This window comes from Papaver somniferum, chromosome 10, assembly GCF_003573695.1.
Source record: "Papaver somniferum cultivar HN1 chromosome 10, ASM357369v1, whole genome shotgun sequence".
NCBI classification, from domain to species: domain Eukaryota; kingdom Viridiplantae; phylum Streptophyta; class Magnoliopsida; order Ranunculales; family Papaveraceae; genus Papaver; species Papaver somniferum.
This window is the reverse complement of record NC_039367.1, coordinates 114,514,096-114,586,184: the sequence shown is the minus strand read 5'-3', so window position 1 is coordinate 114,586,184 and position 72,089 is coordinate 114,514,096. Positions and strand designations below refer to the sequence as shown.

At 36.6% G+C, this 72,089-nt stretch overlaps 3 protein-coding genes and 1 pseudogene across 3 annotated transcripts; 2 read left to right on the top strand and 2 right to left on the bottom strand.

Annotated features, from left to right (window-relative positions):
* The first annotated feature begins 17,019 nt into the window (after positions 1-17,019).
* Positions 17,020-29,965, top strand: LOC113316122. Its single transcript, XM_026564345.1, has 5 exons — positions 17,020-17,115; positions 17,261-17,347; positions 17,525-17,654; positions 27,467-29,376; positions 29,454-29,965. Exons 1-5 carry the CDS (start codon positions 17,020-17,022, stop codon positions 29,877-29,879), a joined length of 2,649 nt encoding a protein of 882 aa, XP_026420130.1. The 3' UTR covers positions 29,880-29,965.
* Positions 29,966-30,112: 147 nt separating this feature from the next.
* Positions 30,113-34,015, bottom strand: LOC113318317 (elongation factor Tu, mitochondrial). The gene is made up of 12 exons (XM_026566460.1): positions 33,720-34,015; positions 33,159-33,234; positions 32,971-33,063; positions 32,773-32,847; positions 32,594-32,698; positions 32,260-32,350; positions 31,981-32,186; positions 31,688-31,771; positions 31,439-31,504; positions 31,288-31,350; positions 30,809-31,049; positions 30,113-30,506 (listed from the first exon to the last, which is right to left on the bottom strand). The coding sequence occupies exons 1-12, from the start codon at positions 33,890-33,892 to the stop codon at positions 30,436-30,438; spliced, it is 1,344 nt and encodes a 447-aa protein (XP_026422245.1). The 5' UTR covers positions 33,893-34,015; the 3' UTR covers positions 30,113-30,435.
* A 5,585-nt stretch (positions 34,016-39,600) lies between these two features.
* On the top strand, positions 39,601-44,391 carry LOC113317948 (glutamine synthetase leaf isozyme, chloroplastic). The gene is made up of 14 exons (XM_026566055.1): positions 39,601-39,755; positions 41,119-41,381; positions 41,576-41,615; positions 41,711-41,814; positions 41,913-41,961; positions 42,123-42,229; positions 42,434-42,521; positions 42,606-42,734; positions 42,956-43,030; positions 43,137-43,190; positions 43,278-43,315; positions 43,446-43,605; positions 43,694-43,754; positions 43,924-44,391. The coding sequence occupies exons 2-14, from the start codon at positions 41,125-41,127 to the stop codon at positions 44,061-44,063; spliced, it is 1,302 nt and encodes a 433-aa protein (XP_026421840.1). The 5' UTR covers positions 39,601-39,755; positions 41,119-41,124; the 3' UTR covers positions 44,064-44,391.
* Positions 44,392-45,017: 626 nt separating this feature from the next.
* LOC113317947 lies at positions 45,018-49,268 on the bottom strand (annotated as a pseudogene).
* Positions 49,269-72,089: the final 22,821 nt, after the last annotated feature.

Below are 72,089 nucleotides of genomic sequence, written 5' to 3'. Positions count from 1 at the left end.
CAACGGTCGAAGCCATGTTGCCAACCATGCTGCCAACCGTTTTTATACATGTTGCCAGTCGTGATGTTAGCCAGCCTCCATCCATGTTGCCAGCCATCCGGTCTCCATCCATGTTTCCAGTCAAGCAAGTCTGCCAGTTAAAGATCGACAGTATCAACAGCAAAAGTCAACCCTGTCAGACAAAGTCAAGGTCATTGGTCAAACTCGCTAGCCCATGTCAATTTGGCTCGTTTCCACCGATCTAGTGCAAAAACCCTGGAAGAAGATTCTGGAAGTTTCCAGATGACTTGCTGACCAAGTTGCTGGAGGGAAGTTCTGGAATATCCCAGATGACTTGCTGGCCAAGTTACTTCCATATGAAGTTTATCTTGAAATTAGGGTTTAACCTATATATTCAACTGTATAAATAGAGGGGAATCTAAACCCTAAGGAGACACGCCCTGATAGACGAGAATACACGAACAAACCCTAAAAGGATCAGAAAAACCATTGTAATCCGTACATCAATCAAAATCTCTCCCTACGGGATTCGTCCGTGGATGTAGGCAAAACTTTCTGAACCTCGTTAAATTTGTGTCTCTGTTATTTTTTGTTTGTTTCGTGTTATTAACCCTAATTGACACCATCGTCATCAATCAAATCAATCGTGTTTTGTTCCTGGAAATATTTCTGGGTACAAACAATTAGCTAGCATATATTCATATGCTTTACTTACATAGTAACTAGATATATGCAAACTCTTAGGATATGGTAAGTATACAAATTCAATTTTTAAAAGATATATGTATATATATATATATATATAATATTTCGATTTTCAGGATCTCGCCTTATGCACCAAGGAAAATACTTGAACATTAAGTAATAAGAGTTTAGAACATATTCAAATTACTATTCGACATTATGTGAACATCCCAAGTTCAATCTATGTACATCTCGATGTTTATACAAACCCGAAGATCACCAAACATATTAAAAATACAAAACCAGGATTAAATTTCAAATAAGATCGGTCATGGATTGGTCCTGCACCCGAAATCGGTCCTGGAATTGATCTTTCCCACAAGAGATCGGTTATGGGTTCAGTCCTTACCATGGATCGGTCCTACAATTGGGATCTGTCATGAGATCGATGTTGAATTCTATTTTGACTACGAAAAATAGTTTCGCAAGTATAATTCCTTCAATTACGTTTATGATATCCCTTCATATGTAACCGAAAAAATCTTTAAGAAATGGATACATAACGAATTAGTTATCCACTTTACTGAGGGAAGAAAAAAATCTGAGGTTTATTTGTTCAACATTCTAACAAGTTAAGGGAACTTACATCTTCTTCCTCTCTTTTTATAATTTAAAAATAAAAAAATAAAAAAAGTATATGGGCCTAGGAATAACCTTGAAATTACTTTCGACTTGAGAGTAGGAAAAAAAAATGAAAAGAGTACGGATGAGCAACGGATGGGTGGGTACGGATTTGGTACCACCCACGTCCAATCCATTAAAATGACTGATTTTAGAAATGTACCCGTGTCTAGTCCACTACCCGGCGAGTTTGAGATATGCGGGTGAGCGGATGAAGCGGGTGGATGCGGGTGGATTGACGGATTTCGAAACATTATTATACAAGATTAGTATTACTATTTTATCTTTCATATTCAGATTGATACGCATTATGTATTGAGGTGTTGGCAGTGTTGTTTGAAGTTTTGCTGGTCGGTTAGATCATATGGTAAGAACAAATAAAACCAATTTCACATCTCGGATTTTGCGCATTTTTAGTAGGAATCTAGAGTTTAACAAGAAGAACATATCATCAAAATATTGGGCTCAAATTCATTGCCATCTGGACTAATTAAAAAAATGGTTCAATGTTGTATGAATAGTGTACATATAAGATTGTCCATGAATCCTCCCTCCTTTATAAACATGTGTATATATTTTTCTATAAGATAACTAGCTGCCTTTTTAATACTACAAAAGAGAAAGAAAAAACTTTCAGTATATGCAATGAATTTTTAGTCCTTACGGGTAAATTGACTAAGCAATTAGTTTTTTTTTTTTTTTGAAGAAAAATATAAAAGATTTTCATTAAAGCACAGGGCAAAGAACAATTAAGCATTACAAGACATCTTATCTAACTCTAGTCTAGAATTAACATACAGAGGGAGCTCAGAGCTCCATCTCCTAACACAATTGTTATTTCTAGCAAGCTTTGCAAGAAGGTCTGCTACCTGATTACTTTTCCTATTTTTAAAGCACACTTGAACATTACCTGAACACTTAACTAAATGCTGACACTCCCTAACAACATTTCTGTCTTCCCATATGTTGATGATATGGTCTCCATTTATGATGTCCATCACTTCCTTGTTATCTCCTTCCACAATGACATTCTGCAGCTACAACTTAGTGATCCACTTGAGAGCTTTTAGAACTGCAACTACTTCAGCCTGCGCAACATCTCTAACCCTTTCTATCGGAGTCCAGGCCTCCACCATCCTCCCTGTAAAATCTTTTATAAATAGAGCAATACTAGCAATAAAATTTCCAGGCAAAATAGAGGCATCAATGTTAATTTTCAGTTTTCTTATAGGAGGGGGTTTCCATGTCTTGTTGTCAATGCAACTGGCTAAATTTTTGTTGGCTATATTGCTATCTACCTGAACCTGGTTAGCACTGAGGTTAGTGTGAATTTTATTTTCATTGCAGAATGTTATAACTTTATGCTTTAGACTTGAGCTTGAACATCTGCTGCTGTTGAAGATCAATTCACATCTAGATTTCCATATAAACCACATAGTAATGACTATTAGGTTTATTTTAGGTTTCTTGCTGAAAGAAATGTTGTTATCTGAATTGAACAACTTCTTAGCCATTGCTTGATATCTGTGACAGAACTGAGCTCTTGAGCAATCTCAGTTGATATTTCATTCCGTACATTTCTAACATAGTTGCATTGCAGCAACAGATGGGTAATAATTTCAGCTTCTGTGTTGCATCTTGGACATTGCACATTCTGTTCTTGAACATGCCTTGCATATCTTTCATTGAAAGGAATGATACCATGAGCTACTTTCCATAATAATTGGCATTTGTGAGGAATCCGAATGTGTCATATGCTGAGCCGAAATTTTGCTTCATTTTTCATGCTTGCTAAGTTTTGATTCTTCTGACAAAGGATTGCCTTATAAGTGGAATTTACTTTTAAGTGTCCACTTTTTGTAAGAGACCAAAGAATTTTTGTCTTCATGCTGGGTAAAAGGTATGATATTTAGAATCTTCTCAATTTGATCTTGAGTGAAGTAGTTCTGCAGAATATTTAAATTCCATCTTTGGGTATGGGTATCAAACAACTCATTCACCTTCATCTATCTTATAAAGCATAGTTTGGACAACTTAGGCAAGATAAAGAGCGGTCCGAATTCATTTTTGGGAAAGCTAAATTCATGGTTGTAGTTTGCTTTAATTAAAATTAATCATTATGAGTGTTTTATTAATTAGTGTCTCATTAATCTCTCATAATGAATAATTTATTAAATTTTCATCATTTAATGTCCTCTTAATTAATCTAATAAATATGTATTTTTACATTAATAAATAATTTTAATAAAAATTATATCAATAGAAATTAGTGGTTAGTAGTGGAAGAAATAGTGGCTGGTAGAAGCGGTGGTGGTGGAGGCGATAATATCTGTGGTGGTGGAAAAAATAATGTCGAAGGGTGGTTTTATGGTGGTGATGTTGGTGAATAGTCGTGAACATTATTAGTTATGTATATTTACAACACATGCAACATTGTATCGTGAAAGATGTAGTTGGTTATCACGATTGATAAAAGCAGATATCATATTTTGTGAAAATGTGAAAATTTGGCTACAAAAATTTGTGATTAGCCAGATTATGAAAATTTGGCTATCACAGGATATCGAGGTTTTAATCTATTCAAAACTTTTTGGTCTAGAAATGTGAGATTTTCTCAAGAACCAATTTTTCGTTCATATTTGTTTAGACTTAGTAGAAGTAGAATTTTGATTTCGTCTTGATTCAAAAACGGGTTAAAATAAAATTGATTGCAATACAAAAAAGTATATAACAATAAAAAAAATATAATTGAATAAATTAATTAACAACCTAAGTTTGTTCAATCAAAAATTTACTCATGATGTGTGATTTAAAATTAGAGGTACGACAAACGGCCAACGGGAGGACACGGCGGTTGTGGTGGAGAAATAAATGGTATTAGATGGTTTTGTGTGGTGGTGGCGGCGGTTGGTGAGTAGCGATAGGCTACGTTAATTTTGTGTCGCTACAAAATGAGTAACATTATAAATTAGAAGTTGTGGTTGATGGTCTTATTAATAAAATAATCTCAGTTAAAATACGTGAAAGATCAAAAAAATAAAATAAACAAAAAAATATCATGTTATTTAATTACTACAAACAATCGGGCACAAGGTAAAATCAATACACAAAAAATTACTTATTATTGGGAGGTGTCGTTATGGTAATGGATGTACCCTAGGTATGCATAATTTTATGCCTATTTCTTTGTATTGTATTATACAATGAAGCTTCGCTAAGTTAGGAAGATAAAGACCGGTCCTGATTTTTCCTTCCAATTGGTAAATTCACGAATACACGTTTATTTGAGAAAAAATCATAACATATTCTTTTATTCCCATCTCAAAAGTCAAAATCAAAATGGAAAAATTTGATCAACTGAAAATAACAAACCTGGCTTCCAATAAAATTGACCAATTGATTTGTAACACCCCGAGTTCCGGACCAGGGTCAAACCCATATGGAGATCCGAATTCGAAGCGTTACGGGTCGGAAAGGGACTTATGCATACATATTTTTGCTAATTTACTTTTGCACAAAACATAGTTGAAACTTTATATAACATAAACTGAAGCATATAAATCCGCTTATTATCTTAACAACGATTTCAACCAAACATATTATTTCAAATTAAATTTCAAGCAATACAATTAAACAGTTCAATCACTAAGCTACTCATTCCTAGCTTTCGCTGCGCCACTCTGATAAATCTGCAAGGATGTCAATTGGGGTGAGATGACAGCTCAATAGAATGCACCCCGTTCTCTAAAGATGCGGAAACAAAATCATTATGTCAAGAAAAAAGTATATGACAAGAAACATAGATAACTTCAACGAATTGATGGTATGTTCAACAATCACATCACCAATAATGTTTCTAATAAATTATCTTATCTAGATTCCAACACAAGATTCACAAGTTAATATAGTCACCAACAAACCATAAGTTCACAACACTATTAATATTATTATCAACAATTCATCCATTTAAGTTTCTACACATCATTCACATATTAACCAACAAACCATGAGTTCACAACACTATTAATATTATTATCAACAATTCATCCATTTAAGGTTTCTACACATCATTCACATATTAACCAACAAACCATGAATTTATAATACCAAAATAATTGTCAACAATTCATTCATCAATGATTCAACACATCTATTCACGTATTAATATCGTCACAAAGAAACCATGAGTCCACTAATCATCCATTTGGAATTTAACACATAAATCGCAATTCATCAAAAATGTTTCCAACAACCCATCCTTTTAAGTTTCAAAACATAAGTTACATATCAATATTGTCACCTCAAACCATGAGTTCACGATACGAAAACCTTGGTTCGTACACCCACCTATCATTTATCGGCACGGACAACCTCCATCGATGGTCAGGAACAAAAGTTCCTATGGGGATCATACCCATATGCTCTCGGGGATCATTACCCGTTTCATTCACCGTACGAAAACCTTGGTTCGTACACCACCTATTGTTTACCGGCACGGACAGCCGTCATCGATGGTTGGGAAACACAAGTTCCCATGGGGAGCATTTCTCATTTAATTCTCGGGGATCATTACCCGCCGTTAGCATGAAACCATATTTCATCTAACGGAAAAACATGAACCCATTTCCTTTTATAAAATATTTTTACACACAACACAAGCAACCAATGCATAAGAACATAATTTTCTTTCAAGCATTTCTACAAACAAGATAACTGCCCATTTTGCATCATACATATTTGAGTGATTTATTCATCTGATCTTCCTGAAATATTTAGAGAACATACATATATCCATAAACATCGACATATCCAAATTTCACATAAAACCAACGATTCAAGCAAATGTTATAGAATTTACAAGGACATCCTAAAAACTGGGCAGATTACATGTCATTACCAAAAAATTCATGATAAATTCATAGAAATGCCAAATTGACCCAATACAAAGCACACTGATAGTTAAATCACAAACCTACAACTTCTGTTAAGGACTCAAATCGTTTTAGCATAATTAAGACTTCCTAAGAATATCAAAAACACAGCAAAGCGGAACTGTCCAGAATTTCAGAAACTATCATCCAAATTCAAACACACATTCGACGGTGAATTTGTGGTGTATTATTCTCAAAATTTAACCATGGGTACTTAATCATGTTATCTAACACTTTAAGAAGCCTGATCATCAACAAGAAGTACATATTTATTCAAATAAATTATTGAATCATAACAATACAAAATTATATAAAATAAATACAACAAAAAAAAAAACACTTAAAGAGAAAGGGTTTTGCATTCTACCTCAATTCCATTGATTCTCCATTGATTTTCCTAATTAAAATTTCTCCTCAAGAACCCTAGCTCCAATTCATCTTCTTCCTTTCCATAGCTTTCTTCTCTAAACAAAAACATATATCTCCATCTCTTTTTCTTTCTCCTAGCCTTTTGGTTTCTAACTTCTAAAATTATTTTTCTAAACTTTTAGGTATAAAAAACCTTAATAATATTTTCTCTATTTATATATTTGTCTTTTCATTTTTCCCTCATTTTTATTTAATTATTAAAACTAATAAGGTGACTCTATTTCCACCTAGCTTTCCTAGTTTCAATCGACCCACCTAGGCTAAGGCTACAGAACGACAACCTAAGCTACAAGGTTAACTAATCCGGGTATAACCCGACCCGAAACGGTAACAAAAAAATACAGGGTATCACATGATTTGTCTCTCACATTAGGTAGGATGAGTGGGTTTGAAAACTTTAATTCCTTACTTTAGAGCAAACGAACATCAGAAATAAAGTTGGGAAGGGAGATAGATTGCGGAGAGGAAAAAACTCAAATCTACGAGTATAGTTCCGCTCAACATTGTTTCAATTTTCTCTCAATCTTCGTCCACCAAAACGTACATCTGTGACCTTAAACTACTCTGAGCTAACAACATATGAGAAAATCCTTTTATGTATATATAAATATATTGTTTCATGTATAATTTTTTGGAATTTCTATCATTTTCTTGAATATCATTTGTTGTATTGTATGTTTAGATGAAGCATACATTTTCAAAGATAACCTTATTGATTACAATAACTTCATAGTTGAAATTTAGGGGTGCCTGTATTTTGTGATTAGTCAGGTACATGAAAATTTGGCTATCACATGTCGTCGGGGTTTCATTTACTTACAACTTTTTTGTCTAGGTTTAGACATTAGAGGAAATAGAATTTTGATTTCATCTTGATAGATAAACTTAGAGAGAAACTTATAAGGTTATTCAGATTACACATTATTATTTTGACAATAGATTGAAATTTACAAAATAATCTTACATGTATACAAAAGCCTCTGTTCTCCGAACTTATATTTCAAAGTACAAAATAATTTGACTAGAAGTTATTTTCAATAAATAATCTAACATGGTTATACGTAATTTATATAACACCCTTGCCATTATGGAAAGATAAAGAATGGCCAAGATTTGTTTAGGGAAAAGCTAAATCAACAGTTGTGGTGGTTTACATCATAATTGTATGTCTCATAATAAATATTTTGTTAATCCTACATTATAAATATCTTATTGGTGGGTTTGGATGTAGACTTTTAAAGGTGGGATTTATGGGTCCGGGATATTTGGTGGAATTACGTTTCCCTCAGTACAGTTGGTTGCCCAAATCCCTGGAATCACGTTTCCCATGGGAATTACTTTTCCAGCAAATCCTTCATATGGAGTCCGACTCCTCCCCCTAAGATTTGCTGGGAAACTTCTCAAGGGATTTATGGATCCACTATTTTTAACTTTAAATCTCATATATATAGATACAATTTTAAGATTCTAAGATAATCCCAAATAGTACATATGGACTTTAAAGCAAGATAATTTTATGAATCCTAGGAATTTTAACTGAGTTACCAAACACACAAGGGATTCACATGAATCCCAGAATTTATAATCCCATGGGAGTATGAATCCTCAAAATTGTAAATTCCACAAAAAAACCCACCATATGATTATCTTCATAAATAAACTTTCATTAATCTTACATTATAAATATCTTTTTACATCATAAATATCTCATAATTATCTTTATAAATTAACTTTCACTTAATATTTTATTAATTTTTCATTATAAATGTCTTATAATTTTTAAATAGATTTTTCTTTAGTGGGAAAGAGTACGATGGAGAGTGGAACATATTACAAGAAATTGGATGGGAGCCTTGCAACAAGATGGGGTCCAACCTATTTTTAAATGACAACCCTAAGTTCCTAACCTAGGGAAAAGAAAATCTCCCACTTTAATATTCGCAACATTAAATATTCATCATTAAATAAATATAGTTTCATTATTAAATTTTTTGTTAATGTTTTAAATGTTTTAAAATTATCTTAATAGATACTTTTATTAAATAAATAATAAATTCGTTAATAATCATATCAGTTGGGTGGTATTTGTGGGTGGTGGTCCATAGAAGCTGGTGACGATGATGATGAGGTAGTGGTGGTGGAAGTGCAGGTGGTCAGTGTGGTAATCAGGTAGTGGACAATTCTTAATCTATGTCATTAGGACACAAGTAAACTATTATGGAAGTTGTGATTGATTTGTGAAAATGGAAGTTGTGGTTGATTTTTTTAAGGTGAAAATAAGTTGGTTATAATACAGAAGAAACAATTGTACAGGCTGACCGCAATTTTCCCTAAAAACAACCTTAGAAGAATTCAAGGATGATAGGGTAATAATCTACTATTTGGATAGTGAAGGTTTTCAGTTGGTCCCACTACATGTTTCACTCGGTGGTTTCTTCGAGACAGCTATTACGGTCAACCTAGCAATTCTCAAAAAAAAATATCAAAAAATATTATCACTATATATATCCAACAAAAAAAATACAACGGTTAAAACTGACATATTCTTCTTTTAATTATTATGAAGACCGTGTCGTTACGGCACGGGTGAAGTTCTAGTCTATCTTATAAAGCATAGTTTGGACAACTTAGGCAAAATAAAAAGCGGTCAGGATTCATTATTGGGAACGGCCTTTCTTCAGATGAATGTTGGATTTGCATGCAGTGGGTTGTTTTCTTTTTTACATGTTCACTCCAAAGGATATTGGGACGCTATGTTTAACTCTCTAATCCCTTATAAGGTGTTTTTGGGGAGTTCATTTTAACTAATCTTTGCCATATGTATGAAACTAAGATCCAATTAACCCTTTTTCCTAGCTATATATCATGGTTGATGAACAAAGAAGGCCAAACAATCAAAACTCTAAAAATGGGAGATTTTATTTTGAGTAGTAACGAACCAACAGAGATGAAGGGCCAACCACAATACAAATATAGATGGGATTGAAAGAACGAAGTGTCTCATTGGAAACATTCAATTAATTTAATCATCGTTTATCATTTATGCCCATGTATGTAAGGGCCTTTTTTTTCAAAAGTTGGCCCCGAGCCTCTGAAATGATAGAGACGGTCCTGGGTGTTGGTGAGAATGGTGGAGTGATGTTGTTAATGGTGGTGGTGGAAGAAGTAGTGGTAGTGTGATGAGAAAGGTACATAAATTATTTAATTTTTAAATTTGTTTTTCTTTTATTTTCTTAATTTTTTAAATTCAAACTAATAATTTCATTAATATAATACATAATAAATTTAGCGGTGAGAATAATAGTGGTTGTGATGATAGGCGGAGGTGGTGGATCAACCGTGGGGATAATGGTGGAGTGATGACGGAATAAGTGGTGGTGGTGGAATAAGTAGTGGTGGAGGAATAAGTAGTGAGATGAATTACTTAGTTACCATCAGTTTATTTTTTTATTTGATATTAGTTTTTAAATTTGGTTTTCTTTTATTTTTTAAACTTTTTTAAATTAAAATAAATATTCTAGGCCAGATTTTTGTTGGGTCGGCACATGAAAGAAGATGAACCGTTGAAGACTATAAAGAAACCAAGCTCATTCTGAAAGTTAGATACCAAACCAAGATAAAGAGCGGTTATAATTGAAAAAAATTATTTTTCATAAAAAGATGCATCAGAGGGCTTTATTAGAATACAAAAGAGTAAACATTTACAATGAATTGATTATCAATCGAGCGACAAGTTGGGCACCAACCCACTTTTGACATATAATAAATTATTTGCATATAAATTATAAATAATGTTTTATTTTGCATACCATACCAAAAAAAGATTGTATTAATCTAAATTTTGCTTTTGGACAAGTTAGTCAAGACAAAGAGCGGTTGGGATTTATTTAGTGAAAAGATATATCAATAGTTTTAGTTGTTTACATCATTATTGTGTCATTAAATTCACACAATAAATATTTTATTAATCTCTCATTATAAATGTCTTAATAAATATATTTTCTTTAAATAAATAATAAATTTGTTGATAAACATTACGGATGATCGGGGTGGTCTTTATGAGTGGTGGTGCATAGAGCCAGTGACGATAGTGTTGGTGGTAGAAAAGGTAGTGGTGATGGGTAGTTCCGGTGATGGTAGTGCGGGTGCTCAGTATGTTAGTGGCAATGTTTATTCTATGTAGTTAGGACATAAATAACATTATTATGGATGTTGTGGTTGATTTTTTTAATGTGAAAATAAGATGGTTATTAATACAAAAGAAACAATTGCACAGGATGACCGCAAGTTTTTCCGAAAAACAACCCTAGAAAAACCCAACAATGATAATGGTAGTAAAGGTTTTCAATTGGTCTCACTACATGTTTCACCCAGTGGTTTTTTCAAGACAAATATTAGGTCAACCTAGCAATTCTCAAAAATATAAAACATAATAATTAAAAAACATATAGAATAATTATCATTTTATATAGAGCCAAAAAAAATGACAAATGTTAAAATTGACATAAATATTTTACTTACTATGGAGGTCGTGTCGTTACGGCACGGGTGAAGTTCTAGTAGAAAAAGAATATTATTCATAAGTGGATAATTTTTTTTTGGAATTTGCTGAGTAGTGTAGCCTTCAATCCAATTGTCTCTAAACACATAAGCGTTTTTCCCATTTCCAATCTGCCAAATATGAAATTGCTTCACCCATTTAATACCTGTACACATACTTCTCCAGATGGCATTTCTATTGCTTGAAATATCATCTTGCAGAATATTTTCCTCTTCAAAATGTTTAGCTTTAAGAACTTCTACTCATTTCTTATCTTCTTCCTGAACTGATATCCAAGCCAGTTTAGTAACCATAGCCTCATTAAACACCTTCAAATTTTTGAATCCTAGTCCCCCACATCTTTTTGGAATACTGACACGTGTCCAAGATTTGAAATAACAACCCTTGCCTTGTTTTTTATTCTACCAATATCTTCTTTGAATGGCTTCTAGGTTGTTTATAGTTTGTTGGGGAAGAATGAAGCAACTCATCTGAAATTGAGCCATCGAGTTTGTAACTGATTGGATTTGGATACTTCTACCAGCTTGATTAATCATCCCTGCTTTCCATTGTTGAAGTCTGTGTTGCATTTTGTCTTGAATACTACTAAAGCATTTAGTTATTTCCTTGCCAATAAAAAGGTAAATGCCAAAATATTTCTCTTCCAGAGGCATCATGTTCATTTCTAAGATACCACATATATGTTGCTTAACCTCCTCATTCATCTTTTTATTGAAGTGAAGGCTTGACTTGTTCAAATTCACCATCTGGTTTGACACTTTGCAGAATTTGTTGATTATGCATTTGAGGTTATTTATAGAGTTCACATTTGCAGAGAAAAACAGAATGCAATCATCTGCAAAGAAAATAGGCTTGACAATTAGTTACTCCCAAAAAAAAGATTTTTAACAAATTAGAGGGATTTATCAAAATAAGCAATTTGTCTTTGCACAAGTCAAATGACTCCTTATGCATTCAAATCGCGTTGAGATCACGAAAAATTATAATTTCACCTTCACCATAACTACCAGAATTTTGACACTGAAAATAAGTGTATGTATCATCAGGGACACTACAATGGACATTCTTAAGTCATGACACCGATCAAGTCCTCTCAAGCATTTCATGGGCCGGATGTCCAACGGATCGGTGATGTACCACCCACGTCTAATCTATAAAAACAACCGGTTTAGGAGATTCACTCACGTCCAATCCATCAAATTGCGAAAATTCGGATTGGCCCGGATGATATCCGCAGCTATGGTTGCTCACCCCTTAAATTTAAGAAAAGGCTTGTTGCGGAAATCCCTGGAAAAAGATGTTATGCGACTGTGACCTAGGCCCACTAAAAAGTAGGGCTGCACAAGAACTGGTCAAGAGTACCCGTACCGGCCTGGAACCGAAAGTACCGGACCAGAACCGAACCGGTACCGAAGTAACCGGTACAGGGACCGGAACCAGATGATCAAGAACCGGCGTATACCGGTACAAACACCGGTTTTGCCCATAATCCCGGCATGTACCGGACCAAAACCCCGGAGTAATCCTAGCCCTTTCTTTCCCTAAATCGTAGCCGCTGATATTAGGTATATTAGTATATACAACAACTTCCTTTATTCATTAACTCAATCTCGCGGTCTTTCCTCCTCCTCCTCCTTCTTATTCTTCTGTTCTTAAAGATCCATAACTTCATCTTCTTCAGCAACACCACCAGAACCAAATCACATCATCACAATCACGGAGATATCAACACCTCTCTATCACAGCGACATCGATACCTCTCTATCACAGGCTCACAACGACCAGGACCTTCTTCTTCACTTCTTCAGTTCTTCTTCAATTATTTCAAAAGTAACATCAAGTCAACAACAGGAAAATTAATTCATCAGATACAAATTGACTTTGGGTTTTTATTAATTTCAGGTTTGATTAATTTTTTAAATGAGAATTTGGTTTTTATTGATTGCATGTTTAATTTAGGGTTTTGTTTGAGATCGAATCGGTTGATTCTGTTGAATTTAATAGTTTTAGATTATTTCTGATATGGGTTTTTGGTTATACAGGGGTAATGAGTTGAGGTTATTAATTCATGGATGTAAACTGAGAATTAGTAGATATGCCTATTGAATTGTAAACAGGGAAAGTTTGATGTTGTAGATTTAATGGTGATGTGGAGAAGAAGAAGATGAACCAGGGTTTTGGTGGATGGTATGTGCTGCCGATCTGAGATTCAGATGGAGATAGTGATGCACTTGAATTGAATCAGGGTTTTGGTGGATGGTATGTGATGTTGATGGACTCATTCTGATGGTCTTTGTTCAATCTCTCCTATGTCATTTTTTATCTCTTTTGTGCGGCTACCTCTTTGTCTGAATGTAATTTCTCAACTGTTATTAAACATGAACATGTATCTTGTGGTAGCTAGCTCAAATAGTTAGGGTCAAATTTGGGAAAGTATGAGATGATATTGTTGAATGCTTGATACTGATTAGATGTGAGGATCTGAATGTGTGAAATGCAGTGAAGAACTGAAGAAAAATAGGTCAGAATACGGCCTGGAGTTTTCTTTGTAGTCATTTGTGAATCAGGTAAAATTCCGGTACCGGTCTTGTAGCGGACCTGTACCGGAGGTACAAGTACAACACCGGATACAGGTACCGGTCCTCAAGATGAGGTACCGGCCAACACCAAGTACATGGACCGATTCCATGAGAGAACCGGGCCGTACCGGAATATGCGCGCAACCCTACTAAAAAGTACTTATACTAAGGGAGAAAACGAGAGAAGATATAAGAAGTTTAGTAAAACTTGCAAGACATTCCAAACTAAGCAAAATCCCAGGCCAACACACAATTGCATACTTAAACAATTAACAAACAAACAACAAAACTAGTGACAAAACCCCTAGGTGAACAAACTAGTGATAAGAAAAAACCGGTCGTATTATTTCTACCAAATAAAAACCGTTTTAAATAAAACTGGGACAAAAACCCCAAGCCAAATAATAATGTGTAAATTTAGTTTTTGTTACTTTTTAAAAAGCCAAACATACCCTTGGACCTTTTCTTCTTCTTCTTTGATTTCTTCTTTCTTCCGTCATTCTGAAATTTTCAAACACCAAATATTTTCAGACATATTTATTTCTCTCTCTCTTTTTTCACCCAATTATAGTCTCGGACATCTTTATTTTTCTAGGTTTCATCGACTGCTCTCATGGAGAGAACCCAACACTCTCTCTCTCAGAAACAAATCCTTAGACAAATTTCCAGAATCAAAACCTAGAAATCTCACAATGAAAACACAAATTGAAACCTAAATTTCAGTAATCACAACATAGAAATCTCGATCTATTCTCAAAACCTAGAAATCTTGATCATCAGAACCTTAAAAAAAATTTAAACCTAGAATGCAAAATCAGTTTTGTTACTGAAATCTGAAATCAATTCATCTTTGATTATCATCAGGTATAAACCATTATTTAGTACTGTTGTTTAATTTTGGTATTGTTGACCCTGTGAAGTTAATTGCATGTACAGATTTTGGTGATTTGAAGTTAGATTCTACTCTTCCGCTGTTTTTTTTTTTTTTTTTTTGTATTACGTAGAATTTCAAGGCATGGGTGTGTTTAGCTTTCTGATTTGTGAGCTATTTTTAGGGTTAATTTTTTTTTTTAGATATCAATCTCTTGCTGCATGATTTCAAGTCACTTGCTTGATTTAATTTGTTACTGCTGTTAGTCGAAGTTGATCAGTTTGATTTATCTTATCTCATAGTTTTATGGTTCAGAGATCCAAGATGTGAAAGCTTTCATGTATGAATTTGTCATCCAAAAAGCCTCAAATCCATGTTCTGAATGAACTGTTCCTGGTTATTTTTTGATGCTTCATTAGTACAATTTAACTGAATTTCGTTGATAAATTTATGGGTTAGTATACCATGATCTAATAATGCCATCCTTGATAGCACCTGGTTCAACTATAAGGTTTCTTTTTGTAAAGCTTTCATCTCATGGAATATATTGAAGTTTTGCTTTGAACCTTCTCTTGATCTCTGCTTTCTGAATCATATAGTTGATGTAAACTGAACACGTGTCTTTGTTATGCAGTTATCCATAGTGGATAGATGGGACTTCATTAGGTTTGAACTTTTTTCATAGGTCATATGCATTATGTGTTCTGCATGGAATTATTTTGGGATGGAATCTCTAGTTTCTTGATCTTGTTACTTGTACTTAGGAATTATTATCGATTATTCTCTAAATTGTAATTGCGACAAATTTTATGTGAGCGACATCACCAGATTCTTGGTGTGTGTCCTGAAATGGGAGGATTTGAAGGGGCATGTCTTGTGCATCACATGTTATCGTTATGATTCACTAAGCAGGTGAATAAGATTGTGCACATTTTTGACAACTCCTCCCTGGATTTTTGTTTTCCTTGTTGGTATGTGCGCATTTTCTGTATTAAACAAGATGTTTCCTCTTAGTCATCATATTTCATAATGCTCTTAGGTTATGGGGTCACATTTAACAATCCCATATGAATATTATACGTCGCTTTTATACCATTCATACTTTGCTTTCCTGAAATTTTTTGAGGTGATATCATATTTATCGTTTCCTTATTTTAGCTATCATCTGTAACTGATAGACGTTGATATGTAGATCCCCCCTGGGTTGTACTCATGCCGATGTCCTTTTTTGGTGCTAGGTGAATCTATTACAGCTGAGAACGAAACAAGGGAAGGAGAGTACTACGTCTGGCACGAGTGAGTAATTTCAAGTTGGTTCCTTGGAGTAGAAAACAGATTCCTTAGTGAGAAAGTAACTCACTATTTCTGCTCATCATTGTTGTCTATGTTGTTGTCGGATGGCAAATTCTAAAGTATGATTTCTGTTTTGGTGCAGGTTTCGTAGAGTAAAATTGTTGTTCTAAGGACTTGAAAGGTCGGGTAACCTGTTCAGCTTTTTCTCAGCTGCCATAGTTATCAATAATTTTGTAAGATTGTATGTTCACCTTCATAATGTCTTATTGTTGGATGCTTATTACTTAGGTATCGACGTATCGTGCACGAAACCTGTTCATCACAGAGAGGGAAGCAATTGCAGGTGGTGAATTGGATTATGATGATGAAGAAGAGTGATGGAGAGGTTTGTTCTTTGAAACCTTTAAGAGTAAAATTTCATTATTTGTTTGAAGTCATTTGAATTTATTGACGTGTTTTCTATTTTTAGTTTTCTGATATTGCAGTAAGAAGATGAAGATGATGAGTAGAAGTAGAAGCAGCTTTAGCCCCCTTTTGATTTTGGTTTTCTTAGAAATTGTGAAGAATAATTTTCAATTGTCTGAATTGTGATCATGTTGTATTAACTGCTATTGGTTTATATGCTCTATGTTAATTACCTGCAAAAATGTTTGGAGGATGTAAAATAATACATTTCTTGTTCGAATGACGATGAATGCTTAAGCCTTGCAAACAAGGGCTGGAGTCGATTGTGAGGAACGCAATCATCCGCATTTGAAGTATGCTAATTGTGCCTGTTGTAGGATTTAATCGTTGTCGACTAGATTAGTAATACTCCAGTCTGAAGTATCTTTCTTTTTTCTGTTGTCAGTCATGCTACTTTTATGGTTCTTTTTTGTTAGTAAGTTAGAATTATATCTTTTAGGTACATGATCTTTTTGAATTATGTTTCTCTGAAGGAAGAATGAGTACTCTTTGCTAAATTTGGTGCTGAGTAAAATGAATGGGTGAATGCATATATGTAAGGCAATTCGCAAGCGTTCTATCCCTATCGAAACTTCCAAATGTGGAACAGTTGAGATTGGAGATCTTGTCGTTTGCTTCCAGGTAATGTCATGTTATATTTTGATCAATTCTTCTCTTAAGTACTTTTTAAAGTTTATTTTATCATGTCTAATTAAGCTTCTTGGGTTTGTATTCAGGAGAGTGAAGCTCAGGCAATCTTTGACGCCCATATTCTGGAAATCCGCAGGACATTACTGGAACAAATGCTGCATATGTAGGGCGTCCACACGCCATTCCTAAGTGGAATGGTCTCCTACCTAAATCAGGAGAAATGGTATGTTTCCTTCTCCGGTCATCACTCTTTAGAATTTTTATCCTAATTTGCATATGCTACTTTTGCTGTAGAACCATCTAGTTGTTTTCTGAGTTGTTTCAGTACTTCTATTTTCACCCAGTGTTTTCTTTTGTTGATATTTAACATATGTATTGAGTATAAGTGACAATATCTAAGGATGATATTGTAGTTCTTGCGGGGCTGTTGACAAGAAAATCCATCGAGGAACGATGTGAACAGCTAAGAGCTGGAGTTGAAATGGGCAGTCCTGATTATATGATAAAGATATGGTGCAGGAGAGGCTATCGTATTAGCATTCCATTCTAAATTAATTAACTAGTTAATTTGATCTGTGGTTATGGAGTAGCAAAACTATGTTATGGCCACTCAGACCCGTACAACCATAGTGTGGTTATGGTGTTGGTCGCGGTGGTTATTGGTGAAATGACAATGTGGAAAAATGATGAAACCAATTTCGGTTTCATCTAGTTTTGGTGAAACCAACTTGGTTTCATCATTTTGCCTAGTTTATTTTAGTTTGGTTTCATCATTGAAGTTGTGTTGGCGAAATGACAATATGTGGAAAAAATGATGAAACCTAATTAGGTTTTATCTAGTTTTGGTCATTTTTGCCTAGTTTTTTTGGTTTGGTTTCATCATTGAAGCTGTGTGTTGGCGAATGACAATCATATGTGAAAAAATGATGAAACCTAATTAGGTTTCATCTAGTTTTGTGTGAAACCAATTTTGTTTCATCATTTTTTCTGTTTGGTTTCATCATTTTTTTTCTTATTTTGTTGAATATTGATCAATGAAATTCATTTTTTGTAGCGGTGGCGATGGTTGTGGTGGTGGTCGGCGATAATGGTGGTGTTGTGTTGTTGGTGGTTGGCGACAGTGGTGGTCTGTGGTGGTGGTCGGCGGTGGCGCGGTGGTGGTTTTCGGGGATGGAGGTGGTGGCGTTGTGTTGGGTGGGTGGTGGAGGCGGTGGTGGCGCGGTGGTGGTGGTTGGCGGCGGTGGTGTGGTGGGAGGCGGCGGCGGTGGAGGTGGAGGTGATGGCGGCGGCGGTGGTGGTGGTGGGGTGGTTGGCGGCGGCGGTGCGCGGTGGTGGTTGCGGCGACGGTGGCGCGGTGGTGGTTGGTGCGGTGGAGGTGTGCGGGTGGTGGAGGAGGTGGCGCGGTGGTGGTTGGCGGCGGTGGAGGTGGTGATGGTGGTGGTCGGTAACAGCGGTGGCGGCGGTTGACAGTGGTTGTTTTTGGCGACGGCAGTGGTCAGTGGTGGCGGCACAGTGGTGGTTTTGCTGGTGGTGTTATTTTGTGGTGGTGATAATATAATAGAAATTAATGGTGGGGTTGATTTTTATTTTTGTTGGGGTGATTTAAAATTAAAGGTGGGGTTGTTTTTTATTTTTGTTGGGGTGATTTAAACTAGAAGGCTAATATAGACAATTTATGTTAAATGGGGTTTTTGTAAACAATTTGTTTTGTTGGAGTTTTTGTATATGGATAGTGACACCTTTGGGGTTATAACTTGCGGCCCGAACAAACAAAATCTAAAACTAAACGTTCAAGAGGAAAACTTTATACTCCTTACTTCTCAATAAATAATAAAGGTAGCCCATAACTGAATCAGCTGACTCACAAACTTTTACATAAGAACCAAGTTTTTTTTTTTTTTTTTTTTTGTAAGCATAAGAACCAAGATGTATCTCACCAAATTTGCTAGAATGCAAGTAAGAATACACATGCATGCTAGAAAAGGTCAAGGTCTAGAATTGAGCATTAGATCCCACCGCCGTGTGGATTGCTTGTTGCAAGTTCGCATTCTTGCTTGCATTCCATATTATTTTTCTTGTCACCTTGAAGTCAACTAAAATCCACGTTCTTTCAAAATTGTACCAACTATGTGTAAAGCTTATGTCATGGAGAAAGAAGTATATGAATTTACACGCAAACCTGCCTATTTTTCTGAGACGAAGGGAGTACTACTTATAAGATGTCTGGCATAATGTATCAAATCTAAAGACTTAAAGGCCTAGACAAATAAAACTTCCACGTTGAACGGTGAGGAAACTCTCGCTCCCTATTGGCCGAAATGGCTCTTTTTGAGTTCTGTGAAATAAGCGTTTTGGTGAGGACACTTGACAACGTATGTTTGGTTTAAAAAGAATAGGAAAAGATTAAAAAAGGGAAACCAAATTCAATATTTATGTGAGGACACTTGGCAACGTATGATTGGTTTAAAAATACAAACTTAAAAGGAAAACCTAACTTACCGTGTTTGGAATATTAATGAAGTCCGAATTCAATTTGGAAATCGAGTAACTACTATATTAGGACTCTTTTTTCCAAATTAATATATAAAGGGGAAAAAATCCACATATTTTCTGCAATAATAATAGAAATAAATAAATAAAACCTGCACATATTTTCTGCAAAAATAAAAGGAATAAATAAATAAAATTTGCACATATTTTCTACCTATATAATGTATTTGCCCTTCCACACCAAATCAAAAGTACATCGCCACGGGGCGGGGCGAAGCCCCGCGCACACCAAATCAAAAATGCATCTCCACGGGGCGGGACAAAGCCCAGTGCACATCAAATCAAATATGCATTGCCACGGGGCAGGGCGAAGCCCCGCACACACCAAATCTAAAACATTGCCACAGGGTGGGCGAAGCCCCGCGCACACCAAGTTAAAAGAAAAAATAAATAAAATCTGCACATATTGTCCAGCTATTTAATGTATTTGCCCCACCACACCAAATCAAAAATACATCGCCACGGAGCGGAGCGAACCCAAATAAAAAATACATCGCCACGGGACGGGACGAAACCCCGGACACACCAAATCAAAAATGCATTGTCACGGGGGCGGGGCGACGCCCAACGTACACCAAATTAAAAGAAAAAAATACGCACCGGGCACAAATCTAGTTAGATATGAAAAAGCATTCAAAAAATTCTATTGCTAAACAAGGCACAACATGGAATGATCTAAAGGGGGTCGTTATTACATTAAAGACATAGAATTAGGTAAAAGGTGAAGAAATGAGAGCACAAAGTAGGAAAGATGTACCTTTTAGTTATGGCAAAAAGAGACTTTTGAATGAGTTATGTGCACAATTAAGCTACTCAAACGAAAGAGATATTATGCACTTCAAAGACAAGTAGAGAAAAAGATGCAAAGTAATTCCAGGAAACTGCAATCATATGACAACCTTAGTAATCAAGTTAAAAAGAAAAATCAAAATCAAACAAACAAAAAACAGGTAGGAAAATGACAAGACAGAGAAACCTGTTACCCTTACATCTCATTTTTAGTCACACCATTAACGTGTACCCAAAGTTCATTTACTTCATGTTTATCACCTCTTTTTCTTCATATTAGCACAACAAAATCTCATAATTGTATACGAAATTTCAAACTCAATAGATACTTGATGAGTTCATTTATAAACCCCATTTTTTCAAACTTCAAGTTAGTTATTGACAGTTAGAGAGATATATTTCCAATGGAAGGCGATGGGATTGTTCGAGTAGATATAAACAAAATAAAGCAAAGTAGTGATAATTGGGGTTCTTCAACTATATTCGAACCTCGGAGAGAAGGTTCTGATCAAATGGAAACAAGAGATGGTAATAACGCGAAGAATGGTTCTTTGGGAAGACCAGGTGTTCGTGCTGTTAGAAAAAACGCTTTAAAATTACCAATTTTTCCATGGACTGTGTTTTGATCCCTAGACCTATTGCCCATTAGTTGTTTTTTCTTTTGAATAGATAAAACAATAGTCCCACATTGACTAAAATCTAAAGAGTTTTAGACATAAATACCATAGTGTTGGCTATAAGGGCATGGCCCTTGGGTCATTAGACTTTTGTGCTTGGGGGGGAGGCTTAGACTAGGGCAAGGTTGCCTTTCCCGTACGCGCGGTGCTTCGGTGTGGGTTCATTAGATCCTATCTTTTTGCTGAAATTTTTGGTACGTGTTTTCCACACAAGTAGAAGAATCTTTTCTTTGTCTGAACGTGCTTGTCTTGGCTTCTTTGTCTGCACGAGTTTTCTCCTGACTTCTTTGTCTGAACGTGCTTGTCTTGGCTTCTTTGTCTGTACGTGTTTTGTCCTGGCTCTCTTGTATGTACGTATTTGGCTTGGCAGCAACATACTGCTCCATGCCTGTCAAAACAACTTTTCTTGCACTATCTTTAACCCAACATAACCAGTTTTTCCTGTCATACGCATGGGTTTTCTTTCTTGTTTGTAACTACACAAACACTATATAAGAGAGTAGTTGTAATCTCATAAGACATACACAGAGAAATATCTCTTCTACTCTCCCTCAGTTTTTCTATAAAACATCTCTTCTACTGTTTTAAGTTCTGCCAAGCTCTAAGGGTACCCTCATTGTATGCTACATTGAGGGGTACTAACTGTAGTTGTATCCTGGAGGTGACTCGCCAACTGCTGTAGCATCTCAGAGGAGTGGCAGGCGATATTGCCTTTAGGACAGCGTAGTCTACGTGCCTCTACATTCTCTGTGCAGCAACATCAGCAACATTATTTTGAGCTAAGTATCTTCTTCTCAGTTACTTTATTAGTATTTTCAACAATCTAAAGGCAATATCCTCTTTACTATATTTTGTAACAACATGGGAAAGAGTACTGTAGACAAACCCCCAAAGTTTAGTGGCAAAGACTTTAAACGATGGCAGTCCAAAATGTTATTCTTCTTAAAAGACCAAAGGCTAGATGAAGTTGCCTTAGAAAGACCCTCAAGAAGGCTTCATGACCGTGGTTATGAAGATAGACTGGATAGGTGGACTAGGAAAAATTACATGTGCAAAAACCATATTCTTAACTGTCTGGATGACTCCTTGTACGACTTTTATAATGCAAAGAGAATTTTACTGCTTTTGATTTATGGGAAGCCCTAGAAGAAAAATATCTTGCTGAAGCTGCTGGAAGCAAGAAGTTCTTGGTGGCTAGGTTCCTGGAATATAAGATGACTGATGAAAAGCCTGTTGTAGAACAATTCGTCGAACTCCAGCTACTCATCAACGAAATTCTTGCTGAAGGCATGCATATTGATGAATCTCTACAAGTATCGCAGTGATTGAAAAGCTACCACCCTCATGGAACGAGTACAAGAGGAGGCTGCGACACAAGAATCGTGAAATCACCATGGTGGAGCTGGGGAAAAAGATCCAGGTGGAGGAACTTCTGTGCTGCAAAGACAAGAGCCTGATGCTGAGCAAAGACATGTCAAACAAAGCTCATGTCCTGGACGATAATGCTGCGTCAAAGAAAAGCACGGAGAATCCAGCAAAAATGGTAAACGTAACAAACAGCGTAACTCCAAAGGTAACCATCTTAAGCCAAAGGGTGGTGTCTCCAAAAACACCATCAAAGGCGACTGCTATAACTGTGGGAAAACTGGTCATATGGCCAAGGACTGTAGGGCACCTAAAAAGACCAAAAATGATCCTAAACAGAAAAATAAGGCAAACGTAGTAGATGATTCTGGATATTTTACTGGCATGGTGTCTGAAGTCAACCTTGTCTCTAATGTGACCAATGTGAGAGACTGGTGGCTTGATTCTGGAGCCACTAGGCATGTCTGTAAGTTCAGAAATGCTTTCTCCTCCTATAACAAAGTAGGAGACGATGAGAAATTGTTTATGGGAAACTCTTCTACCTCTAAAGTGGTAGGAAAAGGCAAGGTTGAATTGAAGCTCACTTCAGGAAAAACTCTCGCATTGAATGACGTGTATCACGTCCCGGACATATGCAAGAATCTTATCTCAGAAACCATCTTACTTGGAAAAGGTTTTAAATTTGTAGCTGAGTCTAACAAAGTTGTAATCTCTAAAGGTGGTGACTTCGTAGGAAAAGGATATGTCACTGATAACATGATTAAGCTTAGTGTACTTTCTTTGAACTTGAATGATAATGCATCTTCTTCTGCTTATGTTTGTGACTCCTCACATGTTTGGCATGATAGACTAGGACATGTTAATTTCAAATCTATTGAAAGACTTGCTAAATTAGGCTGCATTCCTAAAATAAACTTTGACAGAGGTCATAAATGTGAAATTTGTGTTGAATCTAAATTGCTAGAAAACCCTTTAACAAAAAGGTTGAACGTAGTACAACTCCCCTAGAACTAATCCACTCCGATTTGGGAGATTTGAAATCAACACCAACTAGAGGGGGAAAAAATGGTACATCACTTTTATAGATGATCACTCAAGATACTGTCAGGTTTATCTTCTTAGAAGTAAAGATGAAGCCCTAGACGCTTTCAAATTATATAAACTTGAAGTAGAAAACCAAAGAGGTGTTACTATTAAAACTCTTAGGTCGGACCGAGGCGGTGAGTATGTGATACCTATAGGAGAATTCTGCAAACTTAATGGCATCATTCATGAAACTACTGCACCTTATTCACCTGAGTCGAATGGAGTAGCTGAAAGGAAAAACCGAACACTCATAGATATGGTGAACGCTATGTTAGCTAGTTCAGGGCTACCTTCGAACCTGTGGGGGGAAGCAATTCTCTCTGCTTGCTATATCTTGAACCGAGTTCCATTTAAGAAATCCGACAAAACTCCATATGAGTTATGGAAAGGAAGACAACCGTCCTATGCATACTTTAAAGTGTGGGGGTGTTTGGCCAAGGTGGCCACTCCTCGTTCCAAGAAAACCAAAATAGGACCAAAACTGTAGATTGTGTTTTCCTAGGATATCCTGAGCACACTAGTGCTTATAGGTTCATGGTAATTGGTGAGAACACCATAATGGAATCCAGAGATGCAGTGTTTTTCGAACACATTTTCCCTTTAGGGTCTGGACCTCATAAAAGGGTCCGCGATGATCTCTCAGATGTTCCTTCGACTAGTCAACCCCCGTCTCTAGATGCTGAAACCGAACCTAGAAGAAGTAAGAGGGTCAGAACCGAGAAAGGTTTCGGTCCAGATTTTGTGACTCTTACGGTAGAGTCTGAACCCCAAACCTATAAGGAAGCTATGACTTCTCCGGAAGCTCCCTTCTGGGAAGAAGCTTCAAATAATGAGTGGGATTCCATTCAACAAAATGAAACTTGGGAGCTTGTAGACTTACCTCCTGGTAGTAAAACCATAGGTTGCAAGTGGGTCTTCAAAAGGAAACTTAGAACAGATGGAACTATAGAAAAACACAAAGCTAGGTTGGTAGCTAAGGGGTACAGACAACAGGAAGGATTAGATTTCTTTGACCTATTCACCGGTCACTAGAATCACTTCTATCCGGATGCTGATTGCTATTGCTTCTATTTATGATTTGCATATACATCAGATGGATGTTAAAACTGCTTTTTTATATGGTGAATTGAATGAAGAAATTTATATGGACCAACCGGAAGGTTTTGTTGTGAAAGGTTTTGAAGATAAAGTATGCAAACTGAAAAAATCTTTGTATGGTTTAAAACAAGCACCTAAACAGTGGCATGAAAAATTTAATCATGTAATGATATCTAATGGCTTCAAGGTTAATGAATCTGATAAATGTGTTTACATTAAATCTGTGGACGATTCTCATGTTATTGTGTGCCTATATGTTGATGATATGCTCATATTAGGGTAGTAACCTTGATAGTATCAATACCACTAAAAGCATGCTTAACGAAAACTTTGACATGAAAGACTTAGGCCCTGCTGATGTAATCTTAGGGATGAAAATCAGAAAGATGTCTGATGGATATAGTCTTAGTCAATCTCATTATGTTGAAACTGTGCTTAAGAGATTTAATCATGAAAATGCTAAACCTGCAACTACTCCTTATGATCCCAATTGCAAATTGAAAAAGAACAAGGGTGAGGGTATTTATCAACTTGAGTATTCTCGTGTTATTGGCAGTCTTATGTATTTAATGAACTGTACAAGACCTGATATTGCTTATACTGTGAGTAGATTAAGCAGGTACACTTGCAACCCTGGGCAGGATCACTGGAATGCTCTCTACAGAGTTCTACGGTACCTGAGAGGAACTTCAAACTATTGCCTAAGTTTTGGGAAGTATCCTGCTGTGCTAGAAGGGTATTGTGATGCTAACTGGATATCAGACTCAGATGAGTGCAAATCCACTAGCGGGTACATCTTCACACTTGGTGGTGCGTCTGTGTCATGGAAGTCTACCAAACAGACATGTATAGCTCGATCCACCATGGAGTCTGAGTTTATAGCCTTGGAGAAAGCTGGAGAGGAAGCTGAATGGATACGAGGTTTCCTGGGTGGAATTCCACTCTGGCCCAAGCCTGTGTCTTCGATCGCAATCCACTGTGACAGTCAAGCTGCTATTGGATGCGCAAAGAATAGTGTATACAACGGAAAGTCTATACATCTTCGAAGAAGACACAAGACAGTGAAACAACTACTCTCTACTGGCATCATCTCTATAGACTTTGTAAGGTCTAAAGAGAATATTGCAGATCCTTTGACGAAAGGGTTATCTAGAGAGGTAGTTAGATCCACATCGAAGGGGATGGGACTCAAGCTCATAGAATAAATCGCCATGAAGGACACTCAACCTTGTGAATGGAGCTCCAAGATCAAGGTTCAATGAGATAACTAATTTTTGGTGATGTCGAGAGAAAGCACTATCTTTGTCCCTCCCTATGGTGTAACCGTATGATAGTGCTGCCTGCATGTTTTAGGATGATCTGTCAGGATCTTAATGAGTTCCATGGCTTTGCTTACAGCGGAGTGTGGCAGGACACTCTTAATGGACTCACCTATGTGGATGTTGGAAGTGGGGCCGCTTCCTATGAGAATTTGAGCTTTTTCTCTAGAGACATTCATTAAGTCCGGGATTTAGCCCACGGCCAAAACGGGCACAACGGCAAGAGCTTGGCAGCTTTCTTTTTCTTTGAGACATCAAAGTGTGGTTGTTATTTCTGAATTGCACTCACTGTTGACGGTTCAAGACATTGTGTTCACCGAAACAACAAGCAGTTCCGGTAACCTCTCACTATGTTAAGGTTCAATCTCTGGGACACCTTAGCCTAATATTGATGTATTATGTTTTCTCGTATTTCGTCGATATGTTTTATCATTCATGTGGGGGATTGTTAGAAAAAACGCTTTAAAATTACCAATTTTTCCATGGACTGTGTTTTGATCCCTAGACCTATTGCCCATTAGTTGTTTTTTCTTTTGAATAGATAAAACAATAGTCCCACATTGACTAAAATCTAAAGAGTTTTAGACATAAATACCATAGAGTTGGCTATAAGGGCATGGCCCTTGGTTCATTAGACTTTTGTGCTTGGGGGGGAGGCTTAGACTAGGGCAAGGTTGCCTTTCCCGTACGCGCGGTGCTTCGCACAGAAGCACGCACGCCGCCGCCGTCCGTCCGGTCGGTCGGTCGGGTCGGGCTCGGGCTCGGGCTGGGGTTCGGGTTCGGGTTCGGGTGTGGGTGTGGGTGTGGGTTCATTAGATCCTATCTTTTTGCTGAAATTTTTGGTACGTGTTTTCCACACAAGTAGAAGAATCTTTTCTTTGTCTGAACGTGCTTGTCTTGGCTTCTTTGTCTGCACGAGTTTTCTCCTGACTTCTTTGTCTGAACGTGCTTGTCTTGGCTTCTTTGTCTGTACGTGTTTTGTCCTGGCTCTCTTGTATGTACGTATTTGGCTTGGCAGCAACACACTGCTCCATGCCTGTCAAAACAACTTTTCTTGCACTATCTTTAACCCAACATAACCAGTTTTTCCTGTCATACGCATGGGTTTTCTTTCTTGTTTGTAACTACACAAACACTATATAAGAGAGTAGTTGGAATCTCATAAGACATACCACAGAGAAATATCTCTTCTACTCTCCCTCAGTTTTTCTATAAACATCTCTTCTACTGTTTTAAGTTCTGCCAAGCTCTAAGGGTACCCTCATTGTATGCTTCATTGAGGGGTACTAACTGTAGTTGTATCCTGGAGGTGACTCGCCAACTGCTGTAGCATCTCAGAGGAGTGGCAGGCGATATTGCCTTTAGGACAGCGTAGTCTACGTGCCTCTACATTCTCTGTGCAGCAACATCAGCAACATTATTTTGTGCTAAGTATCTTCTTCTCAGTTACTTTATTAGTATTTTTCTCAACACGTGCACCAGAACAAAAGCTTACGTTGTTTGCTCTACGGCTTGCCATTCTTGAAAAAATGGCAACCGGATTAGGAACACTCGGGTTCATATGGGCGACTGTTGTACTTCTAGGCGGTTTCGCAATTACTCTTGATACCAACGATTTTTGGTTTGTTACTGTCATACTTCTTATTGAAGGAGCTAGGATTTTCAGTAGGAGTCATGAACTTGAATGGCAACATCAAGCTACATGGTCATTCTCAGATGCTGGCAAATTTAGTTTTCGAGCTTTAAAATCTAGTTCTCATTTCTTTGTTCGAACCGTTAAGGCAATTTTTAAGCCTGTCTTGACAATTCGTCCACAAAGTCACCATGATCGAGCGATAACAAAAGATGCCCAGACAGCAAAATACGCAAATCAGAATGGTGATAAGATGTCGACGCGAACTTGGAGAACTTCAGATGTTCCTTTGATTCCATACACAGGATGGGTTTTTCTTTCAAGAAACATCAGTAAGTTCCTTTATTGGCTTCAGTTGTTTTCAGCTTCTGCATGTGTTACTCTATCGATGATTCGGCTCGTTCAGCAAGATTTTGGAGAGATTAGCAAAGGAGATTCTGACAAGAGAAACAGAAAATCTGCTCTAAACATTTTCTACTCGTTAGCCTTGGCTGAAGCTATGTTATTTCTGTTGGAGAAAGCGTACTGGGAATGGACAGTAATTTATCATAAATTGTTGGAAAATGTAAACAGGGAGTGCGAATTCGATCCTTCTGGTATGGTCTCTATTAAGAGATTTTTCTATGATGCTTACTCAAAATGTGTGAATGGAAGCGTCTTTGATGGATTGAAAATGGATCTTGTTTCTTTTGCTATGGAACTGTTAGCTTCTGAATCATATGATGAACAGCTTACTGGAGCTAGAATCTTGCGAAAGCTTGCTACAAGTGAGAGATTTAGTGAAGATACACTACAGAAGATTGGGATTTCGATTTATGTAATGGAAAGATTGGTAGAGATGTTGAATTGGAAGGACCCCTTAGAAGAAGAGATTCGGCGATCCGCAGCAGAAATTCTGTCGATACTAGCCGGCAAAAAACAAAACTCCCTCCGGGTTGCAGGAATTCCTGGTGCAATGGAATCAATATCGTCACTTCTCAATACTGGCCAAAGCTCTAGGGGTGCAGGAGACGAAATTTGCCAAAAGAACATCGTCTGCGACCGAGAAAACTACGAGTTTTCAGCATTTAATCATCTGGGTCTTCTTATTCTGAAGAAACTTGCTCGTGATCATGATAACTGCGGCAAGATTGGGAACACAAGAGGACTTCTACCCAAGATTATTGATTTTACTCACACTGGACAGAGGTTTCTCAGGGAAAATCATGTCACAGAAGCTCAAGTTATGACGGTGAAACGATCACTGCAAGTCATAAAGATGCTCTCAAGCACAACCGGCGCAACAGGTAAACTCCTACGACTGGAGATTTCAGAGATTGTTTTCACAATAAGCAACATCAGAGACATTCTACGCTACGGAGAAAATTACACAATACTGCAAAAACTAGGGATTGAGATATTAACTAGTTTAGCATTGGAAGAAGTTGCAACAGAAAGAATTGGCAGTACAGGTGGAGTTCTCAAAGATCTATTCAGAATTTTCTTTAATAAGGATATATTAGAAAGTCAGAATTCTGTGAGAGTTGCAGCTGGTGAAGCATTAGCAATGCTAGCATTCGAAAGTGAAAGTAACTGCGGTCGCATTTTGAAACTAAAAATGGTGGAGAAGCTTGTGACAGCATTGAAAGATCGAACACTCTCCGTAAATTCAGCGAGAATTTTAAGGAATTTATGTTCATATAGTTCATCTGATTGTCTCATTCAGTTAAGAGGAGTCATTCCTGCAGCACCATATGTAAGTTCTCTTTGCACCCAGTTTCCTCCCACTGTTGCAACAAATGAAGCTAACTTTCTACCCTTATGTTGTGGCAGGTACTTCAAGCAATAATGTTAGAAGGGAACAAAATGCAGGAGGTGATGTTAGGCTTGGCAGCAAAGATATTCAGGTTCATGACTTCTCTAGAGTCAGATATCATATTTGAAGAAACTGGAATAAAAGCGATTGAATTGGCCAAAAAGTTGGTTCAAATTCTGGAACATTATGAGTACCCACCAGTAAAGGTTCCTAGAATAAGAAGGTTTACAATTGAACTGGCTATTTGGATGATTAAAGAGAAAAAAGAATACATTAAAATTTTCAAGCACCTTGGAATGGAGAAACAACTAGAGAATGTCACGGAAACAACATCAGAGCTTGAGAGTTTCAATGTTTTCTCTGGTACAATTGGTCTGAGCAGAGATAGCACAACCATTCACTCACTTGTGGAAACAGCAACGGACCTTTTGGCTGATGAGTGAATTCAAGCGTATTTTTATTTTACTAAAGAGAACTCTTATGCCTGCATTTATTTATTTTTTAATTTATTTGAGCAACAATAAATGGATTCCATACCATACAAAATTACTAGTATTGTTCTCAAACTCGCCTCTCAATTTCTGGCCAGCCTTTGTATTAAGAATTAATCCGCGCAAATCATACAAGGACCATATATACACAACATTCCATCAAAAAGAAAATATGCTCCAAAAAATAAATCAAAAAGAAAACATTTAAACACACCATAAAATCTACATACACAATGCAAGGATATAAAGATTATTTGTCTGATGCTTTATATTGTTGAACCCTATTTATTGAAGATACAGGTAAAAGAAAATTTTATGACAATTGTAACATATCCAAGAAAACTGTACCCTCAGAGAACTGCATACTATCATCATTTTTGGAATTGTTGACACTAATGCAAAATCTCAAAGCATCAATTTCACTTCTCTAAGAATGCTCAAAACGAACATCTACTGTGGGCTACAATTCTACCACATAACAATATTTCATGAATAGGTAATATTTTCATCAGCTGATAACCTTTGAAACTACTCCTGCACCTACTGTCCTGCCTCCCTCCCTCAAGGCAAATCTTTGACCTGACAAACAATTAGCACAAGAAATTAAGAATGCTTAGTGCTTTCAAGGGTACATATTAACAGTGAAAAGTGATAAACAAAATTATGGTTAAGTTCTATACACTGCATATGACAAAATGACAACAAGTTGCAACAAGATATAACCTACCATGAAATGTACAACTATATATTTTACAGATAACACGCATCAACACACATTACTAGCAGTTGCTACCATAAGCCTTCTAGGTGAAAAAAGATGCCCTAAAAGTCCATGCTACCATAAAGTTTTAACCCACTGTAAAAAAATTAAAAAAACACACCTGATTCAAGTGGAACAGCTGATATCAGCTCAAAAGTTGCTGTGACGTTATCTCCGGGCATAACCATCTTGACATCCTCGGGCAGTTCGACCTTGCCAGTGACATCAGCAGTTCTCAGATAAAACTGGGGCCTGTAGTTTGAGAAAAAAGCTGTATGGCGTCCACCTTCATCCTTTGTGAGGACGTAGATTTCTGCCTCGAATCTTTTATATGTTTTCAGAGCACCAGGTTTTGAGATTACCTGTGTTCAACATAATGATGTCATAAGTGTTACCAAAAATATGTGAACAGCATTTGTAAAGAAGGAAACCAAAATCTAACCTAAGAACTCAGCTCTTTTGCTTCTTGATAAGTATTTTATATTCTAAAAAAACAGCACGGGCGGTACAAACACCGAATTCTATTTTAGATCTCTATGCAGTTGACAGATTCCATCAGTGATGGATAAAAAATATATGGTGCAACTCTTCTATACTTACTTGTCCTCGTTGAACATCATCACGCTTTAAACCACGTAACAGAAGGCCCACATTATCTCCAGCCTAGGAAAATATAGACACTTCAACAATTTAGACAACATCATTAAATAAGACTCGGCGATTAAAATCTGGTAAGATAACGAACACTTACTTCCCCATGATCTAAGATCTTCTTGAACATTTCTACACCAGTCACGGTACTCTTCAAAGGACCACCCTGTAGAAAACAGTTACTGTTAAGTCAAAAGTAGGCAGATTAATACTCTACTAGTAGCAAGACACTATCAAGACCAACACCATGGGGTGGAAAACTAAGGGAACTCAATTGACACTCAGCTGCAATGTCACCTCATTAATCAATCGCAGTAACTAAGCAAAACAGCTGTAGTTCAAATATTACCTGCATTAATCCCAAAATCTCAACGTCTTCTCCAGTTTTTATCATTCCTTGCTCAATGCGACCAGTAACAACAGTTCCACGTCCCTTAAATACAAGAAAATAAAAAACACATTGCCAAAATGATGGTTAAGGTTCAAGTATAATTAAATATATGAAGACAAGTAATTACGTAGAAGTGAAATTTCTACAAAATGGTCACTGAAGTAATTGTAGAAGTGACACAGCTTGACTTTAGGGCTTTATTATAAGACTATCATCCAACACCAAATATTCCAATAATCATTTTTGATTACCTGTATAGAGAAAACATCTTCAACCGGCATCAAAAATGGTTTGTCAAGCTGACGTACAGGGTCGGGAATGTATTCATCTACCGCATCCATCAGCTTAAGAATGGCCTTTTTCCCTAACTCCTCATTTGTCCCCTGTAAGGCACACAAAGCTGAACCCCTAATAATTGGAATGTCATCTCCAGGAAACTTGTAGAAGCTAAGAAGTTCTGCCATAAGAAATTTCCTGTTAGTGACTACCACGGAGACACAATAACCTTATTCAGTCAAAGGTCAACATACCACGCAGTTCCATCTCCACAAGGTCCAGTAACTCTGGATCATCAACAACATCAACCTTATTCATAAAGCAGACAAGTGAAGGCACACCGACCTGTCACATGCAAATTAAAGCAGCAAATTTTGTGGTTAGAGGACTTACGCAATGCAATTATTAACAATATATCAATACCCTCCCTAACTGCTACCGGTTGCCTGTCCATCTTACCAACCAGAGATGAATTAATATGAGGATGAATGCAAAAGATATACTGGTCAATGCATGTCAAGTCACTCAAGAGCATTACTAGAGACAGATGTTAACAAAGGTGATTCAGGAATTGTTCAAATTACCAACCTGACGTGCCAATAAAATATGTTCCTTGGTCTGCGGCATGGGCCCATCAGGAGCTGATACGACAAGAATGCCTCCATCCATTTGGGCTGCTCCAGTAATCATGTTCTGCAGTTCAAACATACAACATAAGTACCTAAGAAACATTTAAATGTTTGCCATGTATGCATGACTAAGCTTACTTTCACGTAGTCAGCATGTCCTGGGCAATCGACATGCGCATAATGCCTCTTAGCGGTCTCATATTCCACATGTGCCTACAAACAGTAAAAAACCAAAGTGAGTTCAAAAAAAAAGTATGTTGTCCACAGATACTGCAGTACTTTATGACATAAACCAATGACATGTAAGCTTTAGGTGGAGAAAACTAATATCCGAACCGTTGCAATAGTAATTCCTCTCTTTTTCTCCTCTGGAGCCTTGTCAATCTCATCAAAAGCAATAGCCTTAGCTTTGCCTTCTTCTGAAAGAACCTGATGATCAAACACAGTAAACAAGAACTTCGGTATAAGCTGATCACACAAATTGATAAAACCTCCGCTAATCTGTAAGCATAAAAGTTACCAACCCTAGTAATTGCGGCAGTTAATGTGGTTTTTCCATGATCAACATGTCCAATGGTCCCAACATTTACGTGAGGTTTCCTGCCAGAACAACAAAAAAAATAAGAGTAAAAAGTCAAAACAAATAGGGGTCACAGTACATTCTAGTTAGAAAACAAATAGTTCGACCAAAATAAATAGATAGGAAAACAATATGAAACTAGCTATGGTGAGTGCGGCATTAGTGCACACTGTGAATATCCCGCGTGAATGCCCTTTTCACCATTAGGGTGTAAGGTGATTAGGAACGCTTGCACCAAATCGTCAAGGATTCTACCATTTTTGCACTAATATCGCATATTGCAATCAAGTAAAACCCTAATTAGGTCATTCAAGATTAGTTGCTAACACTCAATCCTAAAAAACCTAAATCATCATAAACCCCAAATCCTTCAAATCAGAACTTATCTATCAACAGTAAAATAATAATCTATTCAACGCATATGTGATTCAGTGAATAATCAAGTCTAACCGACAAATGAATAACTACAAACAAAATCAACAGAGTTGGTCACTTTGCTACTCACGTCCGTGTAAATGTAGCCATTGATCTCCACCGTGGAGAGACATCTGAGGCTAAATCTTGATTTCCGGAGTGTGATTCAGAGATGGAGAAATGATTGCTTAATAGAGCTCCTCTACATTTATAAAATGAAGCCAAACGTTTGGAATTAGGATTTCTAAGAACAACTGAAGCCATTGATTAGACAACTGATCAAGAAATCGAGAGAGAATTATTGAAACCCTAGATTGAGAAGAACCATTCAGAGTGAGGCCGAAAAAATATTTCAGGGGTTTTTTCGTGAGCTTTTGAGTATTAAGGGTTTTAGAGATGTAAAGGAAATGTTACTCTTCTGCAAGGAGCTTCCTAATATGTTGTTACCTGCGTTGATTTTCGCCACGTCAGGAACATGTGGAGTGGCGGTCAAGCTTTGTAATTTATTTTTGGTTAGAACAAGGACTATGGGATAGATTGTGTCAAAGTCTATCCCTTTCAAAATGAAAGAGTGTCTAGTTGAAAGAGTGCAAATCCCACAATGGGATAGAAAGACAAAAGGCTATACAGTGTCGTTTGGCAATAAATAACCAATTTGGACGGTGAATTATGTGTCCGCCAGTATTATTTAGAAGAAAAAAACTGCGTATTATATGGCTTATGCTTTCAGACTATAGATATCGAGTTTTAATCTCGATTTTTCTTGAACTTCTTTCAAACTTCAAAAATCAAAAGATGAAGCTCTCCATATCCTTTTCACCTCTTTCAAACTTCAAGAATTAAACATTCTTTCTCAAACCCCAGCTCTCATACTTAAACTCAAGTACTTCTGAGACTTCCAATCGATAGGTGAGACGATCTGCATGATTGTTTTGTAAATTATGGATTCATCATTTGGGGTTTGATAATTGAGTTATTAACGTAGGGTTATCTTATTTACACGAAAATTTAAAAGCCGTTTGAAAAGAAATTATATATATATATATATATATATATATATATATACACGACAAACAGTTCCCTTTTTGTTTTCATTTTACTTATATACGGCTAACTGTTTGTAAAAGAAAACTATGAAAACCAATAAAATAAAAAAAAATGGATATATGGCCCCGCAGCTTGATTTGTCAGAAGCCTTCGACAGACTTGAATGGAATGTTTTTGAGTCTTCTAATGAATTATGTGATATAATTTATACTTGCATTTCTACTGTTTCATATGTTGAGTTAGTAAATAGTATCCTAGTGAAGCTTTTAATTCATTTAGGGGAATTAGGCAGGGTGGCCGTTTGTCACCAACTATTTTCATTATTTGTATGGAAGCTTTGCAAAACTTCTTATGGATGCTAAAATATTACTGGTGTGAAAATCAATAGAAATTGTGTTTTTGTATCCGATTCGTTATTTGATGTCTGTCATAAGAGTTTTAATTATCAAAATATGCTTAATAAAGTGTATAGTATGGTTCAAAGATGGAAAGCTAAATTGCTTTCTCAAGATGGTAAAACACCACTTATCAGTTTTGTGACTAGTGTTATGTCGATGTACCAAATGATGCGTTTCTCTATTCCTAAAAAAGACCCTTAATATAGTGAATGCTCTTCAGAGAGGCCTCTGGTGGAAGAAAAATAAATGCAACAGAGGTTTCTAGCTTAAAGCGGGTATTTCTGTTTGCACAAGCAAAGATAGTGGAGGTTTGGATATTAAAAGACCACATATTCAACCTTGTACTTTTCACCATACTTGCTTAGAGGCTTATAGAAAACCCTGATAAACTTTGGAGTATTATCCTTAAAAATGAGAGTTTTCCCAAAATTAACCCTCTAAATTATAAGAAGAAATTTTTCAAATATTTGGTATGGACTAGCATTTGTAAAGGTTTAGATGCCATTAAGGAGAACCATTGTTGGGAAGTTGGAAATGGAAAAACATAGAGGTTTGGACAAATAGATGGTTGCCTAATGGTACCTGTATAAACCATAAAATAAACAAATTTAAACTATTGCTGAAATTTACAAAGTTTCTGACTAGATGATATTTCAGTTAATCAAATAAAAATTATAGAGTCTTTTAGTAGTAAGGATGGTAAAGACCATATGAAATGGATTGGCACCAGAGATGGTGATGTTTTCACTAAATCTACTTATAAATATTATTTTTTTGCAACAAGAATCGGATAAATAATAAAATTGAGAAGTATAATATTTGGAATCTAAATGTAATATCTATAGTGAAAATTTTCTTATGGAAATCTCTAAGTTATTGACTTCCTGTTAAATAAAGATTTGGTATATACATACCCATGAATTCAGTGTCCAATGTGTAATAGCATGATTGATCAAAGTATATACCATATATTCACTAATTGTATTTTCGCAAAAGCAATCTGGAGATGACTTTCTTTAGCTCACATGTACTACGCTGTTGTTATATGAAGTTTTAAAGAATGTCCTTATATTGGTTGAAAGATAACAATAGTGATACTTATGCTTATATCCTATATGGGTATTGATGTAAAGTTGTTTTTGACTCTGTTGTGCCTAATCCAAAAAAATTAATCACTATGATACAAAAAAAAATGCTTAAATTATTAAAAAAATCAGGGATAAAAAAATATAGTCTTAACTCTTCGTCGATGCTTTTAGTAGATTTCATTGATGCTTTTAACCTTGTGGATAGGTATATTATGTTAAGAGAAGTGAGACTTAGGTGTCCAAGTATATATAAATGGGTTGAATTTTGTTATGCCTTTCCTGCCAATGTTTATTATGGTGCCTCTACTCTTTTTTCTGCACAAGGTGTATATCAAGGGGACCCCTTAGGTCCCTTATTTTTCGCACTGACTTTACACCCCCTTGTTTTAAAGATCTCGCAGCAATGTCAACTAGATTTGCAGGCATGGTACTGTAGATGGTGAAATTTGGATAAAGGGCAAAAGTGTCATTTCAAACCTATAGACAGAATTCAACTCTCACGGGAGAGATTAAGCCCTTGGTCCTCAAGGCATCCTTAGACACGATTTATAGTATACTTCGTGAGACACTGCTGGCCGTCGTGATGTCGTGATTCCTAGCGCACATCCTCAACGAGATACTGCTGGTCACGTAGGTTCTGTAGAGCGTAAAACGTCCCCGACAGACTTATGAACCAGAACAGCCACAATTCCAGCATGTTTTCGCGAGACGCAGCTGATTGTCATGCCATGATTCCTAGTATACGTCCTCAACGAGATGCTGCTGGTCATGAAGGCTCTGTAGATGCGTAAATACGTCCCCGACGGACTTATGACCCGGAGCGGAGATTTGCGTATCTTCTGTAAGCATGACTCACCCTATTTGAGATCAAAGACTGATTCCTAATACATCATTGCGAGATACACTGGTCATGTCTGCTCTAGGCTCTGACTCGACTTATTGAGGTTTCCTGATAACTCCTAGGACATCCCCGCGAGATACGCTGGTTATTCTACCTCTGAGCCTTTTCGACAGACTCCTAGAACATCCTTTCGAGATACACTGGTCTTGTTGGGTCATCATATGGACACACATTTGATTCCTAGCACATCTCTGCAAGATACGCTGGTCAAAGAAAAGTGAGCCAAAGCCTCGCAGAGACATTAATCGGGCGTACAAAGCCTTTTTTCTCTCTCTCTAGGCCGAGTCCCAGCTGACCACAGAGAGATACGGATCCGTTAAGAAAATATTCGGAGATATTTTGATCCGTCCGCAAAAATCTCAGAGAGATTCAAATCTCTGTGCAAAAATCTCGGAGAGATTCAAATCTCTCTGCAAAAATTACGGAGAGATTTTGGGTCGTCCGCAAAAATCTCTGACAGATTCAAATCTCTCTGCAAAAATCACGGAGAGATTTTTGAGTCGTCCGCAAAATCTCGGAGAGATTCAAATCTCTTCACAAAATCTCAGAGAGATTCAAATCTCTCCTCAAAATCTCGGATAGATTCACATAATAGGCACATGCCTTACATAGTGCTCAAGCCTATTTCTCAGCCTCTCAAATACACCCACGGCTAGTAAATTGAGCCTGAACTATACATGGCTATCCAAAAATGTGGATAAGCTCTCTTGAGCTCCGCATGCTCAACAAAGGGACCCACAAATAATAATACGGTCTTCACATGACATATGTGACCGACCATGGAGAGAGGGAGATCAGCCTCAGCTCCTCTCACACTCTGCACACGATTCCTAAGGAATTCCATGCCTTTTCACGTGACTCATCCTATTCATTCTCACAAATCAGAGAATATCTCTCTATCTTGGCCAACTCGGCTAAAGAGAATATTTCTCTCTCAACACATCATCACAAAGGTTGACTCAACTTCACACAAATTGGGGAATATCAATTAGGGTTTTGGTCTGGCGGTCTACGATAGTGTGAGAAATACCCGGCTTATTTCTCACCGCAGAAGAGAATAAAGACGGTGGAATAATGAGATAAACTCAACCTAGTTTATCCCTATTCCTGAAGAGACGGGAGAATTGTTCCGCACGACACGGAAAACAATCCTTATCTCCACCGACTTGAGATTAGAGAATTCAACTATAAATAGGTCATCTATTTTCCAAGCTACGATTATTTTTCTCATAACCTCTCAGAGCAATAACTTGTTCTCTGATGTCTCTCTTCATCTGCTTCCCTCCCTAAGACCAGCCGTAGTCCTTCTTCCCTGTGACTGAAGCAGCCTTTGAACGACCACTGTGCGTGGTTTAGGCGAAGACTGTTCGTGCTCGACCTCCCGTAACTCACTTTCAGAAACCCTAGAATCCCACTTCTAACCTTTCTCAGATTTTAGGTAGCTACGGGTACTTAGAGATGATGGTACCATTATTGATGATACCATGCAGGTTTCTAAAGCTTTTCATATTATTCAGGATGAAGGTGTATCTGTTGGGCTTCATCTCAATGTGCGGAAATCTGAATTGTTTTGGCCTTCTATTGATACTAGGAGTTTGCAAGTCGGTATTTTTCCTGCTGATATAGGTAGATCTTCTATAGGTTTTAAATTACTTGGTGGTCCTATGAGTTTGAATGCTGAATTTTGTAGTCAATTGGTTATCGACGGAGTTCAGAAGACCATGCAGTTTATGGCGGCAGTTCGCAGGCTCGAATGTATAAAGTGATCATGTGATGGGGCGAACGTATAAAGTGATCCTGTGATGGGGCGAACTTATAAAGTGATCCTTGTGATGGAGCGGACATTATATGTGATCCTTGTGATGGGGCGAACATTATATGTGATCCTGACCAAATTTACTCTTCCATCCTAGTGTAACACCATGAACTAAACTCAAATTTGGTCGTTTTTTTTTTGTCTTTGGTCTTTGGTTTTGATCGCACCACTGCAGTTGCTCTAAGTGACTTCAAACTGTTTATAACACGTGTGCTGCTACACAACACGACACAACACGATTATTTGTATGATGTCCCCGTGGGCTGTGATGTGCCTAGCTTTTGACTAATAAAGCACAGCACGGCACAACACGTTTAAATCATTGGCACAACACGACACATGGCACGTGAAACACACGATTTCGTGTGTCGGGCCGACACGTTTTACACCACATTTGGACTAATGCCTCAAAATGTGGTTGCTGTAGATTTTCACACTCCCGGTATAGCATCATGGGTTACCTTCTGATTCATCATAATTATCTCAAATCCTAGCCAGTGGATTTGGTTTTTTTTTTTTTTGTTTTTTTTTTTGAAGCATGGCTTTGGCTTCTTTTTGCATTCTAGGTCCATGAAAATCCAAAGGTTAATATTGAATCATGACATACGATAGAGAAGCCTTATCTTATTTTAAGGTTAAAAAACTCTTTGGTGTCTTAAAAGAGTACCCCAAAAGTCTATTTTCCTCCACCCAAATTAATACCCCTATCTACTACGGAAAAGCCAAAGAATCTTTCCCTCTCATTATAAACCTTCTTTTCTACACGACCTTTACCCCTTCCATACCTCACTCTCTCTCTTTGAAACTCTGCACTACATTGACTTCAAGTCCCAATAATTCTAAACCTTCATTTCCCGGCCATTCTCCCCGATCTCCGGTAAGTTTTAATTAGTATCTACTTACTAAGTACAGAATGTGTCAGATCTCTGTTTGTACTTTGTAGTTAATGATCTTTCTGTTTTGGTATAATCCGAAGTAATGTCTGGGTCTGACACTCTTGTGAACACTTTACTTAAGTGATCTTACTGAACCATTTGGTTGGAATCTGACAATCACACTACTTATTTTGTTTACCTAGGTAGTAGTTCAGAGATAGCCCTGTTTCATCTTCTGATTTTTCAGCAGAGTCTAGTAAAAGAGTATCTTTATGGCCATGCTTGATAGGAAATTTTGAGCTTCAGTTTTTTTTTGCTTATGCAAAGTTTTTTAAGTGCAGAGTTTTGCATTTACGAAAATTTGCTTGCTAAAAATGTTCCCTGCATACCAAGCGGGGCCTAAATGGATGATCAGCATGTTGAGTGAATATTCTTCACCAAAATTCAGTGTGTTTTGAGAAACTTAACTGCATCACGGTGTAATTACTGGCGGTAGTTAAGAGCCAATCCAATTATCACTGTCAATATCCGACAGTGATTGAGCTAATTGACTATTACAGCCAAAGCGACAGGTTGTTACAATTTTTAAAAGGGACTGAATTTTGGTGAGGATGTTCTGCTCAATGTTTGTAACATTGTCACTTAAATCACCCTCTGAATATGCATCATATGATATGACTGCATGGAGAATGCAATTTTAATCATACCGCTCTGTAGAAAATTTTATTTATAGCATGTGAAAGGATCTGATTCCCTTATGAGTTCAGAAATGCGGCAGTATATTGTATGTATGTCAAGGGTGAAGTAGGCATGGATAAAATACATGTGGGATGAGAAGCATTTTGGAGGATTGCCAGCCACAACATTGTTGTGTGTGATCACCATTACTTAATGCCAAATGTTGTAGTCATTTTTCTTCTCGAGTGTGAGTAATATTGATGCTGAGAAACTAACTGGAAAATGGACACTATATTTCTGCATTCCCTCTTAGACATCGGCTAGAATTCTTAAAGAGGTCTTTTGTCTCTAAAGGAATTTTTTTGTCGATCAAATTGGAATAGTTTAAGACAGGAGTATAAGTAGAATCATTTATATTAGGAGTTTAGAGTTGTAGTTTAAGTGGGACAAGTTCTAGGATGCTATAGCTATACAAATGGATGTAAGTTACAATTGAAATCATCTATCTTTTGCCAATGATATTTTGAAGTCTTAAAACTTTGTGAGTTATCTCTTTGAGCTGGACCTAGTTCTAAGCTTTTAGTTTTCCACTTTATTAAAAATTAGTGTTCTTTAATTTTCAATTTCCCCAAGTTTTGTGTTTGTTGTAGTTTTTTTGCTAAAATGTTTTGGCCAAATTATTGGCAGGTGAAGATGGCACAGATTTTAGCACCTTCATTGCAATGTCAGATGAAGATAACAAATACAACAACAAATGCTGCAAACCCAATTACAACAAAGATGTGGGGTTCTCTAATGTTTAACCAGAAAAGAAGTGGACTGACTAAAAACGCTTCTAAATTCAAAGTTATGGTTGTTAAATCGGAAAACGGTACCATCAACAGAATGGAAGATCTATTAAATTTGGATACTACTCCCTTCACTGATAAGATCATCGCCGAATACATCTGGTAAATATTAGTATCCTTTTGTCTTTGAGTAGAACTGTGGAAGTGTATGTTCTGTTATCTTTTTAGTTGTAGTAAAACTTAATGACTCCTGATAGTTTCAAAACTAATTGTCTTTTGTAACTCAAACCTGGCATGTAATAATGCAAGTGTTATCTGATAGTGATTTTTCCACTTGAACATTTTTTGATCTTCAGGATTGGTGGAACAGGAATTGATATGCGTAGCAAATCAAGGGTATGTTCATACTTCTGTGTTTTGCTTTTCCAACATTAAGTTATAGAAGCTCATACCTAACACATCTTTTCATTGTATTTTGATATTTTCTTCAGACTATCTCAAAGCCTGTTAAATCTCCTGCTGACCTTCCCAAGTGGAATTATGACGGTTCAAGTACTGGACAAGCACCAGGAGAGGATAGTGAAGTGATTCTATAGTATGGTCTATGACTGAAGAAAATGAAAATACCACATATTTGTAATATTCAATGATAAATTGCTAATTAGTATTTGTATTTTCTGTTACTTTCTACAGCCCTCAAGCAATTTTTAAGGATCCTTTCAGGGGTGGTAACAATATCTTGGTGAGTATCTGTATAGACTTCTGTAAGAAACACGATTTGTTACAAAAGAGACATGGTTCACAAGTTTGGATATGTTCTTGAATATTGGTTTTAATGAATGATATATAGCACAGAATGAACCTGTTTCAGTTTGTTAAGGTACTGTTGTGGAATATATGTAGGTTATATGCGATGCATACACACCACAAGGGGAGCCAATTCCAACAAACAAACGTTACAAAGCTGCTCAGATCTTCAGTAATCAGAAGGTCATTGACGAAATCCCATGGTAATTTCTTCACAACTTAGGATGTATTCAAGTTTGAACAGTGACAAGCTAAAGGAAATTCAGCTGTGTGTGGATGATATTTGTAACTTGGAGAATTCTCCTTAGGCTCTAACTAATGAACAAATATGTGGTTGTTTGGTATGCTTAACTTATGCTTATAGCTCAAAGAATTGATTTTTACTTTTCATGGTTGCTGGAAATTAGGTACGGTATTGAGCAGGAATACACCCTGCTCCAATCAAATGTGAAGTGGCCTCTTGGTTGGCCAGTTGGAGGATTCCCCGGTCCTCAGGTAACCTTGTCCATGTCTTTTGTGATTCAGTATTTATTAACCAGTTCTTTGATGAGTCATTAACATTTGTACTTTCTTTCTCAGGGTCCTTACTACTGTGCAGCTGGAGCCGACAAGTCCTTCGGAAGGGACATTTCGGATGCTCACTACAAAGCTTGCTTATATGCTGGTATTAACATCAGTGGCACTAATGGAGAAGTCATGCCTGGCCAGGTTTTCTCTCTCTCTACTCTTTCATACCTTTTTCTTATATATAGCATCACCAAACATGCCTGAATCCAGATATAAAGTGAATGTAGCTATTACAAATACATGAAATGTAAATTAAACTTGGCATTTAGCAGTCTGGATTTATAAAACAGTTGCAAGTTTATGTGCTCTCAATACCATTTTCATATTCTTCATCAATATTAATAGACAAAATCCTAATGCAGTGGGAGTATCAAGTCGGTCCAAGTGTGGGCATTGAAGCTGGAGACCATGTTTGGTGTTCTAGATACATTCTTGAGGTAATTCACCTAATTACATTCTGAAGAAATATATTAGTTTCAACGTGAAGAAGAAACTTAAAACATTTTATTTTTTATCCTCATGTTGTTTTCGCTTCTCTGACAGAGAATTACTGAACAAGCTGGTGTTGTTCTGTCTCTTGATCCTAAACCAATTGAGGTAATTTGTCATACACATTTCCGTACTTGACTATAACCATCACTTGAAAATGATTGATAAGTGTGTCCTGCTGTTATCATTTTACAGGGTGACTGGAATGGTGCAGGATGCCATACTAATTACAGGTATGTATCTTTTATTCCATCCATTATCATGGATGTTGAGACTTGAGTTGAGATGTTTTTATGAAGAATTTCCCTTACATTATGAATCAAATTTAGTGTTAATATTGGATTATGATCAATGTGATCTTAGTACAAAGAGCATGAGAGAGGAAGGAGGATTTGACGTGATAAAGAAGGCAATTCTGAATCTGTCTCTTCGCCATAAAGAGCATATTAGTGCCTACGGAGAAGGAAATGAACGAAGGTTGACCGGAAAGCATGAGACAGCCGACATTAACACCTTTTCATGGGTATGTTTAGCAACATCAAATTCTAACAAAACAGAAGTAATTACTTTACAACATCTGTCTAAGAAGCCCCTGTAATTTTAATTTGTAGGGAGTCGCTAATCGTGGTTGTTCAATCCGTGTTGGACGTGACACCGAGAAAGAAGGAAAAGGTGCATATCAATTTTGTTTGCTGTTTTTATTATTAATTCACGCAGTTACCTCCTGTTTATCAAGCTGGTATCCAGGCTCGAATTCGGAAAGTTGAACCGAACTGATAATAGGTACTGACAATGCTTATTAGAGTTTATTATGATCCTTGAAATGTTTCTCTTTCTCCAGGTTACTTAGAGGATCGCCGCCCATCTTCAAACATGGATCCATATGTCGTGACAGGGCTGCTAGCAGAAAGTACTTTATTGTGGGAACCGACGCTCGAGGCTGAAGCTCTTGCTGCCCAGAAGATCAAAATGAAGGTTTAAAAACTTGTTAAAAATATCGGTGCAAGGGACCTTGTGATATGGAGTAAATGCTTGATCAGATGTAGCATCTAGTCCTTTCTGTGTTTTCGTCCTTGTTTTGGAGAAACAATCCTTGTAAATGGTGTTCCCGGCAGTATTTGATGTCCAAGCATTTGGAAAAGAAAACTCCTATGAGGCAAGACACTTTAATCATTCTATGGCCTTTTGAACATTTTTTTCTTTCATTCATGGATTTGTACATTGTTACTGCACCACCATTAGTTTTATGGAAACTTGACCTACTACTCCACAGTTCTGTGGAGATGCTTGTAGGTTCAAAATTTCACCATATGCGTTTAGACAAATGAAAAGCTACAAATATCGCTATTTGCTTTTAGATAAATGAAAAATTCAGAAATGAAATGGGTACATCACAAATATTAGTTTCAGCGAGTAATTTATTAGTTTCACAAATATTAGGCATGAGCGCCAAGACAGGGGTTTACAGGACTGACTACTGACTAGGAACATTGTTCCTGTAAAAGAAGATGTCAACTGCCAATACCACTATACTAAAAATTATCCGAAACAACCAGAACTATCAGCTGAGAGTGTCAGTTGTGTGCATTAGATAAGAAGCCCTCAAATGTCCCTCAAATTTTGACCAAAAACAAATTTCCACATCCTCTACCTTCCAAGGTTAGCCCATTTCTTCCTATCCAGATTTGCACAGCACAAGCAGAAATAGAGCTTCCTAGAAATGCATCTTGTACCAAGAACGGGAAGTCCCACCTCACCCTACAATTTTATAAAGCAGTTCCAGACTTTTCCTACATACTTTCAATGGATAAGAATATGAGCTGCAGATTCTAGGTTGGTCTCATAATGTACACATTTTACTCATTTACACCTTCACAGGTGACCAGGTGAATGTAAGCGCTGATCTTCTGCAGATACGCTTCCCAAAGAAGAAAATAACTTGGAGACGAACATTTATAAGTAACAACTTGTAATAGTTTATTACTACCAAATAGTCGTTCAAGGATACAGGAAATGCTTCAATAGGCACTAAAAATTACTACAACATTTGGGACTAAATTAGGCCTTAGTATACATGGGAATGTGAACACCTAATTCTGCTGTCATGTTCTTGTAAGCATTCTGCACTTGCCCGAGTTATAGGGCCTACTTTTCCATTTCCAACAACGCGTCCATCGATCATGATGACCTAAAAAATACCCAACCTTTTCATTAAAAAATATCCAGCTGAACTGGAAAAATCAAGTAACAAGTACATGTACACCATTGAAAACATGATCCCGCAGAAGAGGCAAACTGCAGATGACCATGATAAGAGAGTAGAAGCATGTTTGCGTTTAGGCTTTTGGAATGTCTTACCGGGGTGAGTTCTCCCATTGTTCCCGTTGTCCATACCTGACATTTGAATGTTTTATGTTATTCATCAATTCAGTCTTCAGAAAATTTGTGAACGATGAAATCTTAAGAAACAAGGCCTTGTGAAATAAATTGTAGTAGGCACATTCCTACGACAAGTAGTAAACCCAAAGAGAATTAGTAATGAACCTCGTCTGCAGTGTGGAACTCCGATAGACTTATTCGTCTTTCTTGTAAGACAAGATTTTCTTTCACCACAAGCTCCATAACCTATAACTCAAGAAACGATTGATGAATAAATGATCTGATAGATACCACCATAATTATCTATAGCAGCAGAATACGTTTTTAACCGCCCTCAAAAACAAACTATGTTTTTAAATTATGAGTCTGGGGATTATGAAGCTTACCGTTGCTCGGGTAATGCCAGGTAGGCAATAATCAGCATGTGGAGTCAACACATTGCCTTTTTTCACTAAGAACTGCGTCATGAAACAGAACAAAACACATCAATATGGAGACTTAAATGATCAATAGCCAACTAGGAAAGGCTGTAGACGTTTAAGTTGTTTGTCCTCACAATGTTTGTGGCATTTGTCTCTGAAACGTAACCATCTTTGTCTAGCATAATCGCATCATCTGCCTTCGCTAAATTTCCTTCAACCTGCACCAGCTCAAATAGTTAGGGGCACATCTTTAAATCATGTAAATGTTGCATTGCTGCTGGACAACAGAGATGTCTCCACTTTGAAAGCAGGGACAAACCTTTGCTAGAATGTTATTGAGAAGATTGTTGTGGTGAATCTTCGAATCCAAATTCTGAGAAAAGGGCAAGCTAAATGATTAATAATTAAAACTTGAAACGACAACAAGTGGATGATATCCTTTATAGTAAACATGTAACTTTGCTTCTTCACTTTTGCATTAGGAGCTTCAATCTGAGATTGATTATACGTATTTTTCTTGAAAGACAAGCCTATCTGGCCATGTCTTAATAAATTGGAGCATAAATTTGCATCTAATTGACGCGACCAAGTACTATAGGAGTCTCACATTTGGTGAGTTCCTACGTGTGGTAGCGGTCACCAAAGTAACTCCACTTGTGTTGTCATAAACAGGAGGTTTCCACTCAGCAAGCACTGCATTTTCATATGAAAATACTTATTTCATCAGAAGAAAGTGTGCTCAAAAACAGATACCAGCAAGAGCTAATGCTGGACTCTCAAAGAATGAAATGAAATGATAGTCACAGAGATGGAAGATTCATATTTTACCGATTAAGGTACATCCATACAGATTGAATGCTGGGCTCATTCCAGAGGTGACCTGTAGAAAGGAAAAGATAAGTGCCCAAAATTGGTAAAGAGACAACATTAAAACCTGAAAGTGTAAGATAAAACCACATGAATGGTGGTTTAGAAGTTCCAAAAGATTTAACCTTTTTACCGCGTGTTAGAGTGAGCCGGATATGTGCATTCTCAAACATGCCATTTGAAATGAGAGTTATAAAGATAGCTTTCTTAATCTGCACACCAAGATTTCATAATTCAGAAGATATAAATTTCTTGAAATTCTAGATTTACATAATTTTGGGGTCTTCTTCACCTCTTCACGTGTTGGGACATTAACAAAAGCCAAAGCTTTAGCTGAATCAGATAACCTGTAAAAAATGAGCAACAATTTAAGATGAACGAAAAAATGATTGGGTGCTAGTACTTATGATGAAGCAACTGGTACACATTTGTCAACAGACAAAAAGATAATTACCTACCGGTCCAAATGTTCATCAAGTTTAAAAACCCTCCCACTGTAAACCCGAAGTCCTTCCCACACGGCATCACCACCTTGGACAACCGAGTCAAACACTGAAACCTTTAAGCAGTTGAATAGCAAGAGTGAGGCAGAGAAGAGACATAATTCTGTTGAATGTGCATCCAGAAGTTAATATAGAGGTGTATTCATGAGTACCTTTGCACTATCACGAGGTACAATCTCATTCCCTACCCAGACAAGAATCTTATCATTGGCAGGAACAGGTAGTGGAGGAAGAGGTAATGACGGTCCAATTACTGAACATGTCCGCCTAGTTTTTTTCCTCAGCATGTTGTAGAAAGGAAGACTTTCCTCTAACAGGTCATATAACGAAGGTGGAAGAGGCTGAAAAAGGTATCACGCATATAAAGACATGGAAAACATGAATGTACTCATATGTAGCCTTTTCTGACGGTAAAGAAGAAACACACCGTTGGATACTCCTTTACAGCTTTGAAACATGTTGACTTGTGTACACTTTTGTACCACCATGGAGCCCAAAGTCCATCTACAGGTTTTGGACCCGCTTCCCATCTGAAATGTTCAAATTAGAACTGATTATTAATATCGATATAATAAACAGAAAACTGTCCTACGAGCAATTGGCTATGTTTACTGTTTAGTATACTATACAATAGAATAGCATTTCCATACTTGAGCACTGCTGGCTGAAATGGAATGCCCAAGTCTTCACAAAGTCCACGCAACACAGCCTACATATAAAATACCAAGAGAGTAATTAACACCGAAGAACTCGATACTAGAATTGTTTCATTTGAGAAATGATTACCTCTGGATCTTGTTGAAGGTCCTCGGCATCAATGATAGGCGGAACTGTCCCAAGGTCACTGAGTTCGCTGTATATGGAGACTAGCTCTGCTAAACCCAGCTCAAGAAATGATGGTGGCACAACTTTGTCAAAAGAAGGCTGACATGAATAAAACATAAGAATCCATTAGCCAAAATACTCCACAGCTAACGTAAACATACAGATATGTGGCTCCTTAGAAGTGAGAATTCTATGAAAATTATACCAAAATATTAAGAGGGTTGCGTATCAATATGAAGTGCTTCCCTTTCTTCATCAAATCACTCGACAATCCTGGTACCCTTTGTTTCCCTATATGCTGTGGTAAATAATGTAAAACACAAAATGATTCACTAAGAATTTCAGATGCATGATCTTACCTCCGAAGACCTAAAAGTTCCATCATTAACAAAAGACTTGTAAGTTTTGTTGCTAAATTTCTTTGTACTCAAATATACCTTGCAAAAGCGATATCGTTTTTCTCCAGGGCCAAAAATCATTTCTTCCACAACCCTATTACCATCAGAATCCTATTCCAATACAAAGCATTAGTTCATTTAACCTCCTTACAAGAGCAAAAAGAAAGTAAGAAACAATTTGCTTCCTTTCTAAACATACCATTTTCAACAGAACCTCATCTCGGTACGGCCTTTCCGCACCCGTTACCCGAAGAAAGTGCGCATAAAGAGGTTCATCAAGAACTTCAATATCATCCCTCTATAACAAAATAAAAATAAAAATCAGCAACCAAGAACTACTTGCTTATCAAACTTTGACAAAATTTCTTTCTGAAAGTGATTTTTTTTTGTAAACTAGTATCACTTGACTGAACTTACATATTTTTGCCAGAAACTAAACTATCTAGTGAAAACCCATACCTCAGAATTAACTACTGATTTCAAAATTACAACATAATTAACATGCAAGTAACAAAATGATCATGAATTTTACTAATTATGGAAAGATGGGGTACCTGAGAAAAAGAGTACATAAGACTGGTACTGAGAGATCTTGGAGCTGACCATGAATGTATTACTTCTACTTCTTGTTTGTCTTCCATTATTTCAAGAATTCTCACTTATGCTGAAGGGAAATCTAGGAATTGAGATAGAGAAATGCGACTAAATTTGACTACAAAGAATCTAATCTTAATCTAAAACTGAGATCAAAGGGCACACTTCCCCATGTGTCAATCGTTTATGATTACTTCAAAAGCATCTTTTTGTTTATTTAAGAGAATAGTTTATGAGTATGACTCTCCACCAATGCGGGTCCGGTCGGATGGTGATTGTGATTTTGACATCTACGATGATCCCTTTGCCAAACTATTTTTTTGCGTTAGCCCCACTTTTTCAGTCCCAAAGACAACGACACTAAAAGGGTACTCGAGGTCGCCGAAGGGGAACAAACACGGCGGTTTTAAGGATTTCCCGTTGGGCTGTAAACTCATACACATCTTCGCATCAAGTGTGTGAATAATTATTTATTTTTTTATGGAAAATGGGTCATTTGTCCTAATATTTTTAAATCACGGTTCAAATGGACGAGTAAAAAATAGTTTGGGTGAAATGGCCAAAAAGAAAAATAGCAAGAATGAAACTGGATTTATCCTAGCTTAAATTTAAAAAATAGAAAGGATGAAACTGGATACATCCAGTGTAAATTAAAAATAAGAAAAAATATTTGAAAATGGGCACGATGAAACTGGTTACATCCTGCTTATTTTTACATTTTTGTCCATTTAAACAGTATCAAAATTCAACTGTTCATTTCACCCAGAAATTGTTGATTTTGGTCTTTTTAACCAATTTTGTGTATTTTTTACTTATTTATTTTCACCTATTTATTTAGTTAAGGATAATTTAATTTACTGATGTATAAAAAAAATGAGGCGTTTTCTCTGATTTTAAGGAAAATACTAGGGCTATTTTGCGTTTCCTCCCCTCCCAAGATCCCTAATTAGCATTTCCTTTCCAAAAAGATTGAAATTAGTGTTTCCTCATATCGTTAGTTTTTCCATCCATTGCTCGGTTAGCTTAGTCAGCAACTGCGCACACGTGGCAAAAACAAAAAACCTTTTCGTAAACTACCCAAAATACCATGACACCTAAAAACAACCTTTATCCACGTGGACCGCTCATGATCCGGAAGCTCGATATCAACGATGAGTTTTAGTCTTCTTCTACATTTCCTATCTAATCGAGATCTCATCATCTCCCAAATCTCCAATACTCATTCAAACCCTAAAACATCTCTGTAAACTCCATCAAAGTCCTGAAATCAACGGCAGACAGCTTCATATTCATGGTTGACTTCTCGGCAATAATCTTCACCCAAAACCGAAACAAATTTTCCTTTTCAACTTCTAAATAACACATTAATCAGCCGCTGTTCATCACCTTAATCAATTGCAGAAACTACAACTTCCACTATTCACTTTCCAATTCACAATTCCTTCCAGATCTTCTAACCAACCGAATCCAACATCCTTTATTATTTCAAATTAGAACAAACCCATCTCTTATTCCTTCCCAGCTTCCAAAAAACTATCAATTTCTCCACCATTCACTCAATCAACTTTCCGGTATATTGTGAATTGGGGGTTTGAGGAGAATTTCGGTTTACTATGAATTGGGAGTTTGGGTATTTTGATTTTTAAAGATTGTATCGATTGATGATTAATTACTCTTATTTTCCTGCCGGTTGCCACGATATTGCTTGGGTTGCTGGTGGGATTGGGAATATGAAGATCATAAATACGGTTGCGCTTTATAGCTCATAAACCAAGTCATGGGAATCATTGCCAAAAATTCCGGTGAAAGAGATTATGTGCCTTGAGTGAAATCGAATGGATTATAGGGTTATTGATGATGTTATAAGAGCAGGGATATGTATCAAACAGTGCTTAAGCTCGACAAACATTGATGATCCAAAATCGGTGGTGATGGTGGAATTGATGGATGTTAATTGACCGACTGCTGTAAGGAGCTGGTCGACTACAAACATCTCTAGTCGACGACAACGAGCTGGTCGCAGCAAAGAAGATGGCCACGAACTTTCTCGATCAAGAGATCAAAAGAGAAAGTGAGAGGGTATTTTGGGTAGTTTAATTGACACGTGTTTGTTCTTTCCACATGTACATTTATGCTGACTCAACTAACTGTGTATTGGATGGAAAAACTAACGATGGGAGGAAACACTAATTTTAATCTTTTTGGGGAGGAAACGCTAATTACCGATCTTGGTAGGGGAGGAAACTCAAAATAGCCCAAAATACTAAGTTATTCATCCATGTTTGTAACACTACATGTCAATTTTTTGAAACAACCAACCGGTAGATGTGTAAATCCTGTTTTTCCTTTCGATTTCTTTCCTCCTTTCTCTTTTTCCTTCGTCCCAAAATCAACTAACACGAATTGAAATTTCAGTTTTAATTTTTCAATGCAACCCCAATTGAAACTAAATCTTAAGATTTCATTGAAATCTGGATTCAATTCCTTCGGCTGTAACTCCATCAACTATCTACCCATCTAGTTTTTTTTCCTTCGTCCCCATATTCCCAAATCAAGTAATCAACTAACTTAATTCTCAGTTCTTTCAAACTTCAATAGAAATCTCGGTTTCGAGTTATAAAGCTTTTAAATCTTTAAATTCCCTCTGATTTTTGTTTACTATCTCAGTTCTTACGATTTCAAATGAAAAAGGGGTTTCAAGTTTTTAAAATTTCAATTTTTTTTTGAATCTAACTCAATTCAAATCTTTCAATTACTGATTTTTACATTCTATTTTTTCCACGCTTTTTCACTATCACTAGATTACTCTACATGTTGAAGTAAGGAAATGGTATACATACTTTCAACTTTTCATCATACAACTAATTTTATGACCTTTAACTGTTTGTGAAAAGGTCAAACAAATTATTCTTCTTTTCGTTGGATTTATTTCCTTCACCGCTTGAAATTAATAAGTTTAATGTTGTCAACTCACAGAGTCTAATGCATTTATGTACTTATTACAAGAAGGGAAGCAAAATCTCCAACTAGACTGCGAAGTTTGCGGTAATTCAGTTGGTCATCCTTAATTCCCCATTTTCATTCCCCTATCAAACATGGAGCTATACCAAAATTTGCATAGTAATTGAAAATATGCTAAGCTTTTGAGTCATCGGTTACTTTGAAACAACTAATGAATGACTTTTTAGACTCATCTGAGTGGTATAGTTTCGGAAAGTATGCTAAGCTTCCAAGTCACCTAATAAATCCATAGTGTACATCAAGGTTATGGGAAATTTCTGATTTCTCTAATTGTCTCAGTTATCACGTTGGGTTTACTTCTAAATTATGTCCTTTTTTAATTTCTAATTTCTCTGATCTTATCCATTCTTCTAAACTGTAAGACACGATATAGATATAGTATCAGTAGAAATATAGTTTAGATGTTAGTGGTAGTATGAAGTGGTTAAGTTTGCAGATATTAGTTGCATATTTAAGTCCAAAGATGAAAAGACGAGGGTACCCAAATACACCACAATCGTTAATTATCCACCTATAAGTCCTCTTATGGAAAGTGATTGTCTATGGACAAAGTCGAGACGATACGACAAATCGGTATTCACACTTTGTGTGATCGTCTATGGATACGAGATCGAGACAATACAACAATCAAAGTGTGATTACTTGATAGTAGGTTCAGACTTAACCAAACTCTATAAGATCACTATCAAGTAAAGTGGAGTTAACGTTTGTGTAGTTTACTTTAGATTATAATAACAACAATTATAATTGCGGAAAAGAAAAGTAAATGACACAACAAGATTTTGTTAACGAGGAAACCACAAATGCAGAAAAACCCCGGGACCTAGTCCAGAATTGAATAATCTCAGAATTAAGCCGTTATACAAAATCTAGACCAACTTCATATAGTTGAGACCAAACAACTAACCCTAGTTCACTTAGTTTCTTCAGTATCCCTGCGCTTCCGACTTTCAATGAGTGCATGCACTGGAACAATTCCTTCGAATCATATTCCAAACAGTAAAGGAACAACAAATCTGATTGGTAACAATTCTATTAAGTCTTTCCAGATAAAGATATCTCAAGTCATATGCAAAGGCTCTTCCGCTTAAACTAATAAACTCCTTTGCCTGGTTAGATCAATCCAATCTCTATTACCTAAGTAATAAGATTCGGATTTGTCACAATCAAAATAGATCTCAAGTGAACTATTAGGTGTTACCGATATCGCGCAACTAATCAATCGAATAAATCTGATTCTAGTTAGATCCCAGCCAATCAAGGTTTGTGCTACAAAAAGATATGAGAAACCAATAAAAAATCTTCTTCGTCTTCAAATCTTCAATTAAACATGCACAATACCACTTGAATCTCTTGTGATCAATCACGCACAGGATAGAGTCTGATAACAATGGATTATCACAAGATGTCTTTAGATCTACAAACAGTTCTAAAGATCTCGTCGATACTTCGATCTAGTTTGAGTTAATCTTATATCATAAGAAAATATTTTCAAGAATAAACAAACTAGGTGCAATCAAAGTTCAACAACTTTTGCTCAATCAAATCAATCGAAAACTAATAAACTGCAATTATCTAGTTTCCCACCAACGGTACTCGTAGAGATTCATGATTCCACATAAGTCTTTAAACGAGCGGTCGCAAGAGATTTCGCCTAATTAGGGTACTTTCCTCTCCGGATAGACGGCTCCACCAAAAACAACAAAAAGATGAAGTTTTCCTGGCTCTTATGATAGTTTGCTAGAAATGCAAACTTAGGTATTTGTAGACCAATGATGTTTGGACACCAAGGAATTTCCAAAATCAAAAGTATTCTCAAGATATGCAATAAATGCCCATTCGGTTTTCATAATTCTAGGAAATGCTTTGTCCAATATTTTCCGAAATCTCTCAATAGAAAATTTCCAATTAGTAAATGCACATTACTAGTTTTTATTCTCTAGAGATATGCATTTAATTGCTGGTAATTAAAGCATATAAAACTAACAACCTTAATTAAAAGATTCTTAATTTATTTCGGACAGGGATCTCCTTGAGTAATTAAGGAATATTTTTGAACAATAAAAGATAAGAGTTATTGCTCGTGTTCAAAGTATGTTGACATCTTTTCTTTGTAAATCATCTTTCATATTTACAATCTTGGAGTCGATTATACCACACTTCCAAACAAGTTTATAATTGGTTCATTTGTATTCCAAGACAAGTATGTGATTGATCAAATATCAAATCACAGTCATGGGTTCAATCGGTTCTACCAATCACTAGGATCAGTTATACGTTAATATGGAACACTTGTGATCGGTCACACAAGTTACCAGGACCGGTTACATCAGTTACCAGGATCGGTTACGTCAATTACCAGGACCAGTTACCATATACTCATGGTATTGCTTGTGATCGAACACACCAGTCACTAGGATCGGTTACACCAATTACTAGGATCGGTTACACATATTACTAGGACCGGTTACACCAATTAAAAGGATCGATTACACAACTTTTTTGTGATCGGTCACACCAATTATTAGGACCGGTGACAATAATTACAAATATCGATCATACCTCTCAGGTGATTACTTAGGATCTGTTACACTAATTAATCAAAACTAGTCATACCAAATCATAAGTCAGGCATTGTTATTAGTTATACCAAGATACATAACAAGTTATGATTTGTTCTACCATCTCACACATATTGGTAATCCAAAGATATGCAATGAATAACAATACCAATAAGCCTAGCGATTTCCCCTTCGATTCATAAAACAAGTTCATGAATGTACTTCCTTTAAACCAATGTAAAACATTGTTTCCTATGATGAAATCTTCACCTTTACCCATTCACATAATCACAATAGCATTCATAAGATTATGTCGATGTCAAATCTACGAAGTTCAAAAGATAAGCGTTAGACTTCGTAGTCTAATTCCTTAATATATGATCATATGATCATGTCTCACTACTAGAGTAAAATATTCATTCACAACTTCGCAGTTATGTTTTCATTATAGCACGACTTGAAAGATACGTTAGGAATGAAACAGTTCAAGTCAATGTTACTAACCTCAAGAGGAAGGATGATGTCGCCGTTGTAGCTCGTTACTTCTTCAAGTTCTTCAGGTATTCGAGTAATACTTGTATGTCTCATATTCCTAGACTTTCTAGTCTAACCTATACGAAGTTGTCTCTAGTACATAATCAAGCGACTCTTAGATGAGTTTTGATTCACTAAAATATGACAACCAAGCTTGACATACCAACGCTTGGTGGGTTCAACCTAGGTATGCTCTAACAAAAGAGAATATCATTGTTTAAGTTTAGTTTATATCGACATTAGTATCTACCTACTACCACTCAAGTTCGACCACAAGACCACAATTGAGCTCTACACATAATCTTCATATATGCCATAACTTAGGTAGAAACTTTGGAACCACCTTTCAGATATTTTGGCTTCATATTGATTATTGCTAGGGTTTAATAACTATGGTTGAAAATTTTATGGCACACCACGTTTTTATCTCCTAAAGGATAAGTATTATGTTTGATCCACTTTAGACTTTTCATTTTTGTGTTTTTTTATAGCTCAATTTGGTTTAGCCTATTGGTGCTGCGAATCTTCAGCCACTTATATGTATAGGTTTGATCCATTTTAGAGAAGATTTATTTCAACATCACCACGTATGTATATTAGTGGTAATACGTGAGATATCATTGTTTTATCAACCTAGTAGGTAATAGGATTTAATGTTCGGAACATGCTTAGTTTTTAGATAATGTTTTACACATTGGGAAAAATATCTTTACTGAAATTTGATTATAGTTCCTTCAATGGTATCCAACCATGCCTCGAGGGAGAGATTTATGAAAGTCCGACACTTATTGATGTCTCACTGGAGCGCAACTAGGTATCAAGATCCAGACCCCGCAAGGTAAAGACTGACAATAACAGAAATGGGATCATTGAGTTGCTGCAGAGAGTCTCTTGACCTTGCTACGGTTGAAGTCATATGATTGTATAATTGTTTGATATCTAAATGCACTGGAGCTGCCATTACTATCAAGGGGCAATATTATCACCCAAGAATGATTCCTGAACTTGGTGACGAGCACAGGCTTTACCTATCAATAAAGGGACCAACATAGCCATATGTATAGAAAATAATGGCTAAACTGAGCCCCATTATAAAGGATGAAACAAATAATTTAAAATAAAAACTTAATCATTCATATTATTGATAGTTTGAATAATATTTACACAAACATTAACGTGAATCAACAATTGATCAGTCTATTCATAGTTTAGCAACTCAAGCTCTTTTTTTGTGATTTCCTTCAGTTCGGCATCAAATTTCGTCAGATTTTTCTTGCAGTAATCCAACATCTTCATATTATAAACTTATATATCCTTATATATTGATGACCATTTGAGGTGAACTATATTTGATCATGAAAGACAATTCCATGTTTTGTATCAGCAATCAGTTCTTTGAGCAATTCTCTTCTTCCAATTAGTTTTAAGATTCCTTCGAACAAACTGGTTGCTCTAACCTCAGTAAGAGAAGACATGATAGGAAATGGATAATATTCAGAACAAAGTTCAATCTTGTTTTTTCAGTGGTGGTTGAGTCAAGAATTGTCTCAACTTCTTCAATGCATATTCACATACGCAGTCACCACTTTCTTTTCCATTCTTGATAAAAAGAATTATATGAAGTTTTTTGGATAAAACTCGAAATCTGCACGAGCTTATTAGAACATAATTGTCTTTGCATAAATCTTCCATGTACTCCCTTTTAATGTTCTCCTTTCTGGTAGGCATTGTAAACAATATCTTGAACAATCGGGAGAAAACTTTTGAGAATACAAAGAGTATAATCAAGTTTATATGTGGAATTTCGAACCACCTAATCCTTTTATAAATAAGATTTCATGGAATTATAAAAGGAAGTTTAAGTTCGAAGTCGGAAGTTCGTGAACTTCGGAAATATTTCCAAAAATTCGGGAACAAGTATGAAAGAAAATATTCTTCTTTATAGGGTTACCCATGATAACTGAAACTTATCTTTTATACTTTTATAAATTTACAAAAGTTTGTTATGCCATTAAGTATCACAAGTTTCTTCAACGACAAAGACAAGTGAACATGCATAAATATATAGATTTAAAAGCAATTGGTTATTTTTGATTGATTTCCTTTTTCTAGCCTTATGATGAGGTAAGACATCACAATGAATACTTGGTTAGGAACCACAAGATATCTCCAGGTCATTTTTGAGTCTATTGACTAGATACTTGTACCCATAGTTATCCAAGATCAACAACCGATTGTCTTTCTTAAAATCTACTTTAGATATATCTTTTGTGGCTTGAACTCCCATTTGGAGATGAATTTAGGATGATAATACAATTGACAATCCTGTAAAATCATCTTTATCCAAGTTGGAACATCAGATCTAGTCCTTGTTTTGACATAATCATCTATCTTTCTATTATTGCGTCTTTTGTGAGATGATTTAATCGAGTGATAGAAAAAATCCGAACTATTATTATAATAATTCTCTTGCCTAAACTTTGGACAATAATGATTTGAGTTCTTTATGGAAGCAAACTTAGCCAATTCATTTGATACAAATGACAGAGCTTCTTGCATCTTACGAATTTTTCATACCCTTTGCAAGTGTCCATTATTACCACAATAATAACAACTCTTAGTAACATAAAAGGTGTGGGTTTTAATGTTACCTTTTTGTGGATCTACTTGCGATAGAGGTTTATTCTTCCCGTCTTTTAGAGGCATCGTTTGCATCTCACTAGTAGAGATGCTTTCATCTAGAGTTGTGTAAGAAGTGTTCGGCTGCACTTGAATTGCAATCTTGACAACCTCATCTTCTTTACTAGGATTAGGAGAATATTTGTTATCATAGGAAGCCTCTGGTTGAGAAGAATTTACAGCTTTGACAAATTTTACCTCTTTGCTAATATTTGATGCATATATTCCCTTATAGCCAAATCTTCATGTATCATGATGATTTTTACTTGCTTTTATCATTGAAGTTAAATTGTTTGAGCTATCATTGAGTTTTTTCAAGTTCAAATCTTCTTCTTCCAATATCTTGATTTTATCAAGAGTTAACCTCAAAGAGTTTTTCTCGAGAGAGATGAGCACCTTCTTTCTCTTCAAAACTCATCTGTTGAGAATAAATCCTTGTTTCAGATTCAGCGAGTTTCTTTTTCGACAAAAAGAGATCTTTTGGAAGTTTTTCACATTCAAGACTGTTTGAGTTTAGTTCTTCTATACGATCTTTAAGAAAATATCAATGAGGTGATAACCACTATAATATCCTTGGAAAACCTTTCTCAACTTCTTATTCTCACGACAAAGAGGAGTCACAAGATTAACGAAATCTGAAGTTGTCAGTTTTTTTCTTGGTGAAAGGATCCAGTAGTTTAGAGTACTCTGAGGTATCCTCATCTACATATCGATCAATATCTGAGTCACCATCATCGTAAATTTCATCCAACCGTTTTTGTAGGTGTGACTACCAATTATCAACGGTTTCTACATCATTAACAAGATCAATCTGTCTAGTAGATTCACATGAGGTGGTTTCATGAAAGGTTTTCCGATATTTATTTAGCTTTATCAAGTTTTAATTCAAAACTCTTGACATCGTGTGCTACGTTAACTGAATCATTCTCAGGTTCTTCAATAACCATTTTAGGTTCAAGTCTTATAGGTTAGATCGCACCAAACATAAATTGTTAGATCTTTTCGTGTTTGCCTGCTCTGATATCAATTGAAATGACGAAGGTAACAAGTACATCACAATATTTTCGATATGAACCTATAAGTCAGATACATTGCATGATCTAACATAGACAAAGACTGTCAACAAGATATCAAACCACAAGGTATACGGTATATAGTTTTAGTTCGACACCGAACACAACTATAGGGATCAACCCAAGTGTTGGATTAACATACACTATTTTTACTTTTAATTACAACTAAAACAATAATTATATTTGCAGAAAGTAAAAGTAAAGACACAATAAGATTTTGTTAACGAGGAAACAAAAAATGCAGAAAAACCCCGAGACGTAGTCCAGTTTTAAGTACTCTCAGAATTAAGCCGATATAAAAAGACCACTACTAACTTCGTATAGTTGAGACTAAGTAAACTACCCCTAGTTGCCTAGTTTCCTCAGTATCCCTGTACCTACAACAAATCTGGTCAACACACATGAATCCTAAAATAGAGTGCACTATCTTAAGTTGCTTCAACCGCTGTGAAGACTTCAAACACTCAACCCTTTCGATCATCTTCCAAACAGTAAAGGACTAATTTTTTGGGTAACCACTCTTCTTATCTCAAGAAGTTAATCAGAGATATCCTAGTTGAAGTTGACAAAGGATTCTCTGTTTAAATCAATAAACTCCTTTATCGGCTTAGCTCTTCCAAAATCTGGTTACCTTGTTAACAAGTCTATCAAAGATAAATTAGATCTATTTGGATCCCAGACGATTAAGTTTGTGCATGAAGAAAATCACAAAGATACGAAACCACTAAAAACAAATCTTCTTGTCTTCAAATCTTCAAAGTCTTCATTTGTACCTGCACAACCAAACTTGATTCCAACCTATGATCGATCATGCACAGAACGGAGTCTGTTGATAATGGATAATCACAAGTCAACGTCATATCCAAAGACAGATATAAACTACCACTAAACTCTTGAACTAGTTTGAGTGACCTTATGTCAGAAGAGAAGGCTCTTAAGAAAATAAAACTAGGTGCAATCAAGAGTTAACAACCGTTAGTCAATCAAATCAATAATCGAAAACTAAAATAATAATGTAATTCTAGTTTCCCACCAACGGTACTACCTAGACGCTTCTTGATCCCAAAGAAGTCTTTAAACTAGTGGACGTAAGAGATTTCGCCTGATTAGGTTACTCTCCTCTCCAAGATAGTTTATGAATAATATTATTAGTCGGTGTTTTGGGGTAAAAACTGATTCTACTGGAAATGGTAAATTTGGGTGTGCCGCCGAGAAATGAATCTAAACCCTAAACAAATGCACTGCACGGGAGTACTTTAGATTCGAGAGATCAGTCTGTACAATACTGACCTAAACCAAGAAATGGTCGTTCCAGTCTTGCTTTGGTCACAAAATGAAGGAGAAGGGTTGATCTTAGGGAGGGAAGCGAATAAGGTGTGGTTGTTTTATGACTTGTATCAGAATGTGGAGTTCGCTTGTGGAATGCAAGTTATGAATTCTTTGGTGTTTTTCTGGATACTGTGTTGATAACCAAAACCGTTGTGTTGGTCAAAATAGGTCGAAACCTATTTATATCAGTCATAGTTGCACGCACCCTGATCTCATAGGAAGTAGGAGTAGTTGAGTGATGGAGAATTGGGGTCGAGTGAAAATGTAGAAAACCACGTCTTAATATGAGGGAAGACGAGTCAGTTTACACCCACTACTTCTCTGCTGCCACTAACTGTCCGCCTTTCCTGACACTTTCTCATAATGGGCGTGTTGCACGCCGCACGCTGTAAACCGCCAGACCAATACCCTGATGAACATCCCCCAGATTGTGACATGTTTGATGTCTTGAGTATTTTATAGAAAATATGTAGCCAGTTGCTGAATGGGTCTTGCCTAATTATTCTGACCAATCACGCGCAAGCTAGGTGGCGGGTAGTCATGTGTGACGAGCCAAGTCATGAGACTTGCTGCAAAGAATAGCATGTGACGCCATTAGGTTAAATAACTAAGTTATTTGTGAAGACGATACTTATAAAATATCGTATGTATTCGATGCATGTAAAGCATCGCTTTTAAGCAAGCAACTCAAAATAATCGATGCATGTGACGCATCGTTGTATCGAGCCTTTCTTGGTTGGTCGCGGGACCTAGTGTCTTAAAAGGAGCGTGACCGACCATTTTCAGGAAGCTTTTGGGAGCTATCTATGCATGTCAAAGGTAGGCCGGTCGGTCCTTATAGGAGAGTGATGGCTGGTAGCCATTTTGACATCTTATTGGTCGGTCCAAGTTAAATCTAGACCGGTTAAATTGGCTAGCCAAATTGGATGGATAAGATGATTTGCGGAAGTTATTGGTTGACGCTAATTTATTTAAGGATCCTATAAGGAGCGCGGTCAGCCATCTTTGGGCGATCTTTTAGGAGCCACATGGGCAGGTCGCGGCTTGGACGATTGCTCCTTATGGAAGAGGGGTGGCCAATGATCATGGCCACATCTTGTTGAACGCCTAGAGTAGGAGTTAGGTCGGCCGATTCGTCTAGCGAAGTTGGGCAGTCGAGATAATTTGCGGCAGTTAATGGCTGTTGTTGATTCTATTTAGGTTTTAAAAGTCGTGTGGCCAACCCATTTTGGGCCAACGTTTTTTGGTATTGGCGGCGTGCTGTGGATCATTCGACCAACCATCGCTATAGTCTGGCCGCTAGTGGGTGTATCCACGCCTTGTCTGTCGATCGGAATTGAATATAGGTCGATCAATTCGGCTGGTGAAGTTGGACGGTCGAGATTGTTTTGCGGCATCAATGTAACGATGCTTAACAGAAACTAGGGTTTTGTAAGTCGCGTGGCCAACTAGCTTTGGGCAATCGTTTAGTGGCTCTGCTGGCGAGCTGGAAGGATTCCGATTGGCCAAGGCGTTACCGCGCCTGCCGGTGTGCATGGTGGTGCTTGTCCGACTGTGTTAAGAAGTGTCTAGACTTGATAAATCGAGTGGCCAAAACATATGACCGTGATCGTATTAAGACTGACATGGGAAGTCTATATTAAATTCCTTAAGGAATTAGGCGTTTCGACCAGCCAACTTCCAAATTTATTAAAAGTGTGTGTGGCGCATTTAAAGCGATATGATTGGTCGATGGGAAATGGGGCCGGCAAGCGGAAACATAGAGTATGGCGGACCGGCCACCGAAGGCGCCTGCTGGAGCAGATCGGACGGCTAAATGGCGTGGCCACGCCTCCCTTTGTTGCTTCTTTTACTTGCCGCGGTTCCTCTTTATTTCTTTGTTTTCTGCTTTTTAGTAGAATCTTTCTCCTACTAGCTACTGGATTAATTTACTAGCTTTCCTAGGTTTAGTTTCGACCAATATGGTTCGAGATATTGCGCAGGGCGCAAAAAACCTAAATTTTGCAAATTAATTATGTTAAAATTTGAATTTTGCAAGCTGTCACAAAATTGGTCAAATTTGGTGAATTATGTGTGTTGACACAAAATTCTTAATTTTATTCTCAGAGAGCAGTCGGCGCGTCTTCTGACTGAGTACTTTCATGCATACCTTAATCTTGATACTTCGGAAAATTCATGCTACTCAGCTGCGAGTGAACACTAATTGTCATGTCATATCAATATTAAGAGTTCATCCGGGGAACATAGCATAGTAAAATACTCAATAAGCCATACATTAATGAATAACGCAGGCGAGAGGTTAAAATTTATAGAATATTTAGGATTGTTGCTACGTCCACCATTCTAGATAAATTTCATATAAATATACTGAATTGCTCAATACGTGTGTAAATAAAGAGGCATGGGCACTCATCACTTTTAAGCGGCTCTGTTTCTTTGCGGAATGACGACACATTAAATACGGGGTTTTATAATTTTAACCCTGAACCGAAAACCACCATCAAAAGTCGGGTACAACAGTGAATACGAAATGAAGTGCCTGTCTCAGGATAAGTTTTTAATTAATAAGAACAAACTTCACTATTTATATACCAAGGTAATTAGGACACCAAGGAATTTTCAATAACAAAAAATATTTTGAAGATATGAAATAAATTAAGTACATAAACTCGGTTTTGTCTAATTCCAACAAATATCCAACTGTATAACCGAAATCCTCATGGAAAAAATAATATTAGATAGCACTTAACTAATATATCTTTCCAGATATATGTTTTCCTTTGGAAAAACAAAAACATATGCATTCGAAATCTCAAAAAGATTTTCAAACATTTCGGATTGGGATCTCACCTTGAGTATCAAGGAATATCTTTGAACAATAAAATATAAAATTTGTGCTCATGTTCAAATTACTCATTATGTCGACATCTTGAACTTTATTATTTTGCAAACCCAATTTCCAAAATACACAAACCATAAAGTGTACGTGATTAAAGAAATCGGTTTTGCCTATTGGGACCGGTTCTACCATATCTCCCGATGTAGGTAGGAATTGATTTTACCTTAACTACCAATATAGGTAAGCATCGGTTCTACCTTCATTCCCTATGTGGGTTAGGATCGTTCCAACCTTAGATCTTCAATGAAATCCGGGAACTTCAATCCTATTGATTTCTTTCAACTATGACACAAGTTTGTAAGTCTACTTCCTTGAACTCATGTAATTAAGCATAGTTTTATAGGCATGAAATCAACCCTAAGTTAACTACACAATCTAGTAACGACTCGCAAAGATTATGTTGATGATGCAATTACGAAGTTCAAAAGATAAGCATTATACTTTGTAATATAATATACCAATATAAACCATTCACAACTATTGATATATTATTCCTTAACAGTTTGATCATAATAAAATGATCAAGTCTCTAATACTTTCATGTATATAACTTCGCATGTTATGTTTTAAATCAGAAACGACTTGAAAAAAACGATATAAAAATGGAAACAAGTCAAGTCTTGTATTACTAACCTCAAATGGAAGGATGGTGTCTTCGTTGATATCGATGCGTCTTCTGATTCTTCAGGTCTTCAGAGTAATACTTGTATGTCTCAACATTTCTATACTTCCTAGTCTAACCTAATGAAGTTGAATCTAGTAACCTAATCAAACTTATGAGTTTTGATACTAAAATATGACAACCAACCTTGACATACCAACGCTTGGCGGGTTCAACCGAGCAGTGCTCTAACATAAAGTCATGATACAAAATAGTGGGGTTAGATTAATACATAGGGACAAGGCATAATTAAGGCCGTCATAAGTTACCCGACCAATCTTAGACGTCCTTTGGCTTACCATAAGCCACCCGGCCAATCTCATCCATCGTTTGACTCAACGGCCGTTCTTATCCTCCCTTTGCCTAATCATAAGACAAACGCATCATTTATATATTTATTTAAAGATTAATTTAGTGAAATAAAATCGGCATGTATGAAAATTTGTATTTGCCGATTCTGGCCAAAAGAATTAATATGATCCTTATGCATTTGCTTCATTGTAAATGATAGGTAAGTCACTTATACATGCCTATTATGTTGATGTTCAAAGTGAACAAATAATATCAACCATAATCGGTAGGTATTAAGTGACTTATTCGCTAATTATTCTTTATGTTCTTCGTGAATGAAGAATATCAACTAGGATGGACAAATATTAAATGACTAACTTGACGATTGTGGATTTTGTTCTTCGCAAATGAAAAACATAAACCGTAATCGACAAATAATCAAGAACATCTGCCGATTCTGGTATGAATATGAAATGTAAACCAAAATCGGCAGGTTGGGAGTATTTTAAATAATCTTTTCTGGTAAAATAAATTTTATCTGCGGATTATAACATAAAACCATTTTCGGATCGAGTATGGAAAAAAAATAGTTTGAAAAAGAATTTTTTTCTTCCAATTTTTGATCCGTAGCGAAAAGAATAAGAATAGATGAGAAGTTGTAGGTTTTAAAGATAAAAACATAATTTAACAGGTAAGGGTAACTTTTACATAATTTAGTTACCCCTTATCCCATTCTTCTAAACGAGATTAAAATCAATATGTCTCAAATAAGTTTTTTTTTTCTTGAAACAAAGATATTAAAAACAAACTAGCTCCTCAGATTAATGTTTTGAGGAGAATTGTTTGTTACAGTCATAGGATAATTTAAGTAAGGGAAAGTGCAATCGCCACCACCAGAGGATGGGATATAGTCTTTGGCAAAAGCCATAAGAGTTGGCTTCCATTCAAGCCTTAGGGAAATACAAATCATTTGTCTAAAATAACTGAAAAGTTCTACATTGTCTTCAAACATTTTTGATATTTGTTGTATTTTGAGGTGATTGCCACTTCATCTTTAGTGTCTTCATCATCTTTCCATTTTTCATTGTTATATTGCAGACTCAGTGTTTGTTTTGTTGATGCCATTTCATTGCTGCAATTATGCTCCGAGCATTGCTTTCTTCCAGGGAGCACTGCGCAGTGGCAGGCCCATCGTCCTTTGGCGGTTCCTTGTTCATCTGTTAATACATTGATTATAATAACAGTATGAGCATGAGTTATCCAACAGCTGTAACAGATCATTGTTAATTTTGTTTGGTGTTTCCTTGTTTGTAACTGTTCTAGTTGACCTGGGTTTGGGTTTCTGTTGTAGTGCAACTGTAATGGGATGTTGTTGCTGGTTTGTATATGATTTGTTATTAGGTTGATTGTTGCCGCAGGGGTTTGTTGTTTCTTCTGAAAGCATTTCAAACATCTAGCTTTCCAAATGTGCCATGCTGTAAGAGCATATAACTGATTCCAAGTAGTACCAGGCACATGACTAGGATTTGTATTATGGATCCAAGATTCTATCCATAGTTGGACACTCACTACATTGATGTTAATTATGCATTGAACTCCAAACCAGACATCTCTACTAAAGGGGCATTTGAAGAAAGTATGTTCTTCAGTTTCGGGGCAAGAGTTACACATTGAACAGGTTGTGTTCACTGTGTGAACCCATCTTCCTATCTTGCAGCTCACAGGTAGCGCACCGCTGTAACACTTCCATACAAACACTTTGACTCGAGGTAAAACATTTAGAGACCGGATTTTTCTCCAAACTGGGTGATGGGGAGGGATTGGTGGATGGGTGTTGTTTACCGGCCTATGCTTTATAAGAAACTCATAAACAGATTTGAATGTTAGGTCTCCTTTCCTGGTATGCAGCCAAGTAAGAATGTCTTTGGTGGGGCTATTCTGGATGAGTTTTATTCCGAGGATGTTCTGAACAACTCTTTGGGGGAGAACCTGGTTTAAGAAGTTTTCATTCCATTCCTTCGTGTCACTGTTAAAGACATTACTGACTTTGGTCAAGGTATTAGTGATGGTTGGCTTTATGTCGTTTCTGGTGATTGTGTTTGGGTTATTTAGGGGTATCCAGTTGTGATTCCATAGTTCTATATCAGTGTCATTGCCTATTTTCCACACTGCTTCATCTTGAATTATTTTTATCCCTTTCCAAAGACCCTTCCAGAACCACGAACTATTTTGTTTTGGTTTAGTTACACTAAGAGGGGAGCGGTTTTTGAAATATTTGGATTTTAAGACTTTCGAGGCAAGTGAGGTGGGGTTCTGTAACATTCTCCAAGCAGTTTTGGTTATCATAGCTAGGTTGAATTGTTCAAATTATTTGAATCCTGGCCCTCCATGATCTATAGGAATGCAAATAGATGTCCAGGATTTTGGGCACCATCCCCTATTGGTCTCAGTGGAGTGCCCCCACCAGAAAGCTCTGGTTAAGGTATCCATTTTTTTTCTTAATTTCTTTGGGTATAACAAAACAAGCCATTTGGTATGTGGCCAACGTATCAACCAAATGTTTAATGCACACTCCTTTCCCAGATGGAGAGAGGAGTTTGCTGCTTCATCCCCTAAGACAGACTTTTAATTTTTCTAGAACCGGTTCAAAACATTGTATTTTGGATTGGTGGGTAAAAAGTGGCACTCCCAGGTACTTATCATTTGATTTTATGCGACCAACTGTGGGAATTGCAAGAATCTCCCTGATTTTGGAATTCGAGACAGAATTACTAAAGAACGCTCCAGATTTGTCATAGTTAATTTGTTGACCAGAGCCAAGGCTAAAGAGGTCCAGAATTTTTATGAGATTTCTACACTCTTTATTGCCTGCTTTAGTGAAAATTAGGCAATCATCTGCAAACAGCAGGTGGGAGATTGAAGGTGAACCCTTTCCAAAGCTAACTCCAGTGATCAATTTTCTTTCTTTTGCTTCTTTCAATACTCTTGAAAGGGCTTCCATGCAGAAAATAAATAGGTATGGAGAAAGTGGATCTCCTTGGCGCAGTCCCCTAGTGGGCTTAAAAAACCCAGTTGGGGAGCCATTGATCAGGACAACACTAGTGGGGGTTCCTATACATTGGTATATGAAGTCTATCCAGTTTTTCCATGATTTTGATTAGGAAGTCACATTCTACTCGATCAAAGGATTTGGACATGTCGATTTTGAGGCCCATGTACCCTTTTTTCTTTTGTTTTTTCATCTCCGATCTCATAGTGTGGATAATCTCATGGGCAATGACAATGTTATCAACTATCAACCTTCCTGGCACAAAAGCCGATTGGTAAGGGGAGATGATTTTATCAAGGAAATGATTGATTCTTCCCGCCAGAAGTTTGGATATGATTTTGTAGATGGTGTTACAAAGAGATATAGGTCTAAAATCTTTTGGGGTGGTTGGGGTTTCAATTTTTGGGATCAAGGTGATGAAGGTGGCATTGAATTCCTTGAGGATGTGTTTTGTTGTAAAAAATTCTTGGACCATTTTTGTAACCTCATCTTTTATGAGGAACCAATTTTTCTGGAAGAAAATTGCAGGGAAGCCATCTGGTCCTGGGGATTTGTTCGGGTGCATATCAAAGACTATTAATTTGATTTCAAGTTCAGAGGGGATCGCCATCAGCTTAGAGTTGTCTAAGTCACTTAAGCATTTGGGGATGAGCTGGAGAATATGTTCACTTATAGAGGGATTGGAGGAGGTTGCCATAGAAGCAAAATGGGTGTAGAAGGTATCTATGATTCCTTGTTTATCATTACACCAAGTGTCATCTGTCTTTTTTATAGCTTCTATTCTGAGTTTTCTAGCCCTATAAGTGGCAGTGGAGTGGAAATACCCAGTATTCTTATCTCCTAGATGAAGGTTGTTATCAGTGGCTTTGGTTTTCCAAAAAGCTTCCTCATAGTTGTACCATTTTTCCAGATCTTTTTGGATAGACATTTGGATTGTTGTCTTGGAGGTTGAGATTATTTTTGGCATGGCTCAGGTTTTGATTCAGCTTTTTGATGTTATGTTGTATGTTTCCAAAATGCTCCCTATTCCAAATTTTTATTTTGTGTTTAACATTTTTTAATTTTGACATCACTCCAAAGGCTGTTGAGCCTCCTGGCTCTATATCCCAAGCTTCCTATATAACGTGAAAACAAGAAGGCTCTTCCATATAGATTCCAAAAAACTTGAATGGTTTAGCACCATCCTTCCAACAAGGTGTTGTTCTTAGAAGAATAGGTTTATGATCCGAACCAACAGAAGGTAGGTGGTAGACTAGATCTCTTGGGTAAAGGTTTAACCATCTTGGGTTAGCTAGGGCCCTATCTAGTCTAGCTTCTATGAAGTCCTTGATATTTTCTCTTTTGTTATACCAGGTGTATTTGTATTCGAAAAATCCCAAGTCCATAAGCTCTGCATCGTTTACAAGTTTGTTAAAAAAACAACTTTTCGTTTGGTCTGTAGGTTTACCCCCAGTTTTTTCTTCCCCATTGAGGGTGAAATTAAGATCTCCTAGCACGAGCCAAGGTACATCAATGCTACTAGATAATTTTTGGAAATACTCCCAACTAGTGTGTTTTCTAATCTTGTATGGGAAGCCATAGGTTCCTGAGAACATCCAAACATTGTTGCTAGAGTTGCAGGTGACTATAACATCTATTTGACTATCAGTGGTGTTTATGACAGAGATCGAAACTTTACTAGACCATGCTAACGCTAATCCCCCTGCGGTACCTATAACTCCAGTTGGGTTAACAATTTCCAAATTTTGGTATTTGAGTTTGAGAAGAATAGGTTTGATGAACTGCTGTTTATTTTTGGTTTCTTGGAGGAAAAGAATGTCAGGAGAGTGATCCCCTACCAGTTTCTGTAGGTGGTTTTGTGTTACAGATTTTCCTATCCCTGGCAGTTCCAGGCTAGGATGTTCAGAGACATTGGTATGAATTGGTGGGGGTGCTGGGGTATAATTTGAGTGGATAAATGGGTGGTGGAATCAATAATTAAGATGAGGTTGGGCTGCAGATGGGTTATATGTATGAGAAGGTTTTGGTTTGTAGGATTAAAACTGACAATCCTGTAGAGATTTTTCTGAGCAACTTCGGATATGAGAGGAATAGTCGAATTTTTGCAAGCAGTGCGATTACAGATAACATAATTTAGCAAAGCAGATCTTAAACGTATACGACAAGCATCATTCCACTTAGATATGTAAGACTCCGATTTGTAACAGCACCAAGTGCTCCAATGAAGCTCCCGAGAGTTTAAAACAGGAGTATTTCTTGGAACTAATTTTAACCTTTTAGCATGCCTTGTACACTTGAAAGAAACATGCATCTCACAGACACAAATTCGAGTAGAGAAAAATTTAAAACCTTGAAAACCCGAAACCCTTAAATCCCGGTGACTTCTACTATGTATCACAGTATCATACGACTCTATTAAAAACTGCAATTCTTGATCAGATGATAATGGTAATAGGAAAAGTTTAGGCTTACCTGGTTATCCTTGGTTGAGCTATCCTCCCCGATGCTATAATTTTCTTTTGATTTGACTTATCGAGAACCATCGGCATTCACCCACCTCTCATTTGTAGCTAATCCCCTGATCCTGAGAGAAGACACTTTCATCTTCCTTTTGTCATCACTATTATTTATGATTGATGGTCTTGATGTGAATTGGTTCTGGAAGGGGGTAATTTCTTGGTTGTATCCTTGAGAAGCACTTATGAATTTGTGAACAGTTATGGTTGGAGGAGTTAACCCCCTTTTCAATGGCATGTAATTCCACATCCATTTTTACTTTCTCATACTTCTGGAGGAGAGTTCTTTTGTCGATCCTCACTGCCGGGCATCTAATTTTCATTGTTGACTTGTTTACATTTGTAACACTTTGGATTTTTTCCTTTACAAGGCTTTTACACACTAATGCCACACCAATAATACTCTTTACTTGTTTTTCAAATTGGGATTTTTCTTCTATCATGAAATTTTTTTCTGTCTTTGGCTGCACTGAACATTTTGCATATTTATCATTTGAAATGTCCAACAGGGAAGCTTTACTACTGGGCCGCAAAATCTTCTATGGGGGCTCTTCTCCTTGATCAGAACTAGCCTTCCTTTTTCTCAAAATATAGCCATCGACCCATTGCTTTTCATTGCTCAAAAACACCCTGAAACTTGGTGATTTTGCTGGTGTAGCTGAATTTTCTGGCTCCATATCCTCATGTGTGGTATCATTAGCAAATGTATATTTTCATTTTTCTTCTATATGAGTTTGAGTTTGTTTTATTATAAAATCTACCAATAACTCATAGATGAGTAAACTTACTAACCACTATTAAAGCTTGAGGGCGTATATAATGGAGTCTACTGAAACATTGGACTTGTAAGGGTTAATTGAATCAATACTGAACATAATAGCTTGGGAGAATTTCGAAAGGATGTGCTGCTAAAGCCAATAAAGGGGATTTTTGGTGGATTTGAGGGGTTGGACGCATGGGTTTGATTAAGAATTTGAAATTGAGACAAGAATAAGGGATGAAGGTACGAATAGTGAAAACAAAAGAGAGCGAAAATGAATCCCCTGCAAAAAACAGAAAGATTAGCACAAATAATTAGAGATTGGATCATACATACCTTGATTCTCCATTGCAGACTAGCTCGGGGAACTCACGATAACCAGGTAGCCTCCAAATCACTCCACATACATTTTCAAGAGAAAATTAAGAGATTTTTTGATTAGCAACTAAAAAATTAGGTGATAAAAGGTATGAAGTTACCGGATCTGATGATTTTGATGAGATTTAAAGAGAAATCATAAAAGAAAACCGAGAAATCACAGAAGAAAAATTGAGTTGGTGAGAAACAAAGTGTTGACTCAAATATCGCCCGATTTACGGAGCTATCAGCGCTCCGTTATAGGTGGATATCAAATAAGTTTTATAATCCTTATTAAATGGATCCTAAAACTTTCAGAATTTATTTCCAACAATAGAACGTTAATGTTTTAAATCGGAAGAAAATTATATATGGGGGAAAACGATTTTAGTTTTTGAGTGTTATGGTTTTAGAGTAGAAGAAGAAGAAGAAAAAAAAAGAAAATAAAGTGAGGGAAAAACCATTTCTTAAATCAACAACAAACATGAATGGGTATGAAGAAGAAGGTGAGAAACATCATGAAGAATATCATGTTGATGGTTCAATAACGATTAGAGAGACGATTGAATGCATTCAACGCCACTAATGTCCCAGAATCGGTAGATAATATATACTGTATCTACCGATTATACTCTTCTGTTCCAATAAAGAAGCACAATCGGTAGATAAATGATGTTCATTATCTACCGATTGTCCTTCAACTTTGGTACTGGAAAGTTGAAATTTTTTATTCATAATCGGTAGATAAGTGTTGTTCATTATCTATCGATTCCACAATCGGTAGATAAGTTATGTTCACTATCTACCGATTGTGATAGTAGCCCCCAATTTAATTTTTGAATTTCTTTATTTTCACAATCGGTAGATAAGTGATATTTTTTATCTACCGATTGTGATAGTAGCCCCCAATTCAATTATTCCGAAATTAATGGATTTTTGAATTTCTCTATTTTCATAATCGGTAGATAAATGATGTTTGTTATCTACCGATTGTACAATGGGTAGATAAGTTATGTTCATTATCTACCGATTGTGATAGTAGCCCCTAATTCAAATTTTCCAAAACTAATGGAATTTTGAATTTCTCTATTTTTCACAATCGGTAGATAAGTGACGTTTATTATCTACCGATTGTACAATTGGTAGATAAGTTATGTTCATTATCTATTGATTGTGATAGTAGCCCCCAATTCAATTTTTCCAAAACTAATGGATTTTTGAATTCTTTATTTTCATAATTGGTAGATAAGTGATGTTCATCATCTACTGATTGTGATAGTAGCCCCCAA

What these genes read in the sequence shown, in the direction of transcription:
- LOC113316122 (XM_026564345.1), top strand. Translation starts at nt 17,020, where the DNA reads ATGCATATATGTAAGGCAATTCGCAAGCGTTCTATCCCTATCGAAACT. An exon ending in TACCTAAATCAGGAGAAATG is followed by an intron (nt 17,348 to 17,524) that starts GTATGTTTCCTT and finishes ACAATATCTAAG; the next exon opens with GATGATATTGTAGTTCTTGC. An exon ending in ATGGTGCAGGAGAGGCTATC is followed by an intron (nt 17,655 to 27,466) that starts GTATTAGCATTC and finishes TTACTTTATTAG; the next exon opens with TATTTTTCTCAACACGTGCA.
- LOC113317948 (XM_026566055.1), top strand. Translation starts at nt 41,125, where the DNA reads ATGGCACAGATTTTAGCACCTTCATTGCAATGTCAGATGAAGATAACA. An exon ending in GAGAAGTCATGCCTGGCCAG is followed by an intron (nt 42,735 to 42,955) that starts GTTTTCTCTCTC and finishes ATCCTAATGCAG; the next exon opens with TGGGAGTATCAAGTCGGTCC. An exon ending in ACATTAACACCTTTTCATGG is followed by an intron (nt 43,606 to 43,693) that starts GTATGTTTAGCA and finishes TTTAATTTGTAG; the next exon opens with GGAGTCGCTAATCGTGGTTG.
- LOC113318317 (XM_026566460.1), bottom strand. Translation starts at nt 33,892, where the DNA reads ATGGCTTCAGTTGTTCTTAGAAATCCTAATTCCAAACGTTTGGCTTCA. An exon ending in ATGGCTACATTTACACGGAC is followed by an intron (nt 33,235 to 33,719) that starts GTGAGTAGCAAA and finishes TTGTTCTGGCAG; the next exon opens with GAAACCTCACGTAAATGTTG. An exon ending in TGTGGAGATGGAACTGCGTG is followed by an intron (nt 32,187 to 32,259) that starts GTATGTTGACCT and finishes TTCTTATGGCAG; the next exon opens with AACTTCTTAGCTTCTACAAG.